This window comes from Schistocerca cancellata, chromosome 1 (assembly GCF_023864275.1).
Source record: "Schistocerca cancellata isolate TAMUIC-IGC-003103 chromosome 1, iqSchCanc2.1, whole genome shotgun sequence".
Lineage (NCBI taxonomy): Eukaryota > Metazoa > Arthropoda > Insecta > Orthoptera > Acrididae > Schistocerca > Schistocerca cancellata.
The window spans coordinates 541,318,363-541,390,451 of record NC_064626.1 but is presented as its reverse complement, the minus strand read 5'-3'; the positions used below and the strand labels follow the sequence as shown (position 1 = coordinate 541,390,451).

Genomic DNA, 72,089 nt, shown 5'->3' with positions numbered 1-72,089 from the left:
CAAACGTCGACATCCGCACCGTACTCCACGAGTCCACTATACAAGAGAAGGTCCATCACAAGACTCTACGAGTTTTTGACAAAATCGATGCGCTTGGGGACGAATTTCGACAATTAGAATCGGTAGGAACGGTAATCCCTGCAAGATGGCACAAGTATCGAGTACCGAAGTCAATAACGTTTCACCCCCCATAGGCAGTCTGTCATTACACGAGGAAGCAGTCACACATAACAGCTTCGACACATTTCACCCTCCACAGGAGATAGACATCACCAAAGACAGCAGGCTAAAGGATCCATTGCGTGCCCAAGCCTAACTGAATGTGTAATAAATAAAGTGTTTTCCTTTTATCCTTACATCCCATCCTAGAAGAATAAGACATCTAAGATGATCTCTTCAGTCCACACTACACACACACACACACAAAATCTTCTGTATTAAGCCCCCGGTATAGAAATACCAAGAAGTGCGGTTGATCTGGTTCAATTCGATCATTGATTCCTTGACGCTGTTTTTTCATTACAGAGGGCAACAGGCTCTCTGACCCAACACGTTGAGCTATCGTGCTTGGTACCACTCAGCTAAGCAGGCGGGCTCAGTTAAAATATTTCCTGAAAGAGCGTATTCTCTAAGACTGCTGATGCTGCTTCTAGCATTATGATCAAGTCGTTAAATTGCACCCTACTGTTATGTGGAATTAGGAGATTAATGTCTATTTTGTAATAATCGTGAAGAGAGTCATTTTTAGTGTGCTTTATTATAAATGTAAGGGTAGCGACTTGTATCATCTTACACTACTGGCCATTAAAATTGCTACACCAAGAAGAAATGCAGATGATAAACGTGTATTCAATGGACAAATATATTATACTAGAACTGACATGTGATTACATTTTCACGCAATTTGGGTGCATAGATCCTGAGAAATCATTACCCAGGACAACCACCTCTGGCCGTAATAACGGCCTTGATACTCCTGGGCATTGAGTCAAACAGAGCTTGGATGGCGTGTACAGGTACAGCTGCCCATGCAGCTTCAACACGATACCACAATTCTTCAAGAGTAGTGACTGGCGTATTGTGACGAGCCAGTTGCTTGGACACCATTGACTAGACGTTTTCAATTGCTGAGAGATCTGGAGAATGTGCTGGCCATGGTAGCAGTCGAACATTTTCTGTATCCAGAAAGGCCCGTACAGGACCTGCAACATGCAGTCGTGAATTATCCTGCTGAAATGTAGGGTTTCGCAGGGATCGAATCAAGGGTAGAGCCACGGGTCGTAACACATCTGAAATGTAGCGTCCACTGTTCAAAGTGCCGTCAATGTGAACAAGAGGTGACCGAGACGTGTAACCAATGGCACCCTACACCATCACCCCAGGTGATACGCCACAATGGCGATGACGAATACACGATTGCAATGTGCGTTCATCGCTATGTCGCAAAACACGGATGCGACCATCATGATGCTGTAAACAGAACCTGGATTCATCCCAAAAATTGACGTTTTGCCGCTCGTGCACCCAGGTTCGTCGTTGAATACACCATCGCAGGCGCTCTTGTCTGTGATGCAGCGTCAAGGGTATCCGTAGCTATGGTCTCCGACCTGATAGTCCATGCTGCTACAAACGTCGTCGAACTGTTCGTGCAGGTAGTTGCTGTCTTGCAAACGTCCCCATCTGTTGACTAAGGATCGAGACGTGGCTGCACTATCGGTTACAGCCCGGCAAATAAGATGCCTGTCATCTCGACTGCTAGAGATACGAGGCCGTTGGGATCCAGCACGGCGTTTCGTATTACCGTCTTGAACCCACAGATTCCACATTCTGCTAACAGTCATTGGATCTCCACCAACGCGAGCAGCAATGTCGCGATACGATATACCGCAATTGCTATAGGTTACAAGTCGGAAACGTGATGGTACGCGTTTTTCCTCCTTACACGAGGCATCACCACAACGTTTCGCCAGACAACGCCGATCAACTGCTGTTTGTGTATGAGAAATCGGTTGGAAACTTTTCTCATGTCAGCACGTTATAGCTGTCGCCACCGGCGCCAACCTTGTGTGAATGCTCTGAAAAGCTAATCATTTGCGTATCACCGCATCTTCTTCATGTCGGTTAAATTTTGCGTCTGTAGCACGTCATCTTCGTGGTGTAGCAATCTTAATGGCCAGTAGTGTATTATAATTGTGTCTGAGCTCGTCTGTAACGAACATTTACTGGAGATTTCTGTGATTCACAGTCTTGTAACAAAGAAAGTTTTTGCGCGATTTTCAATATTATATCTGAATGAAATTTTTATTGAATGTTGGAACTGTAATGAATGTAATGTGTTGGTAAAAGTATGTGTCACGCTCACTTTAACCTGGTCTTTCTACTCATTGGAACTATTCGACATTCGTAGAAGGGAGCGTGGTTTGGGTGACTTGATTGGGTGCATTTTCAATAACACTCTTCTTTTGGGGTAAATTGAAAAGCGCTCATTTGAGAAAATGTGTCCAATAGAGTTATCGGATATTAGTTATCGCGGTTCTGATCCTCTGGTGATAGACTAAATGTAATTCGATCTGACGTTTTTACAAGGTTCCAGTAAAGCTGCACCTCACGCAGGAACATTTGAGGAAGGGACTATGGGCAAGAGGCGGGGGGCGGAGGGGGTTGTGGTGGGGGATGGGGGACGTGGGGCGATAGGGCATCGTGTTCTGCACTAGAAATATATGTGTCGTCATTGACTGCCGATTATATGAGTAGCATTTTATAGTTTAGATCTTTGGTTTTATTGAAGTTAAATTTACCGATCAGAAATGATGCTAGGTTTTTTTACTGCAAAATGTACTAGTATGCCATGTCATCGACTACTGTTTTATTTCCTTACATTTCAAAGCAATAAAAGTACTAAAAATGACGTATTTTGTAGGGATCTTTAATGCAATGTAGCATTTAAATTACATGTTTTCCTAACACACAAGTATAACTACGAAAAGCCCAAATACCACATGATAGCTTCGTAACCACTTACCAGAGTAGTTCCGCAGAATCGCTAAGCCGTCTTTTCGACAAGACGACAATCGATAGTTGAGTTTCATCTTTGACAAGGATCACGTCTGCTTATGACGTGTAACTCCGGCCACGTCCCTTTTTCTACACTAGATGTGTCGCTCTCAGACGTCCGACCCGTCAGTCGCAAGGACTCAACGGAGCAGAAACTTCTCTGAAGATGTCCAGCCCGGTTCTCGATGAAACGTTATGAATAGAACAATTTCGTGGACCACGACCTTATAAACTGAAACGTTTACTAGCAGCAATTCCATCGGGTCGTGAGAGCCCCCATTCTATCTCACTGAAACTGTGTGCTTGGGATGCTATTTTGGTTTTGGAATTACACCTTTTGGGTAACTTTGAACTAGTTAAAAATAACTTTTGCACTTCGGGAAAAGATTCCATTGTGCGGAGGCTATATTGGTTCAAATGGCTCTGAGCACTATGGGACTCAACTTCTGAGGTCATCAGTTCCCTAGAACTTAGAACTACTTAAACCTAACTAACCTAAGGACATCACAAACATCCATGCCAGAGGCAGGATTCGAACCTGCGACCGCAGCAGTCGCACGGTTCCAGACTGTAGCGCCTAGAACCGCTCGGCCACTGAGGCCGGCCGAGGCTATATTGATATATTCTTACTAGTATTATTTAGCTTGGAATTGTTCTCTTGAGCAATGCTATACACGTGTGCTTTTGTAATTGCAGGTGAAAATCTGTTGCTATATGGGAAGACTTCAATAAGTCTGCTTTTGTGAATGACTTTCTTGCAATGATCAGTGAACTGAAACGTTATCTACTTCTCTTCTGCTTCACTTGATGGTCGGAATTTTCTTAGTCACAGTTTTTGGAGGAGTTAACATACGTTGCGTTTGTATGTGCATTGGTGTCTTTATAGTCATGTTATGGTTTGATATTGCTTGAAGAGTCGGGCGGTGCGGGCAGACGATATTTAAGAGTAAAACATTTGGGACCAGGGATTTGATGAGGGACATGACAGAATTAACTGTAATAGTGTGGCGCACCCAAGGGAAACTGTCGTGTTTTAGTGAGGAATTCTCTTTCTGCGTGGCACTGCAGAAATGTGAGAGATGTTTTATGACTAAATGGGATTAATAATGCCTTATTATTCAGTAAAAATGACATTATTTTCCTTTGTTTTCTTGTAGTATTACGAAAAAGTGAACTTACTTCTGAGAAATTTAATGAACTTACTTCTGAGAAATTTAATGAAACGTGTGCAGTAATATTCCATGTACAATTTTTGTCTTCTGTGTGCAGTGTTGTTGTGCATTTAGATTCATCTGATGCTATGGGATTTTGGCTGAAGGATCTGGTTACCGGTTCACAGCAGTTGTGTTTGTGTAATAGGGTACACCTTTGGATTCGCCATCTACCTTTTCCCAGTTAGTACTTGAGATATTGTAAGAGGGATTCATTACTGGAGCTTCTTTAGGTTGTTACAAGTAGTTTTATTATCGCGGGAAATGTGGAGTAATTTTGCTTAACTATTCGTTATTTCTATAATAGGGAGCTTGTGTTTGTGTAATAGGGTACACCTTTGGATTCGCCATCTACCTTTTCCCAGTTAGTACTTGAGATATTGTAAGAGGGATTCATTCCTGGAGCTTCTTTAGGTTGTTACAAGTAGTTTTATCATCGCGGGAGTAATTTTGCTTAACTATTCGTTGTTTCTATAATAGGGAGCTTGGCCCGTGCTCTCTAGAATTGTCAGATTAGCGTCGTCTGGAATATAATGGTGAGAACCTGTCAGACGCCTGAAAGCTTTAGGGAAACGTTGCTGTCAGTTTACGCAATTATTAATAATTACAGCATCGGCTTCTCCAGATCGTTGGAAGCCGGGCGAGCCAGCAGATTGCTCGCCAGTGGCATTTGCTGAAGCTGGTGCACACCTCAGTGTCGAAGCGGCAGTGTCAGGTCACGTAGCAGCTGCTACATTATGGATTATCGTCGAACCAGTAGCTCCGGGGCCACAGCCAGCGACTTTCAATTGTCTGGAGCTCTGTTCACCACGCTACTTGGGTGCTCTCGTTAACGTCGTAGACGGCGCCCTGAAAAAGCAGCCGTCAGCTCTACACGAGACGGCTGCAGTTAAGGAGATTTGTACTACGGCCTCTGAGCGAGAGGCTGTCTTCTGACGCTGGAATCTAATCTTAACTGCGAGTCGGGGGACAGCAGTTACTTCGCTCCTGTGAGACGGTTCTGGCTGACAAACTCCTCGAGGTCCATCATTGAGGCCTGCAGAGGCCTCATGTTGGAAGCGCCAGTCTCCCCAGCAGCGAATTAGAGGATGGGCACCAGCTGCTCTTGGCTGAAGAGTTCATATGATCTAGTTACCGGCGGCATCATACGAGAGCACTCTGGAATGTAAGGCCTCAGAATTTTTCTATTTGAAAAGCGTCAGCTGTTTAAATAAAACAAACGTTATTACCATTCTACATCTTTATGTCTACGTATGTGCAGCCTTCAGCCGCTAGAGGGCTCCTAACTGCAGTGAATAACATGGTGGTGTTCAACGTAGCTACGTCTGTCAGTGAGAAAGCGCGTCCTCTAATAGAATTTCGAATTCGAAGAGTTCGTCCATACATAGAGCGCACTGTCCTTCAGCATGACGGTGCCATACCACAAGAAAGCCGGCGACATCTGCAATAATCCTGTGCCTCTGGTTCCCTGTCACGATCATCTACTTCTACGTTTACATGGACACTCTGCAAATCACAATTAAGTGTCTGGCGGAGGGCTCATCGAACCACCTTTACAATTCCCTATTATTCCAATCTCGTATAGCGCGTGGAAAGAATTAACAGCCATATCTTTCCGTACGAGCTCTGACTTCCCTTATTTTACCGTGGTGATCGTTTCGCCTTATGTAGGTCGGTATCAACAAAATATTTTCGCATTCGGAGTAGAAAGCTGATGATTGGAATTTCGTGAGAAGACCCGTCGCAACGAGAAACACCTTTCTTTTAAGATTTCCAGCCCAAATCCTCTATAATTTCGGTAACACTCTCTCCATATTTCGCGATAATACAAAACGTGATGCTCTTCTTTGAACTTTTTCATGTACTCCGTCAGTCCTATCTGGAAACGGTTCCACACAGCGCAGCAGTATTCTAAAAGAGGAAGGACAAGCGTAGTGTAGGCAGTCTCCTTAGTAGGTCTGTTACATTTTCTACGTGTCCTGCCAATACAGCGCAGTCTTTGGCTGCCCTTCCCCACAACACTTTCAATGTTTTCCTTCCTATTTAGGTTGTTCGCAATTGGAATTCCTAGGTACTTACTTGAATTTACGGCCCTTAGATTTGACTGATTTACTAAGTAACCGAGGTTTAACGGATTCATTTTAGCACTCATGTGGATGGCATCACACTTTTCGTTAATTAGGGTCAACTGCCAATTTTCGAAAATTTCAGATATCTTTTCTGAATCGTTTTGCACTTTGTTTATTAGTCGGCAAACGACAGCGTCATCTGCAAACAACCTAAGATTGTCTCCAAAATCCTCCATACATTCAGCACTTAACCACAACTGAGAACTACGCTATGGAAGTCATGTAATTGTGGGGCTACACTGATGGCGTTATCCATATGTGGTGCTGACGTAATGTGCTCTAGTTTTCTGAGCCTGACAGTGGTCTTCTCGTTTGGGATATCACAACTTCGTCTTCCAGCAACTTCGTCTTCGTCTTACTGCTGTGTCGGTCAATAAATACACTTGCGTCAGATCAAAGCTTTCTTGTGCTACTCTGCGTAATCACCATTATGACGATTTCCCTATGTTGCTGAGATGTTAGCTCATTATGTTACTTGTTTTGACGCTCAGTCCGTCCAGGGTGTTACAAAAGTTACCGAGTTTACATGTAAGTCATCAATATTTCTTTTCCTCTGGCATTTTGCCTGGTCGTTGACCGTGTCTGTTCTGGCTCTGGCACTCCCAGGGAAGAATTTAAACAATTTTGAATGTCCGTCTGGAATAATATTCTTTGGGACAACAAACACCCCCTCCTTCCCCTTAGAAAATTCGTCACGAATTTTCTGCTTGGAGTTTCTCTGAAACAATTTCGTCATACGTATCTGACAGCAACAGTTATAGACTATACAGTTTAGTTACCCATCTGTTACCACGGAGCTCGGCCACACGGCTCATCTATTCAATACTAATCCTGTGAGACTACATTCTACGTTCAGTCCACAGCATTTATCTTCTTGAGCTTTACCAACGTCATCATTTACACGTTAATACAATTTTCCATATTTTTTATCTGTTTATCTGTTGTATCTGTATACAAGTTTATCTATTATTCCTAAGCTCTATAACAAACCAGTCAACAATCTGGTGTGCGAATTAAAGTGAGTCGTGTGCAGACCATTGTCGAAAGCAAAACTAGCTTGCACACATCGCAGTCAGAACCACTACAGCAACGGAAGATGTAACTCTGATGGCCGTAATGTGCTCATGTTGTTTACAACTATGTTCCTGCATACGCTGGAGCACTGGCTCCGCTGGGATCCGTCCTTTTTGTGTCGCTAGATCTTCTTCTATCGAATCTAGGATGACTGTGTTCAGGGTATTGTTGAGAAAGGTTAGGTGTTTGGTTGACAACATGTGTAATTGTTCTTGCCGTGAATATAACACGGGTTATGTCCACTTTGAGCATAGTCCTACTGGTGACTAGTCTGTAGCTGGAAGACGGAACGTCATGCCCAATATGTTACAGTTCGTGCCATTTATCATACTACGCTCTCGTCATGCGCTACGGTTTCTCAGTTTTGTAAAAATTTATGATTACCATTACGGGTGAAAATCTGAGTAGATGCGGTAGGTGCACAGCCTCTGGAAACGGGGCAAACACTTCCTTCGAAATTGAGTTGCTTCCAGTTTCGAAGACAACAGCATAACACGCTCCTGTGCACCAGCAGGTACCATTCTACTTGACCAGACTGTAATACTTTTACTCTGGCATCCGCGTAAATTTTCCAATGACATCAGAACGCATGCTTCCCTTCGCTTCGAAATTACTAACACTCCCCAGCTTCAACTATTTTGTTACGGTTTATGACTTCGCCTCCCATTTTCAAAAGGCATGGCTCCATGGAGTCAACAACACATCCTCAGCATCTCATAAAGGTAACTTTCGCTTTATCCTCTGACACAATTTATAAACAAAGAGTGAGAAATAAAACTAGCTCCCTAAGTCAAATAGTCCTACCGGAGACCAGACTGTAGCTGGAAGACGGAATGTCATGCCCAATATGTCGCAATTCGTGCCGTTTATCATACTACGCTCTGGTCATGCGCTACGGTTTCTCAGTTTTGTAAAAATTTATGATTACCTTAGCTTTTTAACTTAGCGTTCCGTAGTCATGATAACGGCACTTCTGGTAAGGCTTCGACACCTCCCTGAAATGGTTCCATGAGCCACACATGAATTATACAATTTTTGTCAGGATCTGTGTCATGACACTGACAAGCGATGTCTTTTCCGCCATTTGGTACCTTCCGTGCTATCAGGTTAGTAATTTCTTCATTCCACACTTAGATGTGTGAAAGTCTCTTAGTAAACCCAATGACCATCCTTTTATTGTGGCAATTACCCGATACATTGTCTTATCCATTCGTGTCGCTTTGAAACTTTCTGCCAAATGTCTCACAAGCTTTTTGTAAATTTTCGCATCGATTCAGTATCACATATCACCTCTTTAACACTTGCTAATTACAGAATCAAATATTTGCTGGATGTATTCCAGTCGATGTCTTCGTCTATAGGTTCTGTTCTCTATAGCTGCCTCTGCTACCACAAAAGATATATCCTACTTTCCTGAAAGATTTTCTAATGTCCTGCCCCTTCTTCACTGTACTGACTTTTTAAGTAAACGCAAAAATTTTAACTGGAAGTTAAACTTCTCACTCCTGTATCGGAAGATTGCAGGTATTCGACATTCTAGCCAGGTGTCACCAAATCTGCATATGAGGTTAAGGCTGAGAGAACGACATATCCTTATTGAAGTTGTGAAGAAATGTAGACCTTCCGCTGCTCACAGGAGTTGATAAACATCAATGGGGACAGCTGAAGAATGCGTGCCCCGTCCGGAACTCGAACCTGGGACCTCCTGCTTACATGGCAGACGCTCTATCCGACTGAGCCCCCGAGGACACAGACGATAGTGCGACTGCAGTGACTTATCTCTGACACGCTCCCAGTGAGACACACCTTTTCCAATTTTCTGTCCACACACTACATTTGTAGTGCCCCTGCCCACCACACTCATTACTCGCGGCAGTCAATCTACCGATTCCCGTAAGAGTTTTAGCAATGTGAGTGCATCCACACACATTTTCAACTGTACCCGATGGTATTTATCAATGCCTTTAAGCAGTTAAAGGTCTGGATTTCATTGTAATTTCATTCTTCGAGAGTTACAAGATTACCAATGGTATCTGTACAGATACAAGATTCATATACAGGGTGTAAATTATAAGTTGACAAACTAGAATAACTCCGAAAATGAGCTTGACACGAAAAAATGTGTAGAATCCAAAATTGATTATTTTCGAGGGGGACATCTGCTGGTGCAAAAATTAGACCGCCACCCCAGCCCCCTGTGGGTGCGGCGGGAGGCAACTTTAAAATTTCAAATGGGAAGCTCCCTTTTAATTGCAGAATCAGATTCTACATAAGAAACTATGTACATTTTCTCTTAAACATTTGTTTTGATTCTTGGTAGTTGGCGCTGTAGTTCAATAAAATCGATGTTCTCATTTTTGCGTAAAAAATGGTTACGGATAAATGGAAAATACTTACTTACTTCGTAAATTTTGATTCGCTAAAACTAAAACTCTCCGTGTCTCCCCATAGGGTGGGGTTTGAGAGAAAGGAATTGGAGGTCTACAAATGTAGACCCAAATACTGTATTAATTTTTTCATCAGTTTCGGTTAAGTATTGTTTGTTTCGTGGTCATGAGGCCACACAACTTTTAACTATCAAAAATATCACCTGACTAGCTAACTAACTAACCAAACATGGCCACGAAACAAACAAAAGTTTTAACGTGCCAATTGGACAGAATTTGGCACTGTGTTGCTCAGGAGGGCTTCCAACAACTTTTCCAGTCAATGCCAAGCCGAATAACTGCTTGCAGAACAACGCATTGCTAACTTGATGAGTTTGTGACGCACTTTCTCTTGTGTACATCACCCAATATTTTAAAAATATAATCGTTTGTTTGTCTGTACATCTACATCACAATATGATAATTTAGATAATTTCTTCACAGTGCACCGTCGTTTCTTTTACTTAGAGCATATTCAGCCTAAACCAGATGGCTAAAATATCAAACTTAATCGAGGTGTCTTCTATACTATTAGTGAATGTTATGAATGTGATGATACGTCATATCGTTAATGTTATTGGGCTTGTGTTGTAGTTAGAGCATTAATTTCATTTGAATTACAAATGATTTGTTTCAGAAATGGAGGTAGAGGGAGATTATTTTCTGCTTGTAAGACTACGTAAGCCTGGTATGGCTCTCGTTGTGGTGCTACTACCGCCTACTAGTTCCATCCTTGTCGAAGTAGACCTGAAAATATGTAAATGCCGCTGCATATGATTTTCTTTTTTTTGTTCTTAAGCTGTAGAAGATAATGTAGTACATATATATTTGTAAATGTGTGCCACAAATGAATTGATCTACTACTACAACTACTACTACTACTACAACTACTACTAACAATGTAAGGCAGAGTTGTCTTCGCCTTTTCTTTTTTGTAAATTATCCAGGGAGAATAATTGTCCCATACTTCGATTACGTAAAATAGATTAACATTTTCCTGAGATACATAGAGAAGAGAACTCTTACTTCATTTTCTTTCTTATATAAAGTGGAGACTATTTTTCAAGAATTTTGGATCATGGTTGCACCATTACCTTTGCTTATCCCCATTTAGCATTAATGGGACTACAGTAATATACATATTTTCTTATTCTCAATTTTACTATGTGTATCTCTATAAACAGTTTGTATTTTCTTATGACCATACTTGCCACCTGCTCGAAATATTTGCATATCGCTAATATGAATATATTGTTTAGTGAATTGGTGTAATAGATGTAATTACTGCAAGTAACTTTTCCGTAGTGGCTTTCCACGAAGTTGCACGCATAAACAGAAAACGAAGTGGACTAATTTGAGAGTAGGGCCCATATCTTCGTAATTACTAGTCAGACTTGTTTCCTGATTATGTGTGTCTAAAGCAGTTTCTTATTCATTGAGACAATGGATCATTTACTTTCACCATAACCATGCATTACTTTTACATGTGACAGAATAGTAAACTACTTCTTCATAATGGCCTTCTGTAGTAGACTTAGCTGGCTTCTTCATAATGGCATTGCCTACTGCAGCAAACTTAGTTGAATAACTACTCCAGGTAATATACTGGTGCATAACCTACAAGTTAGGTTATTCAGTAAGTACACATAATAAAAAACATGAATAAGCCTTTTATTGGAGTTCAATAAAATAATCTGTTTTGTGTGATGCTTCCCACATTCCTTACATTAACACAATTTTATTGCAAAAGACTGTGTACAACAGTTTATAAAACAGTATATTATGGTGTCGAAATGTAGTGTCTTGGTTAATGTACTTACAAACCTTGATGCTTTTCTTAAATACATGTAAAAACATAAGTGTGCTACAATGTTGGTGCTATTCTTATGACAATGTTCTTAATTAAAAAACCCATATTTGATTGATCAAAGACTTAAAATGCAGTATTCCTCCATAAACGATTTAGTCATCGCTGTGGACATGGAATAGCATGTTCAGTAAGACGTATGTTCCATTCAGAACCTGTTGATAAAAGAAAAATTAAAGAAAAATTAATTAGAAGTACATTGTATTGAAATTACGATATGACATATGAAATTAACGGTGAAATTTTATTCAATAAATAAATCAAGTTTAGTGACAAAGTCTTCACCTGCACAATCAACGCAACGTTCTAAATAATTTTGGTCTCCATTGGCCAGTTAAATGTATATCCCTAAGTTACATTTCTCTACTGTATACTGGATGAACATTAACAAAACTGACAAACTGCAGTGACGGACTCTTTACTGGAAATGTTGTAAGAAGATCCTATGAAAATGTGTGGGCGGAAAGGGACGGTGTGCGTGCAACGACAAGAAATCGTCACGGAACACAGTGCAGAGCTGAATTGCATCCAAGCCACAACAGATATTAAAACTGGCCTTCATGTGATGCAAGGCACGCGTTCACACGTCGTATCGTTAATTGCTGCACTCTTCCGCACGTTCCGACCTCTCTCCGGATACCGTCGCATGCGTAGAACACGGTCCTCGAAGTCTGGTACACGCACACACCGCGGCCTTCCTGCACGCTCATCTTTCTGGAAGGACCCATGATCCCGCAAACGCACGAAAGGGAATGAAATGCTGGGTGATGCGTTTGATGTCTCGGATGGTTTCTTGGTTTGGTGTAACCGTGCTGCTTCTCGACGGTTCCCATCTGCTTTGTCGTAAACAAATACAATCCCGGCTTGTTACTGACATGAATGCCGGACCATTCTGCTTACAGTACGCTGCGGCAGTTACACAGCCTGCAACACACGTGAGTACACGGCACGTCGTCAGAGGAACCTTCATTTGCTTTCGTCATCTACCACGGAAGTGATACACTTCCGGACACAAATTCATAAGAGCTTTTTTTCACCATTCCCAGGCCGGAATCCGTCCCTGCAGTTTGTCGTTTTTATTACCGTTCACCCTGTATGTTGGCCGATCACTGTTTATTCCAGACCCCACAATTTATATCTTCCCCTTCAAAAAAATATTTTTACTTAATTCCAGATAGTTAGTGATTAACTTCTGTAATACGTTGATTATCATTAATCAGGAACGGTATAGGAAATTACCAATAGTCATGATAGATTTAGAGTCTACATCTATATATACACACATCAAAGAAAGTTTTGCATCACCTCGTTCCGAGAGTTCCGGAATCTGTATAGAAAACTGGAATAGAGATCAACGTAATCATCATTTTCGCCCGTTTTATTGCTCATGAAAACCACATGTGGTGTCACCGCCAGACACCACACTTGCTAGGTGGTAGCTTTTAAATCGGCCGCGGTCCGCTAGTATACGACGGACCCGCGTGTCGCCACTCTCAGTAATTGCAGACCGAGCGCCACCGCACGGCAGGTCTAGAGACACGTACTAGCACTCGGCCCAGTTGTACAGCCGACGTTGCTAGCCATGGTTCACTGAGAATTACGCTCTCATTTGCCGATACAATAGTTAGCATAGCCTTCAGCTACAGTTGCTACGACCTAGCAAGGCGCCGTATTCAATTGCTATAATATTTATGTATCATCAAGAGCGATGTTCTACAAATGTTGATTAAAGTTAAGTATTCCAGAAGCTACGTACTTTTCTTTATAGCATTCATTACGTATCCTGTTTCAGACCTCACGCCAGCCTTCGTGAGCTTATAGCGGGCATTGCGGCCTCCTCTAACAACAGTGTTGGCAATTGTGCCGACACTTCACCACACACTGCATGTTGTACCACCATATAAAGAGACCTTCTGAGGTGGTGGTCCAGATTGCTGTACAAATCGGTACCGCTATACCCAGTAACACGTACTGTTGCTCTGATGCATGCCTGTATTCGTCGTGGCACACTATCCACAAGTTCAACAAGGCACTGTTTGACCAGATTGTCCCACTTGTCAACGGCGATTCGGTATAGATCCCTCAGAGTGGTTGCTGGGTCACTTCGGCAATAAACAACCCTTTTCAATCTTTCCCACGCACGTCGATGGGATTCATGTCTGGAGAACATGCTGGACAATCTAGTCGAGCGATGTCGTTATCCTGAATTAAGTCATTCACAAGATGTGCACGATGGGGGCACGAATCGTCATCCATGAAGACGAATGCCTCGCCAATATGCCGCCGATATGTTGCACTATCGGTTGGAGGATGGCATTCACGTATCGGCGCCTTCCATGACTACCAGTGGTGAACGTCGGACCCAAATAATGCCACCCCAACACAGCAGGAAACCTCCACCTTGCTTCACTCGCCGGACATAGTGTCTAAGGCGTTCAGCCTGATCGGGTTGGCATATGCGACACTCATCGGTGAGGAGAACGTGATGCCAATCTTGAGCGGTCCATTCGGCATGTTGTTGGGCCCATCTCTACGGCGCTGCGTGGTGTCGTGGTTGCAAAGATAGACCTCGCCATGGACGTCGGGAGTGAAGTTGCGCTAATGCAGCCTATTGCGCACAGTTTGAGTCGTAACACGACGTCCTGTGGTTGCACGAAAAGCGCTATTCAAAATAGTGGCGTTGCTGTCAGAGTTCCTCCGAGCCATAATCCGTAGGTAGCGGTCATCCAGTGCAGTAATAGCTCTTGGAGGGCCTGAGCGAGGCATGTCATCGACAATTCGTTTCACTCTGTATCTCCTCCATGTCCGAACAACATCGCTATGGTTCACTCCGAGACGTTTGGACACTTACTTTATTGAGAGCCCTTCCTGGCACAAAGTAACCAAGGAATTGACCGCCTAGGCATGGTTGGGCCGTGTATCTCGTTCTTGGTGGAATGACTGGAACTGATGGACTGTCGTACCTCCTCCGTCTACTAGGCGCTGCTCATGCATGGTTGTTTACGTCTTTGGGCGGGTTTAGTGACATCTCTGAACAGTCAAAGGGACTGTGTCTGAGGTACGATATCCACAGTCTACGTCTATCTTCAGGAGTTCCGGGAAATTTGGTGATGATAAACTTTTTTTGTGTGTTCATGACAGTTTTGCAGTGCACACTTAAATGTTGGCACAGGGGTCATTGAACCACCGTTATACTATTTCTCTCCCGTTCCATTCCCGAAGAGCAATCGGTATGATACTTAAATTTGTCCCTGCGATTTATGATTTCGATTTTACGAATATCGCTCCTTTCCACATAGATGGGCATCAAAACATTATTTTCACGTTCGGAGGAGAAACACGAAAGATCTCACCGCAATCAAACATGCCTTCGTTTTAATGCTTGCTACCCTAACCGCCTGTAACACAGGTGACACTCTCTCCCCTATTCCGCGGTAGTATAGAGAGAGCTGTCTTTCTCCGAACTTTTTCGATGACCTCTGTCAATTCTATCCGGTAAGGATCTCACACAGTCCAGCAGTACTCCAGAACGGGTCGGACAAGCGTAGTGACACTGTTACTGGCAACATTCATATATTTGTCGTGCTGATAAGTTATGGACTGCCTGTTGCTGCTGATACACTTTACACACGACCAGAGATTCTTTGAATTTTCTGGCATGTTTCGAGACACAGTTTCGTTGTGGATACTATTAAAAGTGTCTCTCAATGAAGGCGCAGCTAAGTATCGATCCTCTGTATAATGTCGCCCATCTTGGAGATTCTTCTTCTGTTCTTGTTCTTTCAATTCCAGCATACATTTTTCTTTGATTCTGCAACGGTGGTAGCACGTCTTTTGTGTACCACTTGGGATATATTTCGACTCTTATTAATATATTTGGCATTAAAATTCTCAATGGCTGTCGGTACTATATATCTGAATTTGAGCCACATCTGATCGGCACTTACGTAGTTTTGAAGGAATGGAGACATTCTCTTAGGAAGACATCAAGCGAAATTTTATCTCATTTTTTAGAGAACTGAATAAGCATGACGAATGAACATTGCAAGCGTAAGACTTGATACGCTGCTGTTGCGACAATGGCATCGGCTCCAAATGTTAGACGCGGTTGGCCCTTCCGTCATAGTAACTCGCCCTTCCGTCATAGTAACTCTCCAGTTTCGTAAAATCAGTTGTTTCTTTCGACGGAGACCAATGCTAGTGGTACATAGAAAAAAAAATGGCAGTAGAAGTCCACGACTCGAAAAGATCACTTTAATGGTCAATGAAAATAACATATAAATTTTACGGAAGTTAGATGAATAAGTTTCGTTTTCGTTTGAATGGGTGTGCCGCTGACCATGTTCCTCGGGATGTGGTGCATCAGTCAGTAAATCAGCTGTAGATATGCTGCACAACGTTACCAGCGAAATAAAATTAAGTAGAAAATATTGTTAGGTTTTGAAACTGATATCTTGACGGTGGCCTCCGTTGTCCTCAGTCCACCTGGAGAGTCGAAATCAAAGGTTTCGATACACTTCGTCCAGCATGCCTCTTTCTATGTTGGATATAGCAGCACGGACATTTTTCCGCAGCTGACCCAGGGATCGTGGACGATTGGTATAGACCAAGGATTTAAGATAAGCCCATAAAAAAGTCTAGTGTGCTGTATCTGGCGACCGTGCGGGACACTGAAGATCGCCGCTCAGTGACACGAGATGGTGGTGGAAGTACTAGCGCGAGAGTCAGTGACGTTCGTGTAGTGTTGAACCGTGGCGCCACCTTGTTGGAGCCAGACATCCACCTCATCCATGTCTTCAAGTTCGGGAGGAAAAAGTTCCTGAATCATCCTGAGCTAACGCTTAGATTTGACCGTAAATACCCTATCGTTCTCTTCGAAACCAATGCGGCAATAAGGCCAATTTTGGATAACGCACACCAAACAGTCACACGTCGTGTATGCAATGGCTGTTCATGAAGTTCTCGGGGCTTCATGCCACTTCAACACCGCATGTTTTGTTTACTCAAGCATCCAGACAAATGTCAGTATGCCTCGTTGTTAAAGAACACATAAGCTTCATTAGGTAGGTTTTCGATCAAGGTTTCACATATATTTTTTAGTGAAACAAAATCGCGTGAATTAAGTGTGTGCACTACTGCCTGTTTTCATGGCGAAATTTAAGGCTTCATGAAGGATTCATAGCGTGGTATCAGAAATTTCAGGACTAGCTGCATGTTTGAGAGCAGATCTCTTAGGGTAATTCAAAGGCACTAGCCTCACTTGCTCGACGTTTTCCGGTCTCCGTGGTTCACGAAGGGCCTGGTTTTTTTTTTATGCACAATACCAGTATTCACAAATGTGTTCATCCACATAACAATCGATTTTTAATCGGAAATAAGACGTGGAGGTGAGATATATAAATTATTTCCGGAATGTGTACTGGGTTGCTATGACCGAACAGCCTTGGAAAAGTAAGTCGCGAGGGCGAACGGGCGTTCCTATCTCGTCCACTGCATGATCGCTACTAAAGTAACCTTTTGAAAAAAAGTTAGGACCCGCCCTTCCGAAGCACTCAACTTCATGTAACAACGAGTAACGACAGTTCTGTGACGCGCGTTTCTAATAAGGAAGTCCCAGTGCCGAACTCTGTACATGATGAGAAACTCCTTTATCATATATTGCTCGCTAACCTGCAATAGCATCTCCTTAGACAGCTTGCACGACTTTCCTACTGTGATCTCCACAGGTCTCCCCACCATCAGCATGAAGATGAGTAGGTTACGTTTGAAACGAGTGTCGCACTCATCCCATCCACAACAGTAGGCCGAGTCTGACAGTTTCTCACTCTGCAAGAACAGCATTGTTGTGTCAGCGTAAATATCACTGTCTGCAACGAAACAGTTTTACTTGAATAATTAAAAGAAAACATGACGTAATGAAGTAAGGTGCTTATTTGACAAACTGAAGACGAGTCTTAAAATACGTTTTAACATGCCTACCATCCGCAATTATATACCTTAATAATGAAACATTTTCTGAATTGTGTTGTTTAGTAAGATATTATTTATTTAGTGTTTCATTTAACCAGAACAGATTACACCATTCAAATTCGCACTCACCAAATCAAGGAATCACTCATATCAAGATATTTACAAAACGTACTTTCTCAACTTTCTGATTTCGTACAAATATCTGTGAATTAGTTATATATATAATTTTAAAGCTCTAGTATCATTATAATTAGTAATACGAATTACGAGGACTATTCGGAAAGTAAGGAATGATTGGTAGCGACAATCCGATGAAGTTTTACACAGATGTCTTTCGCAGTATCTCTTGTATGCCCATAGATAGCCTCAGGTCGCTCTTCTCAGTTCTGAGTGCACGGTGAGCGCGTAACAGAATTTCTAAAAAATAGCGTCTCCCGTCAACTGTAAAGCCTGCCGAGAAATTTCGCCTCATTTCATGCATTACCACATAATGCAGTTGTCATGCAGTTCCTTCTTTTTGACAGTTCTCGGATGCTCACCGCAGGGCAATGAGGGAGCTCGCCCGGACTTGGCGCCCTGTGATTTTCATCTCTACTCAGATGAACCTCTGGCTGTGAAGACAACATTTTCGTACAGTCAATGAGCTGCAATCCAGCATAGAAAATTGTCGGAAAGCGCAAAAGACTGCCTTCTATGACGAGGGTATTGGTAAGTGATGCAGTGCTACTAAGGATGTCTAATTCGGAGCGGTGACTATGTAGAGAAGTAGATGCAATGTTTCCAATCGTGCAATGCATGTTGCCAACAAATCATTGTTTCTTTCCAACGTGGTCTCCATTTCGTGACCGACCGTTCCTTACTTTCCGAATAGCCTTCATATATTAATGATTAATGACATTAATATCAACAGAAATAACAATGTTGACACACTCAAAATGGCTAAAATATAAATAGATGTAATAATTTTCAACACGCCTTAGTACTACGCGGTGGGGGAAATGAAAGTGGACTAGACGTGTGGATACGATTTGTGGCAGCATTAACGGAGAAGGAGCAAACCTAAAGTTACTTCCAACGGGAGGGAGCAACATCCTGTGCAAATGGCCGAACCTTGGAGCACATTTACACAGTCTTCACGCCTGACAGAGTCCTCGGCAGAGGTTACTCTGGTCGTGGCCATAGCTGGCCATCAGGGTTACCTGATCCGTCAGTGTACGACTACTTTGTGTGGGGAGCCCCCAAGTCTAAGGTGTATCGCAACAACCCTCATAGTCTTCAAGAGCTGCAGCAGAATGTTTCGGATAAGGCTGCTGCAATTCCAACAGTCCAGATTCGATCCGCCTTCAGTAACGTGCTGATCGGGGCCCAAAAATGCAAAGAGATGAATGGTGGTCACTTTCAACATTCATCATAGTAAGATTTTCCCTCGGCTATGGTCCATGTTGTTGTTTGTTGTTGTGGTCTTCAGTCCTGAGACTGGTTTGATGCAGGTCTCCATGCTACTCTATCCTGTGCAAGCTTCTTCATCTCGCAGTACCTACTGCAACCTACATCCTTCTGAATCTGCTTAGTGTATTCATCTCTTGGTCTCCCTCTACGATTTTTACCCTCCACGCTGCCCTCCAATACTAAACTGGTGATCCCTTGATGACTCAGAATATGTCCTACCAACCGATCCCTTCTTCTGGTCAAGTTGTGCCACAAACTTCTCTTCTCCCGAATCCTATTCAATACTTCCTCATTAGTTACGTGATCTACCCATCGTCCTTGTTTCACTTCCATACATGGCTACACTCCATACAAATACTTTCAGAAATGACTTCCTGACACTTAAATCTATACTCGATGTTAACAAACTTCTGTCCTTCAGAAACTCTTTCCTTGCCATTGCCAGTCTACATTTTATATCCTCTCTACTTCGACCATCATCAGTTATTTTGCTCCCCAAATAGCAAAACTCCTTTACTACTATAAGTGTCTCATTTCCTAATCTAATTCCCTCAGCATCACCCGACTTAATTCGACTACATTCCATTATCCTTGTTTTGCTTTTGTTGATGTTCATCTCATATCCTCCTTTCAAGACGCTATCCATTCCATTCAACTGCTCTTCCAAGTCCTTTGCCGTCTTACAATGTCATCGGCGAACCTCAAAGTTTTTATTTCTTCTCCATGGATTTTAATACCTTCTCCGAAATTTTCTTTTGTTTCTTTTACTGCTTGCTCAATATACGGATTGAAGAACATCGGAGAGAGGCTACAACCCTGTTTTACTCCCTTCCCAACAACTGCTTCCCTTTCATGTCCCTCGACTCTTATAACTGCCATCTGGCTTTCTGTACAAATTATAAATAGCCTTTCGCTCCCTGTATTTTACCCCTGCCACCTTTAGAATTTGAAAGAGAGTATTCCAGTCAACATTGTCAAAATCTTTCTCTAAGTCTACAGATGTTAGAAACGTAGGTTTGCCTTTCCTTAATCTTTCTTCTAAGATAAGTCGTAAGGTCAGTATTGCCTCACGTGTTCCAGTATTTCTACGGAATCCAAACTGATCTTCCCCGAGGTCGTCTTCTACTAGTTTTTCCATTCGTCTGTAAGGAATTCGCTTTAGTATTTTGCAGCTGTGGCCTATTAAACTCACATCTGTTAATTTTCACATCTGTCAACACCTGCTTTCTTTCGGATTGGAATTATTATATTCTTCTTGATGTCTGAGGGTATTTCACCTGTTTCATACATCTTGCTTACCTGATGGTAGAGTTTTGTCAGGACTGGCTCTCCCAAGGCCGTCAGTAGTGCCAATGGAATGTTGTCTATTCCGGGGGCCTTGTTTCGACTCAGATCTTTCAGTGCTCTGTCAAACTCTTAAGGCAGTATCGTATCTCCCATTTCATCTTCATCTACATCCTCTTCCATTTCCATAATATTGTCCTCAAGTACATCGCCCTTGTATAGACCCTCTATACACTCCTTCCACCTTTCTGCTTTCCCTTCTTTGCTTAGAACTGAGGTTCGATCTGAGCTCTTGATGTTCGTACAAGTGGTTCTCTTATCTCCAAAGGTCTCTTTAATTTTCCTGTAGGCAGTATCTATCTTACCCCTAGTGAGATAAGCCACTACATCCTTACATTTGTCCTCTAGCCATCCTATGGTCCATTGTATCCTGGAACTCTGTTCTCTCAGCCACTTTAATTTGCCCCACCCTGTATCTAGAACAGTCGAAGATGATTTAAACAGTAGTAAAATTACTTTTAAGAAATAGAAGGCAGGCTGTTTCAGTACAAGGTTGTACGTATGAAGGAAGAAGAGTGAAGTCTTTCAGGTCTCTGGCAGCTGTACAGTCATTTTTCACTAGTCATTACGAGAAAGCCCAAAGAAAGAAGGTTTCATAGTAAGACAATACTAAACGATCTCTTCTTCGAGTTCTTTACGCGAAATTTTGGATCCATGTATTGGGTGTTTTTGCTGCTACTCTACTTCATGTCGGACAGCCTCATAGGTGACGTTTTTTGAACATGAAGCTGTCTACAGGTCTTCTTCCAATCAATGTTCTAATGCACTGATATTACGACATTCATTTGTAGCATTTATGTGAAGGATGTTAATGCTGTGAAAAGCCTTATTTTTGACTATGATAGGTGTACATGTCGCAGGACTTTGAAGACTGACAAGTGCTAAAGCAAAATCGTTTGCAGTTCTACTTGAAAATGGCCCTAAGGCCCAAATTTCAGTTGTAAAATAAATAAATTCTGCAGTCAACGGCTGATATGACATCCTTGAACTACCTTTTTGTCCTGTACTTAATCGTCAACGAAGATCAAAATTCGATTAGGGGAAAAACGTGTGACCGTTGTGGGTGTGAGCGCTGGGGTGAGGGAGCGTTTAAAGGTCACTATGTTACATTTTTCTCCAATAACTAGAAAACTGCCGCTTCTCACGGTAATGTTTAAACGAATGAAATGAAGCTACACAACATCCCGACAAGAAAGGTCTTTTTCTTTTTCTTTTTTTTTTCCTTCGGGCTAATAGTTCCCACGTTGCAGGGAATGGAAAAATAATACATTAAAGATTGTGTTTTAATGGCAAAAATCAGTGTTTATTGCCAGCTAAAGTGGTTTATGTATAAATGAAGTATGTGTACCACATCGAAGTGCAGTAGAACTGTATTAAGCTATAAATTGTGTTTTGGGGTCTACTGTGTTCTGGGAGTGTATCTGGTGGAGGATTGGATGGTGGTGGAGTGTAGACAGATGTCGCCCATTTGGTGAAGATGGGTCGCTCTGTAACAAGGTATGTACCTTCTTTGATGCACAGGGTAACCTACAGTGAACTGCCGAGTGCTGGACAAACCCAGGTCAGAGCGAGCACATGGGCCGACCGAACGCAGTGACAGAGCCGTTGGCGGCTAGGGGAAATTCCGGCAGATACAACTCCAATGGAGGCAAATCGCGGACCCAGTGCACGCCCGCCGTCATGTAGAATAGCTCTACTAAGATTAATAAATACAGAATCACTGAAGATGCAAAGGAGCCATTATGCTAATTTTAATGGGAAAATTGTGGTAATAGTGACTGTGGAGACGCGCCTACTTATCATAAATTCTTTTTATATTACAGATGTTTGAATAATTATTATATTGTACGAAGTTCGGAAAATCACATCTAAGCAACGCATTACGACGAAAAATATATCAGAAAAAAGATATCGTCGAGCCCTATCAGGTAACCGTAGCAGAATTATGATTATGGCGGCCAAATTTTAATTAGGACAAAAACGGTTTTTTGCAGCTAGAAATACTATATTTCGATTAAATAAAAATTAAAAAGTAAAAGTAGCGGCAGTACGTTAGTTTAGAGGTAAGTAAGGAACATTAGAAGATTGAAACATACTTATTTATATTCATCTAATGTGGAAAAACTTCAATGTGTGCTAACAGTACATTAAATACATATGAACAAGAGTTACTAACAATACCAGTGCCATAAACCCATATGGACTAGTTAACAAAAATAAGGTACCCCGACCAGTTTGCCGCCATCCCTGGTGGTCAGAGCTGTCGACTATTGTACAGAATCACTCTAAACGAACGAGGAGCCTCTTCATCAATTTCATGAGCTGTATTCAATTTCGCCCTGCACTAGGTCTCACAGAAGTTTATAGCCATGTTCGTTCTATTCTTTACCGTTATTGCAATATTGATCTGAACGTTGCAGGTCGGCCGCGGTGGTCTAGCGGTTCTGGCGCTGCAGTCCGGAACCGCGGGAGTGCTACGGTCGCAGGTTCGAATCCTGCCTCGGGCATGGATGTGTGTGATGTCCTTAGGTTAGTTAGGTTTAAGTAGTTCTAAGTTCTAGGGGACTTATGACCTAAGATGTTGAGTCCCATAGTGCTCAGAGCCATTTTTTTTAACGTTGCAACGTATCAGTAGGGAAGAATGGACGCTAATAAGTGGTAGCTGGTCCTCACCTGATCGGTTGTGATTTGGCCGAAAAGACAGTATATCGCAGTCTGCAGCAGCAGGCCCGGCACTGTTGAAAGCGCCGTCACCGCCTTCGTCACGTTTCTCCCGTCTTGTAACAGCTGTGTATATGAAAATATAAGATCAGCAGTGAGTCATACCATCCTTCAAAGTGCGTGAACTCAACACAACTAAGAATAATAAAGCTAACTATTGAAGTAGTCTAGGCGACAGCGATAATGCTGAACATAAAAAGAAATATACTCGTAAGAGAATGTGGGTCGTATGTTAGCTTAAGGTAAATTAAGTAGTACGTATGCTTAGGGACCGATGACCTCAGCAGTTTGGTCCCGTAAGACTTTACCACAAATTTCCAACACACACACTCACATATTGCCAAACGTAATCTAAATGTAACACACTGAAGCGACAAAGTCATACACGTACACAGATGGCGGTAGTATCGCGAACAAATGGGTCAAATGGTTCTGAGCACTATGGGGCTTAACATCTGAGGTCATCAGTCCCCTAGAACTTAGAACTACCTAAACCTAACTAACCTAAGGTATTCGGACCTTCGACCATAGCAGTCACGCGGTTCCGGACTGAAGCGCCTAGAACCGCTCAGCCACAGCGGCCGGCTATCGCGAACACACGGTATAAAAGGGCAGTGCATTGGCAGAGCTGTCTTTTGTACTCAGGTGATTCATGTGAAAAAGTTTTCGATGTGATTACGAGCACACAACAGGAATTAACAGACTGTGAACGCGGAACGGTTGTTAGAGGTAGATGCATGGGACATTCCATTTCGGACATCGTTAGGCAGTTCAGTATTCCGATACACACAGAGTCAAGAGTGTCCCGAGAATACTACATTTCAACTATTAACTCTCACCATGGTCAATGCAGTGGCCGACGACCTTCACTCAACGAGCAAGAGCAACTGCAAATTTGTCAGTGTTAACAGACAAGCAACACTGCATGAAATAGCCGCAGAGGTCAGTGTGGGACGTACGATGAACGTATACAATGGGACAATGGGACGAAATTTGGCGTTAATGGGCTATGGCAGCTAACGGCCAAACTTCTTGCTCTTTTCGTTTGTTTTATTGTTTGATATCTGGTGACAATTTTTAAGCAAGATTTCCCTTGGCAGAGAGTACCTTACCTAAAAGCACGTCACCCACATTGCCTCTACTGGGCTCCTGAACATATCGGCTGGAGCCTGGACAACAGAAAAGCCACGGCTACCTCAAATGAGTACCGACTTCAGTTGGTAAGAGCTGCTGCAAGGGTGACAGTGTGGCGCTGTCCCCGGAAGCCATGGGTCCAGGTTGTCAACAAGGCATTATTCAAGCTGGTTGTGGCTCCATAATAGTGTGGACTGAGTTCACATGAAATTGACTAGGTTCTCTGGTCCTGCTGAAGCGATCGTTGACTGGAAATGGTGATGTTCACCTACTTGGAGAATATTTGCAGCCGTTTATGGGCTACATGTTCCCAAACGACTATGTCATGTCACTGGGTCACAATTTTTCGCGATTTGTTTGAAGAACATTCTTGATAATCCGAGCGAATGATTTGGCCACAGAGAACGCCCGACGTTAATTCCACGTACGTTTTTGGCACATAATTGAGAGGCCAGCTCGTCACAACCCCTTGCACCGGCAACACTTACGAAACTATGGACGACTATAGAAACAGGTTGAGTAAATATTTCTGCAGGCAACATCCAACGGCTTGTTGACTCCATACCGCGTCGATATGCTGAACTACCCCGGGGAAACGGAGATCCAGAAGTATAATAGGAGGTTTCCCACGACTTCTGCCACCTCCATGTATGTCCACGTTTCACAACGGAAGTTAAAGAAGGGCATTTGCATGCAGTCGCTTTGATGGTTCCGTACCTTATTTGGTAAAAACGGAGTTCTTACGGGTTCACTTTGTCTATAATTTTGTTTATTCTAGCTAAGATGTGAAATCTAAATTAATCTATTGAAAGAAGAAAAGCAGTTTCGTCATGTAACTCTTCAGGCTTTCCCGGCGATCTAATGACATCTTGGGTTGTCGGGTGTTCTGCCGGATATCAGCGTCGTACTTGCACGATATTTCGGTCACGTAGCTCGTGGCCTTCATCAGGTGCGACATGAGACTGCTCCTCGAGTGGACCTGGTCCAGTATTTATGCCTATGGCCTTCCCCCTCCACCAACGGCTGCAGGCGCTTCCTCTGTGGTCCGCACCCATTCCCTGCGACCTGCTGGAGCGTTGCTACTCCGTTTTCCGTCCGCTGCGGTTCTAGGTGTTCCCTCTGCGGTCCGCGGCCACCAACCCCGCTCCTGGGGGTTTCATCTACGGTCTGGGGTACCAAGCGTTCCCCCTGAGGTCCGCGCCCGCTCACCACGACCTGTTGGAGCGTTGCCGCTCCGTGTTTCGTCCGCTGCGGCTCTGGATGTTCCCTCTGCGGTCCCCGCCCACCAGTCCCACTTCTGGTGCGCCTGGCAGTCCGTCAGGGGCTCGTTTTCCATCTCCGTGTCTCTAGTTCTTCTGTTTGTGTGGTGTTGCAGCTGGCCCCGTTGCTCCTTTAACAATTCCAGAGCCGGATCCCAGGCTCTGCTTAGCTGGTACCCTGTGTCACGGTTCATAAGATCGTCAGCCATTTTAATTTCTATCAATTCTCTTATAACACTGTCCCAAAATCTGGGTGTTTGTGCTAGAATCTTGGTGTCCTCATACTTCATGGCATGATCTAATTCTAGACAGTGTTCAGCAATGGCTGACACTCCAACCTGCCACTATACCACAGGTTCCTGAAGAGGACCAAGATGAAGCAAAGAAGGTGGCATATCAGCCCTATGCTGGCTCTATTTCTGCCATAATCAGTAGGATCCTCCGTAAACACAATATCAAGTGTATTTTCTCTCCATCCAACAAGTTCGGGGGACTGCTGGAAAGTGTCAAAGACGACCTGGGGTTACGAAAACCAGGGATTTACAATATACCTTGTCAATGTGGCATGTCCTACATTGGCCAGACGACAAGAACTGGGGAGATCAGGTGCAAAGAACATCAGAGGCACACTAGACTAAGACAGGTAACTAAGTCAGCCATTGCTGAACACTGTCTAGAACTAGATCATGCCATGAAGTATGAGGATACCAAGACTCTGGCACCAACACCCAGATTTTGGGACAGTGTTATAAGAGAATCGATAGAAATTAAAATGGCTGACGATCTTATGAACCGTGATCCAGGGTACCAGCTAAGCAGAGCCTGGGATCCGGCTCTGGAATTGTTAAAGGAGCAATGGGGCCAGCTGCAACACTACACAATCAGAAGAACCAGAGACAGGAGATGGAAAACGAGCCCCTGACGAACTGCCAGGCGCACCAGACCGAAGATGGAACACCCAGAAGTGGGACTGGTGGGTGCGGACCGCAGAGGGAACATCCAGAGCCGCAGCGGACGAAAAACGGAGCGGCAACGCTCCAACAGATCGTGGTGAGCGGGCGCGGACCTCAGGGGGATCGCTTGGTACCCCAGACTGTAGATGAAACCCCCAGGAGCGGGTTTGGTGGCCGCGGACCGCAGAGGGAACACCTAGAACCGCAGCGGACAGAAAACGGAGCAGCAACGTCAGTGGCCGCCGACTTTCCCGCGCTGCTGCGAGGAACGGCGCCCTGACCCTGGGCCCACAGGAGCCCACAATCTACCCAGCCAGGGGACAGCCGGACGTGCTCGATGTCGCAGTCATAAAAGGCATCGGGCACCACACCACCGCCTCCACACGGTGTGCACTGTCGTCAGACCACCTGCCGGTGGTCTTCGACATAGATGTCGCCGGAGCCACCCTGCCATCACGCCGACAGACGTACCGGCGCATGGACAGCGAGCGCTTCCAGGAGATGGTCCTGGAATCGATCGCGGACATACCCGATCCCGATGCAGTGGGAGCAGACGCCGCTCTGCGTGTCCTCTCCCGCCAGCTACTGCACGCCGCCGACGCAGCCACCCCTCCTCAGCCACAGGGGCCCAGGGACTTCTCCCGCAACCTACCGCCTCCGCTACGGGAAGCAATCAGGGAGAAGAACAGGCTATTCCGGGAGTGGCAGCTCACCCGCCAACCCGCGACGAAGCGACGCCTCAACCGCATGCGACGAGACATCAAAGCAGCGGCTGAGGCGCACAGGAACAGCATGTGGTCGGCCTTCGTCGCCTCCCTCCACCCAGAGGACGGCAGCATCTGGCGCACGGTGAAGTCGTTCCTGCGCCGACGACAGCGCATACCACCGATACTGGTTGGGCAAGACGTCGTCTGCAGCCCAGACGACAAAGCAGGTGTCCTGGCGGACCAATTCCAAGCGTCGTTCACCCCGCTGGACGAAAATCTGGATGACGACCACATCCAGCGGGTAGCCGAGCAACTCCCAGTGTTCCTGGAGGCAAGGGACGATGGGGACGTCATCGAAGACATCTCCGAGGCGGAGGTGGCCGCACAACTGAAGGCGCTCAATACTAGGAAGGTCGGAGGCGCTGATGGGGTCACCAACCACCTGCTGAGGAACCTTCCAGCAGGGGCCCATCCGCTGCTGGCGGGTATCTTCAACCAGGTCCTTCGCTCGGGTGTCTACCCCTCTGTGTGGAAACATGCAGAGGTGGTGGCCATCCGAAAGCGAACAAGGACCCGCGTGACGCTGCCAATTACAGACCCATCAGTCTGCTACCGGCCCTCTCCAAAGTATTCGAGCGCCTCTACGCCTGGCGCCTGCTTCGCCACGTGACCGCAGAAGGAGTGATACCGGATGAGCAGTTCGGCTTCCGGAGGGGTCACTCCACGGTCCATCAGCTGATGCGGCTGGTGGAAGAGGCCATGCGCGCCCTGGAGACACGGGAATACCTTGGGGCGGTGTTCCTCGACGTCTCCAGGGCATTCGACTCCGTGTGGCATGACGGCCTCGTGTACAAACTTTTTGTGCACGGGGTCCCGACGTCGCACGGGGTCTTACTTCAGTCGTATCTGGCCGACAGGACTTTCCACGTCCGCCTGGACGATGGGACGTCCACGCACCGACCCATCCGTGCTGGAGTGCCGCAGGGGTCCGTTCTCGGCCCCCTGCTCTACTCCTTATACACGGCCGACGCTCCGCGTGTGGCGCCGGTGAAGTTGGCACTCTACGCCGACGACACGGCGCTATTCGTGCGGAGTATGAAGGCAGACCAGATGCGCCGCCTGCTCCAGCGTGGATGTGAGGCCCTTGGTGCGTGGTCGACGAAGTGGCGCCTGAAACAGAATGCAGCGAAGAGCCAGGCGGTGGTGTTCACGCGAAGACCACTCCCACCAGATCTTCCGCCAGTCACCGTCATGGGAAGCCCCGTCCCGTGGAGCAGGACTGGCCGCTACCTGGGAGTTACTCTCGACCAGAAGCTGACGTGGAAAGACCACATCGATGACGTCAGGGGCAGAGAGATAGGGCGCCTACGCGTTCTGTACCCTCTGCTCAACCCGTCGTCTGCCTTGCCTCCCCACCACGGCATCACGCTGTACCTGGCGCTGGTCCGCCCAGTGCTGGAATACGCGGCCGTGGTGTGGGGCAACGCAGCCGACACACACATCAACAAGCTGCAGAGGGTGCAGAACAGGGCGCTCAAGCTCGCTCTGCGCCTACCGAGGCTCTATTCCACTGCTCGGCTACACCGCCAAACCGGAATCCCCTTCCTCCGCGACCGATTTAAACAATCGGCGCGCCTCTTCTATGAGCGGACTGTGCAGTCCGACACTAGGCTCATTAGGGACTTGGGCCACCCTCTTCACCACAGGCCAACCACGCGTTGGCCTGACCTGTTACGAGATTAATATCTCGTGGCAGAGAGAGGAGAACTCCACCATAGTAAACACCTCAGGCCAATCCGTAACGTGAGGCAGCCACTCCACAGATTCAGGATTATGCAGGAACAGCAGTGTATGCTTAGCCTGCTCCCAACACGGGTCAGGGAAGACCCGTATGGACAAGTGACCGAGTGACCGGAGCAGCAACGCTCCAGCAGGTCGCAGGGAATGGGCGCGGACCACAGAGGAAGCGCCTGCAGCCGTTGGTGGAGGGGGAAGGCCATAGGCATAAATACTGGACCAGGTCCACTCGAGGAGCAGTCTCATGTCGCACCTGATGAAGGCCACGAGCTACGTGACCGAAACATCGTGCAAGTACGACGCTGATACCCGGCAGAACACCCGACAACCCAAGATGTCAGTTTCGTCATGTTTTTAATACTCAAAGCGAAATCAGTAAATCCGTATACTGAAGCTCAAATACCTGTGCAACAAAATTCGGCTTGTTGTTCTGCATATCAACGTGTTCAAGCAGATATACACGACGCTTTTTACGGTTTTATTGTTAGAATAAATGTAGGAATAGGTACAGAAGAGGAGGAAGTACACTTGGAAAAGCCAGAAGACAAATTAATATACCAGCTGGATTACTTGATGATAGATAGAAATTCCGAAATCAGATACTAGATTGTAAGGTGTATCCAGGAGCAAATATTGACTCGTATTACAGTGTAGTAATGATGAAGTGTAGTTTGAAGTTTAAGAGAATTATCAGAAAGAATCAACGTTGAAAGACTTGAGATTCGAAGGAACTCACAGATGATGATGGATGTTTGAAGGCCTCCGAAGCTGTAGAAACGACGATATAGAATACTATATTAAGCACTTTATTTAAAGAGGAAGGGATATTACTAAAAAGAGCAATCACCTCAGTCTGGCAGACAAATATATGCACAAAGTAGATAACTGTGAACATACCGTGGTTAAGAGGAGAATTGTTTCAATTAAGAATGAAAACACCAAAAACACTGGTGTAATGTTCTGCAGCACTTATATTTAGTTTACAAACTGGATTTCAGCTGTTACGCCATCATCAGGTACATAGATAAATATGTGAGGCAGTGAATTTCCTTTAGGATAGAAGATTTCGAACTAGTGCTCCCACAGAATCTTTTGGTTCCAGAAGATGACAATCGTTTGTGTTTGATTTAGGATTATAATGAAAGGAATTATTTAGGAAAACATGCGACGTAAGATTGTTGAACTTAGGTAAAATGCATGACACATTATGCAATGAACTGTATAACAAATTTTAACAATTGTTCTGAGAAAAAATAAATTGAACAATAAACTTGGGTGACATGTTCGAAGGGAAGGGCACAACAAATTAATCTTGTCTTTAAAAGATCTTATATCGGTAAAAGATAAGATATACTAGTGAGATAGGTGAAGCAGCTCTCATTATAAAAAGTAAAAATTATTTTAACAAGGCAAGTGAAATTATAATAACTGAAATAAATGAAAAATTGTGGCATGTGACTAGCAGAGGTAATTTACAACATGGTCTTGATGGGATTATGGGTAGTATCGGCCATTACAGGCGGCGAATAAGGGAATAGTGTATTTATGGAGATGATGTAAGTCCTCATGCTGCACCTTGTAACTGTGACCAGTTTTAATCAGGATTTGCAGAAGCAGAGCCTCCAAGTATCCAACTTCTATGGGGGTGCCTATTGCCCTGCCATACCGACTTTTATAGAATTTGGCACAATTACAAGTGATTTCTGTATATTCCACTTTTTTCCGAATCTGAAGTGCTGTTTTCTCCATCGGGAAAAACTGTCCAAAAGTTTTTACGTGCATAAAATGATGTCTGAAAGTTACTGGATTTAAACTTTCTTGTACATTCAGAGAGATGTTTCCTGAACTTGGTATTGTGTACCATTTATTGCTGCCTAGAGGTGGCTGGTGAGGAACTGGACAAAGAAGAAGGTAAATTTGTTGTTTCTGATTTTTATGCAGTATAGTGTCCACAAAGGAAGGAGTGTATCCATTGTTTGATGGTGCTTGTTTGATTGCATTTGGTTCAGTTTAAAAGTTGCAGTCAGTCAGGGCGATGGATATTACGTGTGGTAACACTGAATGAAAGGCAGCATTTTTATGGTTCTCTGAGTGTTGAGAATTGGTACATATTACAATATCTGTGGCGGTAGGTTTCCCACAAAAGCTTCAAAGTATACATGTGGTAATTGAAATCTATGCTTAGATCTGAGGATTTATGAAGTTACCCCAAACTGTGAATTTTATACTTTTCTGTTCAGGACCTTCAGGATTGTTTGAAGTTGTCTGGTAGTATCTCTACACAAGCACAACAAATTATCAGCATACTTGAACCAGTATCTATCCTCGGAAAAGTGTAGGTTTTTTTTTCAAGAACTGTATTTCCAAGTTGTCGATGACTATTTCACCAAAGTTTGGATCATTTAATAGTTGTTCTAAAGTCACTTCATGTAACGATAGATACTAACTTTATACCATCAAAACACTCTTCTTTATAATTTGCAGTATATGCAACCACTGCAATGCGGAAAGTCCCAGAGGATAGATGAGCAAGATCTCTTGCATAAGGAAATTAAGGTAGTTAAATTTTGTACAGGAAAACTGTTTCTCTTGATTCCGCGGTTTTCATGATATTTAAGAAAAACCTAAAAAAGTTACTTCAGACGCTCTCACACTCACACTCTATAAGTCTGGTTTTTTAGTAGATTGTTAATTACCGTCACCCCTGTGCCCGTACAAAAATTCACGACTATACAAATTTTTTCCTCAGTGAACATTTTTCATCTTAGTGGACTTCGTGAAAGCGACTCAATAACATATCTATAACTGTGTGTCAGTGAGGATTTATTCCCTGTTGGGAACCCGCTCTGGCCACTACTAAGTGGTCTAGTATTGCAGTGTGAGACTTTGGAGTGTAAAAAAGAAGGTCAACGCTTCTTCAGCTGTCTTGGAGGCAGATGTTGACCAGTCATAATACAGAAGATGAATTCGTAAGACACACTCTTACTAGAAACTCTTTTCAGTCTGATGGATGCTTAACAAATCCTTGACGCATGGAGCCTTCCCCAAGTTATGACTAAGATATTTAAGTGTGCAATTATAGGTTAATTAGTCAATGTGGATTTCTATATTCTGACATGATTGTCGTAAGGAGTCCGACTAAAATATAACTTAAGCGTTTGATACAACCATAGTGAAGCCATAGTCAGAGTATATAAAATTTTTTCTTTAAAAAGAAATGGTTACATTACCGGTTTCAACGAACTACGTCGTCATTTTCAAATGTAAAACATCAGTTGGAGAAAATATAATAGTTTGGGTCGTTTGGGGAAGAGACCAAACAGGGAGGTCATCGGTCTCATTGGATTAGTGAAGGATGGGGAAGGAAGTCGGCCGTGTCCTTTCAAAGGTACCATCCCGGCATTTGCCTGAAGCGATTTAGGAAAATCACGGGAAAGTTAAATCAGGATGGCCGAAAGCGGGATTGAACCGTCGTCCTCACGAATGCAAGTCCAGTGTGCTAACCACTGCGCCACCTCGCTCGGTAATATGACGGGAATTGTGAACACACATCTGACAAAAACTACGAGAAATAATGAGAACAGGTAACTGAGTCAATGGTGGCTCAACCTAGTCACTACAAGTTATGCCTGTGCTTGTCCAAACGTTCATTCCATGTCCTAAAGTCGAATAGATAAAAACTACACCATGGTGAAATTTGCCAAGAGTTCTTGCAATGTGTCCTGTTGTGACACAAGCATCATGTGGCTAATATAAATTCACAATTTCACTCACACACACAGACACACACACACACACACACACACACACACACACACACACGCTTCATAGCGCAAATTCCTATGAAATAAATACATATAAGAACCTCACCGCAAGTGTATCAACCACAGCAAGCTTCCATACGTAATTCAGCACATAATTTTTCTGTGTTCCGAAAAAAGAATCTAAATACACACTGTAGTTTCATGTAGGACCGACGTACTACTAACTTGCTAACATAACATTTAACCATTTCTTTTTAAAGAAAAAATTTATATACTGTGATTATGGGTTGACTATTGTAGTGTCAAATGAACAATGTGGATATATTAAAAGGTTACTTACTCCTGCAGTAACAAACATATTGAAACACAAGTTCGCCATGTTGACAAAGAGGAGAATGAAGATGGACACATTCATTGCAGTCTGTAAAAGCCAGATACATCTGGAACAGAATTGATAAATATGTTAATAAATGTAGTGCAAGATATTTTTATCTAACTTTTATAACCGGCTGCTTAATATACAACTATGCCATTTTAATTACACACTCAATAATTGAACATAAATTCGAAACTCTCTACTCTCAGATTTTGCTTGTGTGTGTTACGCAGAGCAGCCTCCTAATCCCTGGCAGTGACTGCAACATTTGAAGAAACTGATATGGAAACTGAAGACACGGAAATAGCCTCAGGGCTAACGAGGATGAATGGTATTATTTTACACTTAACTCATTCTTACAGTCATTTTCAGAAAAAAATCTTTAGTTTCAACTGTTTCTTAAAAATGTGGATACATTTCTACATGTGATATAAGAATCGGAAGATTCTGGTTATATGTGATTTAAAAGGATATCAGTCAACTTCTCTCTCATATGAAACAAAAATCAGCTGCGCAACTAATTTTACCAGTTCCGCCATTGTAGTACACTGTATGTCACAACTTTCGTCTCCTGGAGACGTGTACTCTCTTGCCGACCCTATGCTAGGAGCTTTAGAAGCACAACATCATTTTTGATGACACCGTACATATCTAAGAAATATACTCGCAAGATCTGTTTCTTCTCTCTCTGCCAATATGCTCTCTGGAACTGGGATATAGGGGCATGGTAGTTGGTGGACGCTATGTAATCAGAATCGCAGTTTTAGCTATGGCTGGCAATTTAGATTCTGTCACCCTTTATTTTCTTTTACCATGCACCATCATCAGAGAGGGAAGATTTTGTGAACCAAAACTTGCTGTTTAAGTCATTAATCTTTTAGTGATGGGATGGGGCTGACTAGACGTCACATTGTCTGTCACAGTCGTCATCTTAACCAGTTCACTGAGTGATCTAGGCAACATGTGCCTGGAGGGGTGAATGAAATGTCACAGCGAATGAGGCGGTTTTTATACGACTGCTATACATCCTTTTCTTTAAGTTCTGCTTTTCAGAAATCATCCATCTCAGTACTCAGCTGTTTAGTTGCAAATACTCATATATAAATCTGCAACGAATCACTTTTTTGAATAGTTATTTATTATTCCACGAACCGATTTTAGAAACTTTTCAGGTTCACCTTTAGATGGTTTTCTGGAAGTTACATCACTATTTCTAGCATAATGCTAGGTGCTGCCTTGCGACAGTATGGGAGGTTTTTTTTCTGTTAGTGTCCATCTGTCTGCTTCCATTTTGACGGACAATTGGTACATAATTTCGAACACTGTTATATAATCTGTATACTTTTACACTGTGATAGTGTAACTTGTATACAGATTGTGTAAAAGTGCGTGAAGTGATGTACCAACTGTCCATCAAAATGAAAGCAGACAGATGGACACTAACAGAAAAAACCGCCCATACTGTCGCAAGCAAGCACCCACCATTATCCTAGAAATAGTGATGTAACTTCCTGAAAACCATCTGAAGATGAACGTGAAAAGTTTAGAAAACCGGTTAATGGAATAATAAATAACTATTCAAAACAGTGAATGGTTACAGTTTTATGTTTTTACATTTAATTAATAGACACGTGTTTTAAAATAACCTTAACGGATAAGCATAATGTGTTTAGTTAGTTTTCTGGACGATGTGGTTTCGATTAGTAAAGTGTCATTTTGAAATCTCTTAACTGATTTCAGAACATTTTCATTAGCGCCATTCCTCTTTGGATGAAGAATTAGGACGAAATTTCTAACAAATTCAAATTCACTCTCGTCTTTTTAGTATAAGTATTCTGTTTTTGTAAAAGTATACTTTCCTTTGTTGTAAACCATAAGTACTATCGTTCCATTGGTAGCTTTCAGGGTAGCAGAATTTTCCATCTCTTTCCTCTAGTAGCTAAGGAAATTCATGACGAAGACTAATGCAATGGGACGCATGTCGCAGAGACTGCCCTCCGCTTCGACAAGAGATCACACAATCATAGCACAGTACACTTCGCGATGGTGATACGGGCGACAAGTCGCCCCCCGTTTTCAGTGACGCATTGTGGGACAGTGTCTTCAACAGATGCTTCCCGGAATGAGAAGCTGAATACAATGCAATATGGTGCAACTGCTGGTGAAATCCAAACATGTGACGTCTCTTTTGCAATTATCCGAGTCTGACCGCACCTAATGAGGAAGACTTTCGTAAATACAATCTTATTCTGTTAGTAACTGTTTCCTAATTTAGTTGTAGTACATAGTCTTCGCTGGATGCACTATCAACCCATGAGAGGCTGTTGGGCCGTTGCCCTGTTGACACAAATATTACTTATAATGGCTTATTTATCACAATACTACAACAGTTTAAAACGCAAACGTTAAAGAAACTGCGACCAATCTGTTGACGAATACTTGTAAAATGGCTCACACATCATCGTAACGTAAAAATAATGTTTATGTTCTCATTGACATCTGTCAAGCATTCCTTGCGATGAATATGTTTCAAAAAGTTACGTTAGCTCCAAGAAATCTATAAGATAGACCAGTTGGATTTACGAGTTCCTCGATGAAGCCATAATGATATTCCTAACGACTATATTTTTCCCAGTTCAAGTTTTAACTTCAGTGTACCTATAGAAAAACTGAATGTATTTGCTTCTTCAACAAGGTGTATGGATATGATACATTTCAGGTCATTACTATCTTTCCCGACGAAGGAAACATTCATGACAGTAGAAAGGTCGCACACAGAATCTGTGCAGCTGATTCACAAATGAACCCTTCTGACACGAAACTCGCAAACGGTAAGGGTTTAGTATAGCAACGAGGTGGTGCATCAGTAATAATCAGTGTATCACTGGCACACAACGTCTTCGAGAAAACTGCAAATGGCGAATACTTCTCGAATGGTAGATATCTGAGATAGACCATACTGTGACGATCCCCAACAGTGCGATTCTGCGTCACGCTGCGCTGTACGAGACTGACTGACGCATCTCCGAGACTGTCGTCTGAAAAAAGAGGAGTCACCGAATGGACACGAATTTCTCCTGACATTAGTCAGAAGGACAATGGTTTCTTTTTTTGTGGGGGTGTTAAAGGTCTGAGGTACAGCGTGAAGATTTTCATTATTGTTTACCTTCTCATAGGTATAAAAGAAAAATAAGAATGAGTCTACCCAGGTTGGCTTCCCGCAATAATTTAAGATATTCGTTCCAAATGGAAGGAAGATTAGGCTTTAACATCGCATCACAAAATAGTCATTGCCGATAGAGCATAATTTGCGGATGTAGGAGAATGTGCAAGGAAATAGGTCGCATTCATGATACAGCAACCATCCTGGCTTGGGTTAAAACATTTAGAAAGCACGACAGACATTAATGTAGATGACCAGTCAGTGATTTCAGCCACCACTCACCCTAATGCGACTCCAGTGTCGTATCATTATGCCGCACTGACCTGATATTGCAATTTTGTGTTTGGCCCGAAAATTTTCATAACACTGTCTCTCTCTCAAGAAAAAATTTCTACTGTTACACCACATCCCACATAAATCATTAAATCCCATCCATCTATGAAGCTGCAGGAATGTAGACTGTGAAAAAGCGGAGACTTGTGCAAGTGCCCATTTCTGCGTTCACGAGCTTTCTCTGATTAGATACACAGCATTTCACCACCATGTGCATCTCAGTATACTGGCACAACAACATGAGCAAAGATCAGTGGCATTGCCAAAACTCTGGACGATTTGGTGGCACTGCGACAAGTGGAGTACATGACACCAAGGACATGTGCTCATCAACAAACGAGCCATGCACATACAATTAAGGGACGTCCAGCTGGCAAGTGGCCTTAAATCTCCGACCACTGTACAAGTGGTTACCACTGTGAGACCATAGTCAGTTGGCACATACTGGAGCAGCTGTCTCCGTTCGTCATCTATAACCCCATCAGCTGGAGCCACAGCACAGGAGGCGTCTCAACCTCAGATCCGTCGGGTGTCCGCCAAAGCCAGACGCCACCAACCAGATGTGTGGCCAAAAGTATATGCAGTTATCACCATACCGACTCATGCCGTGGGAGACAACCTGTATACCTTGCTAGAAGCCTAGACAGTACAGACACCTGTACAGGATCTGACTTAGCTCTGACCACCATCTAGATCTGAGGGTGGTCATTGCTGACTGATACCGGTCATCGTCAAAAGAATTGATATTGTGATCAAAGACCGGAATAAAAAACATTTGACTTATCCCAACTTTTCTCCTATGACGCTTAGGGAGTCTCTCACAGCCATCCTTGTAGGTGATATACGACGTCGAAGCTCACAATGAGGTCTGCTTGGCCCAGTCAAAATTGCTGGAGCTGCTGGATGAAAAACGCCGAAATTCGTATGGTGCTGGCAAATGCCAGCAGGGGCGAGCTTCCCTCTGAGATGTTCCCCTAACTCACATTTTGGTACCCAAATGTGGCTAACAATTGGACGAAGAGGCATTTCTTGTCCGTGAACGTTACGTAGAGCGTGCAGTCTAGGTGGTAAAGCTGCTCGTGGACAAAGTTTCTACACCTTCTTCTTGTCTGGAAAGGCATGTTAGAAAATCTCTATGATCTTCCTCGTGACTCGGTTGGTAGGAACATCTTCAGTTCCCCTATATTTGTCGTCCTTTAATAGGTCGTACCATTTTGCTTTATAGATGTCACTTTGTAGCAGGACTGTATAATTCCCTTTTTCAGCTGGGGGGAGGGGGGGGGCTACTTCTCGTAGCCACTTAAGTGCTTTCAAATGTTCGGCTTCGATGGACATGTCCTCGTAAGTGTATGGTACATTTCACATCGTATTTCCTCTGCAGCGTCCAGTGGATGTGCAAGAGCAGCCTGTTCTACTGCTGGTAAAATCGTCGGTGTCGGTAATAAATTTATCCTCTTTCCTAGCACAAACAAGTTACCATCAATTACTTTCTCTGTCCAGTTAATGACAGTTCTCTGAGGTTCTTATAGCTCTGGTTTCACCGCAAGGCGTTCGTATTTAGCAGTTTGTCTGCAGGTGGATTATTACTATGCCTTGCTGGCTGGCTTGAAACCAGATAAACTGCATCAATCGATTTTCACCACTTTGGAGAGAGCGTCGACGCCAGCTGCAGGTGGAGCGAGAAGAGTTCTCTTGATGTCTTATCAAGTCTGCATCGAGTGTACTCGATCCTCTGACTGATTAGGACCAGGCTGGCTCTCCTGGTTATTTAGTTGTCGAATGCATTTCTGATGTTCACCCAGAAACCTGTTGAGAAGGACCTGTGCCCACGGATAGTAATTCCTGAGGCACTGAAAACCGTTTGTTATTGAGAAGGCATAAGACTCGCCTGACTACCCTTCATGAGCACTATTACATAAATACGACCCGTGCAACATTCCTTGCAGACACGGTGGAGATTCCACGTTAATACCCCAACAAATCATGCAGTTTCACCCAGTGTGTGGCCCTTGGCAAGTACATACACTGGAGCTCCTTTCTGTCACGTACTCACGCCGGCCTTACTACGCTGATTCTATACTACCGATTTTCCTGTGCGACTTGCTTCAGCTGCCCTACCGCTGTTGTTTTATGCAACCCGAAATGTTGTACCTGTCCTTCAAAAACCACGAGCGATGTTTTCACATTCTCTCACTCGCTACGCGCAAACTATTTGTCCTACATACAAACTGAACGGGGCCTTTTGTGTCGGAAATAGTAAAATTTTGTACTAGGATACGTTTTCGCTGAAGGCCACGATTTTCGAGTTATTCAAGAAAAACTTCCAAGACAGAATTTCAGATGCAGCTCAGCCCACACGCTCATACCTCACTAGTCAGGATTTCTTATATGTCGTTCATGGCACTCCCTCCCACCGCTGACTACACGAACTATTCCAGGTAGCCCATGTTTTTTGGTATTTATCGACTTTGTGTACATTTTAGCTAGCAATTTCGTGAACTTGAACAGCATTAAATAAAAAATATCGTTGTATTTGTCATGTCTTCTGACTACGAAACAGAGCTTGTGAGGGTGAAGTTTACAAAAGGCGTTTTCCTTTCGTTACCGTCACGGGCACATTTAAATTGATAATGTTAATGGGACAAAAGAATATGCTGGTGGTGTAATAGCCCAATCAATAGAAACCAAAAAGTTCGAATATTGGCAGTAGTTCGTGTAGTCGGAAATTTTTGTACGGTGGTAGGAGGGAGTGTCACGAAGTACATATTAGAAATCTTGACTGGTGAGAGATGAGTTGCAGGGGGCGGGGGGGGGGGGGGGGGTAGCGTTGGGGGAGAAGGTTGAAGTTGCGTTTGAAGGTCACTTTTACACGTTTTTCTTGAATAATTCCAAAATCGTGGCCTCCATCGAAAACGTATCCCAGTAAAAAATTTAACTATATCAAGTTTCATACAAAAAGTGTCCTGCTCTATTTTTGTGTAACACTAACAGTTTGCTTGTAACGAGCGAGAAAATATGAAAATTTCGCGCGTGGGTTTTGATGGCCAGATATAGCACTGCGCGTTGCATAAGACGACAGCGTTTGAGGCAGCTGAATGAACTTGTACACCCGAATTTACTGTCATGATTTGCGTCAGTGGTGAAGGGTGACATAACCAGCTGGTACCAGCTGGTACCATCTAAAACGTTCCAAAGCCATTGGTGTGCTCTTTTCGCAGTACTTCTCCCGATCAGGTTACGACTGCCCAACGTTGTTAGGGAAATGCTTGTCTTCTTTAATAACAGTACGCAACAGTTGCAACAGGTGTAAACTGAATTAAAAACAATAATTATTAAATTCATTTACCAACCTGAGAATCGTCTGATGATGAAGAATGTTCTTCAACAGCCGTGAAAATATTTCGTCGTCTGAAAAATTCTCTCGATATTTCTCTGTAAATTGAGGGGCACGGTCACCACGGGGTATCAGTGAATCGTATTCTTGGTCCTCACGTCCATTAGCCTCATCACAGTCGATAGCTGAAATGTTCTCGTTTAAGACTTGAAGCTCAGCTGCAACCATCATCATGAGGCGAATGAAGAATACATCCAAACATATTGCCGATTCTACTGTGACAGTGAGACTGAAGGCTTGGATTACGTATAACAGTTGATACGTGGGCGACGAGTTGACGCCAGAAGGGAGCCAGAAGGGCAGCGGAAGCTGCCGTTGGTTGTCTTGCTCGTCCAGCACCGCACTCGTCACAGCGCCGAACAGCAGTGGAGAGCATATCCAGTAGAGCGTCGGGAGCAGGGCCATTACCTGCAACACAAGGGAGAATGCGTGTATCCTGTCTACCACAAGGTGTAGCAGACAAGTTGTATGTTAACTGATATAAAAGACGCTTTTGTCATTGATCCAGGGAACGGTCATTATAAGTCAAAGCTTCAGAATGGTGAGCTCCATGTGGTTCACAAGTTGTGCAGCGACCGTAAACCATAAAATTACCGCCCGCATCTCGTGGTCGTGCGGTAGCGTTCTCGCTTCCCACGCCCGGGTTCCCGGGTTCGATTCCCGGCGGGGTCAGGGATTTTCTCTGCCTCGTGATGGCTGGGTGTTGTGTGCTGTCCTTAGGTTAGTTAGGTTTAAGTAGTTCTAAGTTCTAGGGGACTTATGACCACAGCAGTTGAGTCCCATAGTGCTCAGAGCCATTTGAACCATTTTTGAACCATAAAATTACCAAATAAGCAGCAACCAGTCGCAATATCATGTTTTCTTTATTTACTTTCGCAAATCGATTTCAACTGATTAACAGCCATCATCGGTGCTACAAATACAAGAATACGAATAAAAAGAATTAATAACAGAGACCAAAAGAATAAAGGTACATAAAGCAACGTAAAACCAATTAAAGGTATACAGACGCATTAAGCCATTTAAAATGCACATACAAATTTACCTTTCAACGAATATGTGCCCTGAGTAGTAACACTGTCTTAAGCAGAGGTCAAACATAAAATGATACATCGAGGATTGACTATGACAACGAGAAACCATAAGGGGGTGCTGCAAAGCAAACCCGCACTCTATGCGAAAAGACACAGCTAAAATAAAAATGAGAAGAAGAAATTACATATAAAGTGACGTAAAATATAATGATAAAATACTGAAATATTTACAAAAAATTGATATATTGACAAAGATTTAGTCAACCACATAGTACAGTTATATACGCCAAAAAGCGATTATACAAATTAGTAAAAAAGGAACAAACATAGGTGAGAAGCACACCATATAAAATGTTTCAAAAAACTTTTTAAAAAATTTTAAAATTATTTATCATGTTATCGAAGAGCAAAATTTAATCATAATGCCAAAACGTAAAACGGTGTTGGCATCCATCTAGCGTCCAGTTAATGATATTAAGGAAGTACGGATATTTTCCGGCAGATGGCGCCACATTGCTGAATGCACATGTAAAGTAAACTAAGTTGAGATAAGAAAATTACGGACACGAACAAAACAAACGTATTAAAGAAACAAGACCAAATGCAGAAATAAAGCGCTAGCACACTTCATATATGGGATAATTAACACAGGCTCGATAGGATGAATTGAGAACTTGTAGAATTTTGTGACTGGTTGCTGATTATTTGGTAATTTTAAGTCATAGTTGTAAGATGGTCATGAACCTTACGTCCATTTATTGTAATCCAACAGAAGTTACCATGACCATTCACCCTTCAATGCAGAATGAAAGGGTCGCTATTGATGTTCTGCATCTGATTATCTAGTAGCATTAGACTGCCCCGATAGCTGAGTGGTCGGCGTGACGCATTGCTAGCCAACGGGCACGGGTTCGATTCCCGGCTGCATCGGGGATTTTCTCCGCTCAGCGACTGGATGTTGCGTTGTCTTCGTCACCATTTCATTCAAATCCGGCGCGCAGGTCGCCCAATGTGGCGTCGAATTTTTAAGATCTGCGCCAAGTTGACCGGACCTGCCCCGCAAGGGCCTCTCGGCCGATGACGCCAAACGCTCATTTCCATTTTCCATCTAGTAGCTTTTACCATTATGAGTTCTCCGTTGCTTTCATGACGGTTCAGTGCTGATTAGCTTTCACATTACATTCCTTCCTCCCACACTACATGTCTCCTTCAGAGAATGGGCAGCGTGATCAATTTCTGGCAACCAATCTTGTTTCAAAACCAACTTTTTCCCTCCACAAATGACTACAAAAATTAATACCCAGGTGGGATTTGTATGTGCCCATTCACTTTGTCATTACAATTACGTATGCCTCCCCCCCATGAACCATGGATCTTGCCGTTGGTACGGGAGGCTTGCGTGCCTCAACTATACAGATAGCCGTGCCGTAGGTGCAACCACAGCGGAGGGGTATCTGTTGAGAGGCCAGACAAACGTGTGGTTCCTGAAGAGGGGCAGCAGCCTGTCTGGATGGACTGATCTTGCCTTGTAACACTAACCAAAATGCCTTGCTGTTCTGGTACTGCGAACGGCTGAGAACAAGGGGAAACTACAGCCGTAATTTTTCCCGAGGACATGCAGCTTTACTGTATGATTAAATGATGATGGCGTCCTCTTGGGTAAAATATTCCGGAGGTAAAATAGTCCCCCATTCGGATCTCCGGGCGGGGACTACTCAAGAGGACGTCGTTATCAGGAGAAAGAAAACTGGCGTTCTACGGTTCGGAGCGTGGAATGTCAGATCCCTTAATCGGGCAGGTAGTTTAGAAACTTTAAAAATGGAAATTGATAGGTTAAAGTTAGAGATAGTGGGAATTAGTGAAGTTCGGTGGCAGGAGGAACAAGACTTTTGCTCAGGTGAATACAGGGTTATAAATACAAAAGTAAATAGGGGTGATGCAGGAGTAGGTTTAATAATGAATAAAAAAATAGGAGTGTGGGTAAGCTACTACAAACAGCATTGTAAACGCATTATTGTGGCCAAGATAGACACAAAGCCCACGCCTACTACAGTAGTACAAGTTTATATGCAACTAGCTCTGCGGTTGACGAAGAAATTGATGAAATGTATGATGAGATAAAAGAAATTATTCAGGTAGCGAAGGGAGGCGAAAATTTAATAGTCATGGGTGATTGGAATTCGCCAGTAGGAAAAGGGAGAGAAGGAAACATAGTAGGTGAATATGGATTGGGGCTAAGAAATGAAAGAGGAGGCCGTCTGGTAGAATTTTGCGCAGAGCATAACTTAATCATAGCTAACACTTGGTTCAAGAATCATGAAAGAAGGTTGTATATATGGAAGAACCCCGGAGATACTAAAAGGTATCAGACAGATTATATAATGGTAAGACAGAGATTTAGGAACCAGGTTTTAAATTGTAAGACATTTCCAGGGGCAGATGTGGACTCTGATCATAATCTATTGGTTATGAACTGTAGATTAAAACTGAAGAAACTGCAAAAAGGTGGGAATTTAAGGAGATGGGACCTGGATAAACTGAAAGAACCAGAGGTTGTACAGAGTTTCAGGGAGAGCATAAGGGGACAATTGACAGGAATGGTGGAAAGAAATACAGTAGAAGAAGAATGGGTAGCTTTGAGGGATGAAATAGTGAAGGCAGCAGAGGATAAAGTAGGTAAAAAGGCGAGGGCTAGTAGAAACCCTTGGGAAACAGAAGAAATATTGAATTTAATTGTTGAAAGGAGAAAATATAAAAATGCAGTTAATGAAGCAGGCAAAAAGGAATACAAACGTCTCAAAAATGACATCGAAAGGAAGTACAAACTGGCTAAGCAGGGATGGCTAGAGGACAAATGTAAGGATGTAGAGGCTTATCTCACTAGGGGTAGAATAGATACTGCTTACAGGAAAATTAAAGAGACCTTTGGAGAAAGGAGAACCACTTGTACTAAAATCAAGAGCTTTGATGGAAACCCAGTTCTAAGCAAAGAAGGGAAAGTAGAAAGGTGGAAGGAGTATATAGAGGGTCTACACAAGGGCGACGTACTTGAGGACAATATTATGGAAATGGAAGACGATGTAGATAAAGATGAAATGGGAGATATGATACTGCGTGAAGAGTTTGACAGAGCACTGAAAGACCTGAGTCGAAACAAAGCCCCTGGAGTAGACACTCCACTATTACTACTGACAGCCTTGGGAGAGCCAGTCCTGACAAAACTGTACCATCTGGTGAGCAAGATGTATGAGACAGGCGAAATACCCTCAGACCTCAAGAAGAATATAATAATTCCAATCCCAAAGAAAGCAGGTGTTGACACATGTGAAAATTACCGAACTATCAGTTTAATAAATCACAGCTGCCAAATACTAAAGCGAATTATTGACAGACGAATGGAAAATCTGATAGAAGCCGACCTCGGGGAAGATCAGTTTGGATTCCGTAGAAATGTTGGAACACGTGAGGCAATACTGACTCTGCGACTTATCTTAAAAGAAAGATTAAGGAAAGGCAAACCTACGTTTCTAGCATTTGTAGACTTAGAGAAATTTTTTGACAATGTTGATTGGCATACTCTCTTTCAAATTCTGAAGGTGGCAGGGGTAAAATACAGGGAGCAAAAGGCTATTTACAATTTGTACAGAAAGCAGATGGCAGTTATAAGAGTCGAGGGGCGTAAAAGGGAAGCAGTGATTGGGAAGGGCGTGAAACAGGGTTTTAGCCTATCCCCGATGTTATTCAATCTGTATATTCAGCAAGCAATAAAGGAAACAAAAGAAAAATTCGGAGTAGGTATTAAAATCCATGGAAAAGAAATAAAAACTTCGAGGTTCGCCGATGGCAATGTAATTCTGTCGGAGACAGCAAAGGACTTGGAAGAGCAGCTGAACGGAATGGACAGTGTCTTGAAAGGAGGGTATAAGATGAACATCAACCAAAGCAAAACGGGGATAATGGAATGTCATCGAATTAAGTCGGGTGATGCTGAGGAAATTAGATTAGGAAGTGAGACACTTAAAGTAGTAAAGGAGTTTTGCTATTTGGGGAGCAAAATAACTGACGATGGTCGAAGTAGACAGGATATAAAACGTAGACTGGCAATGGCAAGGAAAGCGTTTCTGACGAAGAAAAATTTGTTAACATCGAGTATAGACGTAAATGTCAGGAAGTCGTTTCTGAAAGTATTTGTATGGAGTGTAGCCATGTATGGAAGTGAAACGTGGACAATAAATAGTTTAGACAAGAAGAGAATGAAAGCTTTCGGAATGTGGTGCTACAGAAGAATGCTGAAGATTAGATGGGTAGATCACGTAATTATTGATTGGGTATTGAATAGAATTGGGGAGAAGATGAGCTTGTGGCACAACTTGACTAGAAGAAGGGATCGGTTGGTGGTACATGTTCTGAGACATCGAGGGATCACCAATTTAGTATTGGAGGGCAGCGTGGAAGGTAAAAATCGTAGAGGGAGACCAATAGATGAATACACTAAGCAGATTCAGAAGGATGTAGGCTGCAGTAGGTACTGGGAGATGAAGAAGCTTGCACAGGATAGAGTAGCATGGAGAGCTGCATCAAACCAGTCTCAGGACTGAAGACCGCAACAACAACAACATAAATTGAGACATAGAAGAATCGTGGTTAACATTGCTTTGAAAGACATGTCGAAAAGAATGTTTTGAATCATTTAGATAGTTTAATAATAAATAAGAAAATACAATTTATCAGCTAATGCTCTACTAATGGCATTTAGAACTCAAGTTGTGTTTTGCGCAGAGGACATTGTAATGTCGACTGAAGCTCAATTGGTTCCCTTGCTACTTCTGTGCATCGTAGAGAAACTATCCATATACCTTGGAAATAAATGGCAAATTGTTTTGCTTACCGAAGGTTATTGTTGCTGCTTCTGTGAAACAGAGTGTGCCTAGTAACATAGATGTAATTTTGAACTATATGTTTGCCTGAGGACAGAATTGTTTTCCGAAGCAATATATAATCATTCAAGCAAGATTGTGTAATTCACGCATGATAAAGAACTTCATTTGACATAATTATTACAAATAATTTAGCTTAGTCATTTGCTCTGAGCGAGTGTATGGACCTGCTTTCCAGTGTCACATCAAAAGTTTCTGATCTTGTCTGCTGTTATCGCTCTGATCACAATCGACGGTGGCCACCGCGCATAGTCTATGACTGCTGCAGCCTGGTTGTCATTTCCGGACCCTTCTTATCACGGCATCCTAGGTCGTCAGCCTAGACATAGCATGATTCGATTGTTGTAGGGATCGACTTCTGCGGTGACAGTTTTTAGATGCCCTCTGTTGGTCGTTCTTCAGATTGCTTCCCTTGTACGTTCATAAAAGATCCAGATCGTTTCTTTACATACATTTTCCTACACTTAGCTGTTTTCTTATAACATTGTTCTGATACGAATTTTCTGTCTCAGCATTGTCTTCCTTGATGACTGCCTGTCTTTGATCATTATCGTCAATCTTTTATGCATCAACTGAAACCTCTCCAAATGTTTTGCACTCCATTGTTGCTTCTGCCTCTCACTGACTACGTTACTTCTCTGTTGATAGAAGCATCATCCACTTGTCTCGAAATGGGACCTGTCCGTTGGCACATAGGTCACATTTCTTTTCACAATTCCTTAATCGTATAACTGTTCCCAGCTTCGGTATGCTTGTGCCCGGCTTAGTATCGACTGTTTCTGAGGTATAACTATGAGTGATCCTTTCGTTTTTCCGACATCTAGTCGTTCGTCACCTCCAAGTCTCCTATACTCAATAGGAGTGCTCATACACTAATAAAGATACGTTTTTTCTCTTATTTGTATCTCCCAGGTTTACTACGAAAATTTCATGCAGAAAATTAAAGTAGTAAGCAAAATGTGTCGAATGGCTTTTAATAAATTCAAAAAAATAAATTATTTTCAAGATCCGTTTAGCGATTACTATTCAGGATGAGAGAAATAATAATTTAAGGAACATACACTTATGCATCAAAATTCAAGAATCTTTAACGGATGGCAATCAGAACCAAAACAACATTATAAAGTTATGACCGTGTGATAGCCTTAGTAGAGCAGTTTTCCGGCAGGTTGGTCATAGTTTTTGTAATGTGTGCAGCACAAACTGTTGCAGTGTAGTAGGTACGTACTTTAGAGGGAATATTTCTTTAGAAACTGTATACAGAGAAACATTATGTCTAACCTTAGCGTAACGACTTTTGCTAACAAAGCTAATCTAACAAAACTAAGAAAACTGTATGGTGAATTTTTATTAAATGTCAGGGCGAGTTGGATCTGTTTTTTCTAATATCGTTTCTTCAACAAGAGTACAGCTGTAATACTTAACAGTTTGGTCATAAGCGTAAGTGTTGATTGTCAATTAGATTCACTGATAGTGAGAGCAGTCATATGCTGCATCGTAACAGTGACCGTTAGAAATTAAAATTGTAGAGCCGCCATAAGTCACAAGTGACTTTTTCTTTATTTTACATGTTTCACTCGACCAACGTGAACATCTCCGGAAATTACTTGGCCAAGGGCCGCTCTTTACAAATAAGTCCATTTTATGAATGACGGCGGCACTATGCACAGCCCGATATTTGTAACGAGTGGCACTCTGCAACGTAATGTCTGAAAATGCTCGCGTTGGTCGAAACATGTAAAATAAAGAAAAAGTTACATGCAACTTGTAACGCTCTGTAACATTAATTTACAATCGTTGTTGACAGAAACTGGTCCCAGTCTTACTTGGCTGTAGTCATCAAATACGCAACAGCTACCACCTGCAGGCGCTGTCCTTACTTGCAATGGGTGTGAAAGCCACACGCAGGTAAAGACCTTAACTAAGAGGAACTTACAACCTGATATTGTGAATTACTTGTCTACGTGAATAAAAATCCGCTTTTAAGTCTTACTTATGATTTTAGTAAAGGGTTACTTCCGCGAAAGTGACCCTAATATTGTTAGGAAGACTTTTTTTGTAAATTTTGATTTTAAAAGGTGAAATCAGTTCAGAGTAATGTATTAACAAATTTTGTTTATAATAGCTATTGGTTGTTTGCCATGTTGAAAAATTATTGTGCAAATAAAGCGAATTATTGTGATTCTTGAAGTTTTCCCGATGTTTCAGGGTCTGACGCACATGCGCAAAGGAAACCACTACATGACCGACCTGTGTTGTGTTTCGCGACCTCTCCGAATATAGCTCGCTCCATCTATGGCACGACATGTGTCATGTGTCTGATGGAAACAGCCTTGTAAAGGAGCTGGAACGCTGCAATCAGTGTTCCAATACTAAGACATTCTCCCCATTAGATTAGCACAGCCTTCAGCAAGAAGAAACGCTAACACCCAATATTTCGTCAAAATTGGGCAGAATCTTAAGGAAACATCATTTTAAAGTAATCATCCGCCCATCCACAAGATCTGTGCTCTTCTCGGTGTGACAAAGGACGTTCTGCGATTGTGGAGGGCTGGAATCTACAGAATACCTTTCCAGAGTGGGAGAGCCTACATTGGTCCTACAACGCGCACACAGCATGAAAGATGCGTTACACTTGATCACCACACTCGACTTTCGCAGCCCATTAAGTCAGTTATAGCCGAGCATTATACCTCCACAGTACCTTCTGTGGAATTTTCTATCACGGAAATCTTAGCATCTACGAGATCAAATGTTCAAATGTGTGTTAGATCATCAGTCACTAAGCTTACACACTACTAAACCTAAATAATCCTAAGGACCAACACACACACGCATGCCCGAGAGAGAACTCGAACCTCCGCCGGGACCAGCCGCACAGTCCATGACTGCAGCGCCTAAGACCGCTCGGCTAATCCCGCGCGGCCTCGACGAGATCCTTCTGGGGTTCAGTTATTAAGGAGTAGTCGGAAATCTGCCGTGGACCAGGTGATATCTTTAATTTCTTCATAAACGAAAGGTGTTATGGCAAATGACACGTCTGGTGACAATTTGATTAATTTTGACATCTGAATTTCAACTCCGCGAGTTCACATTCCCGACAGAGAGCATGCATGTAGCATCACCATTGCGATTTCGCCTGCCCACCATAAATGGACAGGGGCGCGAAAATCGACAGAGGTCACCCGTTAAGCGGCTGATTTTGCTCAAGCGCCTCCTCGACCATTTATTATGGAAAGTTAGAGAAAGTTAGTGAGGTGAGTTACCCATCTCCAGTGCAAAACAATCACCTGAAGACGGCTGAATGGTTCTCCGCCGTGTATGGCTGCAATCCCGAAACTTCTTGGACCGCGAATTATAATGAACCTGTGCACTGCTACTGATGGTTCATTTTATCCTCTTTTCTTCTCCGTCTTCCTATTCCTCAATGTTCACCCTTTTAGCTATCCGTCAGCACCGGGCGCAATCATGCGCATGGTCCACGAGGACCATGTGGCTTCGGTTTCACAACTGGTCGTTTACCATCGACATCCTACGAAAACCTGCGTCATGCCTTTGTTTCTTGATCTGCTGAAAGTACGTATTAATAACACCGTAGACGACTTTCCCTCTGCTTCTCAACGACAGGTGCCAGTCCATAATGCTTCAAAATTTAATTTTTGCTCACATGATCGTGAAATGTAAACGCACATGTCCACTGAGGTATTTTGGTTTCACTACAGTAAATAGTTACTTTGATCCTTTTCTTGCGGCCCAGCATTCTGCACCGTACATGGTAAGTGGAAGATTTGTAGAGCGTTGTATTTTAGACTTGGGTCGTTCCGGTATTACAAGGCACTCCAGTCATTGTCCACAATTTAAGCCATGCATTACTGCTGCGGTTTGTGATTTCAGAAACAAGTGAGCTGTCGGGAGCAATTTTGGACCCAATTTACTTGAAGATATTTCTCCTTAAACATCCATACCATCGGTCTTCATAGTGTCCGTATTAATTCTATCTGTTGACAGGTACTTCTTTACACTGAGGAGTAGTCGGTACTGTTTAGGACGGTTGTTTCATGCTTGGACTTGTTAGAAATCCTTATTGTCCGCAGAAGAATGTCATGAGCATACAGCAGTGATACAACTGCTAATTTCTGAAGATCTCCCATGACTGTGCTCATTATTCTCATGAACAAAGCAAAAATGGCAAATCCTTAATGTGCACCAACAGAAACGCGAAAGTCGCTGATAACACAGAAGCAGACAATGATCGTATTTTAGGACTGTGTTACAGCAGTTGGACTCATTCAGCTGGTTCTTCAGGTACTTCATACTCTCGACGGGCAAACCATATGACAGTCAAAGGCCATGTCCAGGAAAGCGAAGTATACTTCAACCATCACTTTACTGTCATACTAATTTTTAGAAAATTCCACGTTGAAGTCTGTTATCTTGAGAAGTCTACTTCTCTTTTAATTTTTTACTTTTAAGTACCACAGTTGTATTAAAAAACTTTCTATTGACCTATTTTGGTGAGTCTGTTCGCTAATGAAAAACCTTAGTCTATAAATTTCTATATAATTAAAAATCGCTTGCATTTCTGTCGGGTTCCACGCTGGATTGCAACACTAACCTGGAAGTAACGATACATGCGGTCTACGTTGTCCTGGTAGCAGCTGCGGATGTTTTCACTGCCCTCGTCGGCGCCGTACTGGGTCCGCATGCTGTACATTAGCTGCACCATTTCACGTAAAGTGCCTCCCTCCACAATGAAGAGGACAGCCTGTAGACAAGATAAAGCGCTTATAGAAAACTGATACCTCCAGATTTTGTATACATATTCCATCTACGTCTCTAAACAGCACGACTGAGGCAGAGAAAGACATAGAGGAGTATGTATATCGAATGTACAAGGAAATAAGGAAGCAATTTGCTCTCTGTTTGCTTTCAAAACCTCTGCTCACCTAATCAGTATGTGTTGTGGATACCTATACTGTGATTGCTTGCCTGTAAAAGGACTTCTTGTTGAAATATGAAACAATGGACACTATGCGCTTGAAAGTGGCTACATACAAAATAAAGCTTACTCTAAATTGGCCATTTAATACTGAATATCGTTGTACGTATTGAACCGATGATTTAGAAGCCAGCTGGACACTTGTGTAGCGCACTCTGTGGACAGCTGAGACAGTAATTGTTTCTTGAGTGTACGTCTATGTTTTAATGCGTTTCGGTATCAACAGAAATGTTCAGAACGTATGTTAAATCATGCCAAATCGATACAGGACAGCATGGTGCTAATGCTGAGATCCTTAGTGCCTGATAAACAGAAACGTAATACTTGCAAACAACGTTCTGATAGTAAGGTAGTGTTACAGAGACAGCGGACTTCTCTCTGAGACAGCTGCTGCATTTGCACGAATATTTTTTGCCTCAATTCCTGCCAATGGTGGATGGTGGTACAGACTGGGTTTTAACAGCAATCAGCCTTTAGTGTGTTCTGAGACATTTGTCAGACTATTCTTGTTTCATGCTAAATTTTTCTGCCTCATAAGCAGCTTACGCAAGCACTTCTCGACAATATATGATATAAACTATAATCTCTGTGCATCGATCTCAATTAACATTATCTTTCTATGGCAAGTTAATAGTTTCAGCTTGCATTTGCACATGCACTGGTGTGCTAAACTAACTTCCACATGGTACTTCTCTGCCAACAAATACAGCTCCCTGAGACTGGGACCATATGCTGAAAGCACTGCTACAATATAGTGCAGAAGGCAATTAAAGAAATAAGCAATGAGACGAAGAAAAACAGCACTCTGACAGCAACTACACTGAAGCCAACTGAAATTATAATTGCCTATGGGCATTACAAAAGGCGGTACATGGTTCATAATAAGGTGAGTGGTCATCACAGACGACACTGTATGCTGTGCAACGTACTCCCATGCTAGCAAAGTTGGTAATGAGTTTTTATGGTAGGGCGTTCTATTCCAACATCAACGCGTTAGACAGCTGTTGGACTGTGGTTGGCGCACGTACATGTGCTGCTGCACGTCTCCCCTGTATATCGCACATGCGCTGTATGGGACGTAAGACGGGGGAAAGGGCTGGTCTCTCGTTCAGAAAGCTACTCCAACTGTCCATTTCGATGCCGTCGTCAAATGGTTCAAATTGCTCTGAGCACTATGGGACTTAACATCTATGGTCATCAGTCCCCTAGAACTTAGAACTACTTAAACCTAACTAACCTAAGGACAGCACACAACACCCAGTCATCACGAAGCAGAGAAAAGATGCCGTCGTCAATTTCATCCATAACAAAGAAGGCACCAGCGAATGCACCTCTGAAAATAAGCATATGGGGAAGGAGTATAGTATAGCTAACGTTGATCGGTGAGTATACTGGATTCAAATATTTTGAGGTCAGTACACCCGTGCAACACTATGCCTACCCCCATCTGGACTTTCACAACGCTCATTTTCGACTATATACAGGCTGCACTGGCGGGTATAAACAAAAATTGATAGGCATGTTCCCACATATGGAAGATAACGTCTATTAATATTACATGTCAGTCGCTTAAGAGTAGCGCTAATAGCGCCACTATGAAAATGCAGTCAGGATTGCTTTAAATACACGCTATGAATGTCGTCAGCTTTGGTGACTTCTGAGATAGAACATGTAGCTTAAGAAGGTCTTTATGAAGACAAAGACGGCGTTACCAAAGACGGCATTACCAATTCCTCAAAGACGGCATTACCAATACTTCACTGAGTTTCTACGAGGTCTTGTAATAGGGCTAGGAGAAGCTGTATGTTGTTTCTGCAATATTGCAGAAGGACTTTGGCAGGAATGTAGCCATTGTACATGACTGATCGCATCTGTGGTCACGGAAGCGAATGGTTGCCAGAAGACCGGGTCCCCGATGGCCACATACCACTACCGAGAGGGACGACCATCGTCTTCGACATACGGCTCTGGCGTCTTGTGCTACATCTGCAGTAGCAATTTGAGCAGCAGTTAGCACGGCACTGACACAACGACCTGTTACAAATTGGTTACATCAAGGACAGCTCCGGCCTCCACTCAACCCAAACCACCGCCCTTTGCCACTTCATTGGTGTCAAGTGAGAGCTCATTGTTGGGCCAGGTGAAGGACTGTTATGTTTTGTGATGTAAGCTGCTTTTGCCTCGGTGATAGCCCTGTGTTATTTAAAAGGGGGCCCGTGGCGGACCTGCAACCAACCTGTCTGTATGGTAGACATACTGGTCTTACACCTGGAGTATGATTTCATACACCACCAGAAGTACTCTCGTGGTTATCTCATTAAACTTAACTGAAATTTTGTGGGTCAGTCTGGTGATTCGATCTGATTTGCTGTCATTCGTAAACAGCATAACAAGAGTGTTTTCCTTCAAGATAATGCTCTCCCACATACCGCTGTTGTAACCCAACGTGCTCTACAGATTGTGGACGCGTGGCACATCGTCAGACAACTCCAGCGTCATCCACAACCAGCATTAAGCGGACCTGCATCGACCGACCAAGTGCGACAGGCATGGAACTCCATCCCACAAACTGACATCCGGCACCAACACAACGCACGTACGTTTGCATCCCTGCATTTAACGTCTGCCGGTTCACCTGCTATTAATGTGCAGCATTTCTCATATTTTTCCAATAATCTAGCAATGCTAATCCCTTAAATACACTTCTGGAAATTGAAATAAGAACACCGTGAATTCATTGTCCCAGGAAGGGGAAACTTTATTGACACATTCCTGGGGTCAGATACATCACATGATCACACTGACAGAACCACAGGCACATAGACACAGGCAACAGAGCATGCACAATGTCGGCACTAGTACAGTGTATATCCACCTTTCGCAGCAATGCAGGCTGCTATTCTCCCATGGAGACGATCGTAGAGATGCTGGATGTAGTCCTGTGGAACGGCTTGCCCGCGTGAGACGACGCTTCATCCAGTCCCAAACATGCTCAATGGGGGACAGATCCGGAGATCTTGCTGGCCAGGGTAGCTGACTTACACCTTCTAGAGCACGTTGGGTGGCACGGGATACATGCGGACGTGCTTTGTCCTGTTGGAACAGCAAGTTCCCTTGCCGCTCTAGGAATGGTAGAACGATGGGTTCGATGACGGTTTGGATGTACCGTGCACTATTCAGTGTCCCCTCGACGATCACCAGTGGTGTACGGCCAGTGTAGGAGATCGCTCCCCACACCATGATGCCGGGTGTTGGCCCTGTGTGCCTCGGTCGTATGCAGTCCTGATTGTGGCGCTCACCTGCACGCCGCCAAACACGCATACGACCATCTTTGGCACCAAGGCAGAAGCGACTCTCATCGCTGAAGACGACACGTCGCCATTCGTCCCTCCATTCACGCCTGTCGCGACACCACTGGAGGCGGGCTGCACGATGTTGGGGCGTGAGCGGAAGACGGCCTAACGGTGTGCCGGACCGTAGCCCAGCTTCATGGAGACGGTTGCGAATGGTCCTCGCCGATACCCCAGGAGCAACGGTGTCCCTCATTTGCTGGGAAGTGGCGGTGCGGTCCCCTACGGCACTGCGTAGGATCCTACGGTCTTGGCGTGCATCCGTGCGTCGCTGCGGTCCGGTCCCAGGTCGACGGGCACGTGCACCTTCCGCCGACCACTGGCGACAACATCGATGTACTGTGGAGACCTCACGCCCCACGTGTTGAGCAATTCGGCGGTACGTCCACCCGGCCTCCCGCATGCCCACTATACGCCCTCGCTCAAAGCCCGTCAACTGCACATACGGTTCACGTCCACGCTGTCGCGGCATGCTACCAGTGTTAAAGACTGCGATGGAGCTCCGTATGCCACGGCAAACTGGCTGACACTGACGGCGGCGGTGCACAAATGCTGCGCAGCTAGCGCCATTCGACGGCCAACACCGCGGTTCCTGGTGTGTCCGCTGTGCCGTGCGTGTGATCATTGCTTGTACAGCCCTCTCGCAGTGTCCGGAGCAAGTATGGTGGGTCTGACACACCGGTGTCAGTGTGTTCTTTTTTCCATTTCCAGGAGTGTATGTTACCTAGACAAATGTAATCCCGAAATCTTATGATTCTACATTAATTACATTTTTTTGTGTTGCGATTGTTTCCATCTGTGTGTGTTTTAGCCACCAGTCTTCTGAATGGTTTGATGCGGCCTGCGATGAATTTTTCTGTTATGCCAAACTTCCTCTTAGACATCTCAGAGTAGCAATGGCAACCTGCGGCGTCAATTATTTTCTAGACGTATTCCAATCTCTGATTTCTCCCACAGTTTTCACCGTCTGCAGCTCCCCGTAGGACCAAGGAAATCTCAACAGATGACGTATCATCCTGTTCCGTATTGTTGTCTGTTTTATCCCTAAACTCATTTCCTTGACGATTCTGCACAGAATCTCGTCATTCCCTACTTCATCAGTTCACCTAATTTTCAAACATTCTTCTGTAGCACCACATCTCAAGTACTTGAATTCTCTTCTGTCCTGATTCACTCACAGTCCACGTTCCACTGTCAAATAGTGCAGTGCTCCAAAAACACATTTTCAGAAATATCTTTCTCAAATATAGGCCTATTTTTGATACTAGTACACTTATCTAGGACTCGTATGCTCTTTTTGCCACTGCTAGTCTGATTTTTATGTCCTCCTTGCTTCGTCCATCACGGTTATTTTGCTGCCAAGGCAGCAGAATTCCTTAACTTCTCCTGTTTCGTGTTCATCAATTCTGATAGTAAATTTCTCTCTGTTCTCATTTCTTTTACTTCTCATTACGTTCGTTTTTCCTCTAGTAACTCTAAATCCGTATTCGGTCCTCATCGGACTGTTCATTCCATTCATCACGTCCTGTTATCTTTCTTTCACGGAGGATAGCAATGTCATCAGAAAATCTTGTCAGTGATATCAATACCCCTTGCATTTTAACCCGCTGATGAAGTTTTTATTTATTTTCGTCACTGCTTCTTCGATTTATAGACTGAACAGCAGGGGCGAGAGGCTACATCCCAGTCTTACAGCCTCGCTCACTGTGGTCGAATGATCACAATCAAGTATATCACTGCTCAACTGGATGTCTCTGTTGGTAGTGCTGACGCAATAACCACCAGTTGGTCTATTCCAAGCTGTGTGTGCCCTGTGTTCCATGACCCCTAACAGAAGACGATAAAGAGCAACGAAGAATCATCTGTGCGGATTCCCTTGCGTATTAGATTTCTAATTGTGACAATTTTCTATCGAACATCGTCACAGGTAATGAAACATGAGTTCATCATTTCGAACTGGAAACGAAGAGGCAATCCATGGAGTCGCGCCATACCACCTCTCCGCCCAAGAAAATGTTCAAAGCCGCACCTTCAGCCATTAGTCATGGTGAAGTTCTTGTAAAACTCTGAAGGTGTTATCCAGTTTGATTTCCTATCAGATACTGCAACGATCAACTCGGAAGTGTATTTTGTTACTGTTAGGAAACTGAAGCGTGGTTTCGTCACTACAAAAATGCAAACGATTCTCTCTTTCTCCAAGGCAACGCAAGGCCCCACACAAGTCTGCACATCCGAAAGGAGCTCACAAAGCCCTCATCGGACATCTTCTTCATCAACTCTACAGCCCGGATCTCGCACCTTCCGGCTCTCGTCTGTTTGGCCCAATGAAGGATGCAGTCCGTGGGAAGCAATACGTAGATGATAAGGAGTTTACTGATGCAGCAAAACGTTGGCGCCTATGTCGACCAGTAGAGTGGTACCATGCGGGCGTACAGGCCTGATACGAGAGCGTTACTTAAAACATACACTCTAAGAAGCACCATGAACGAATTATCCCAATGGGACAGAAAACGGTATATATGATGCACAAACAAACGGTTACAATTTAAAAAAAATTGCTGATCTATTCAATAGAAATCAATTCTCTAACTGATCAAGCGATGTAGTACCATATTCTGTCCAATTGGCGCATTAGATCGTCAAAATCCCTGGCTGGTTGGTGCGCACTGTCCATCACGCTAAAATGTGCTCAGTTAGCGAGAGATTCGGTGACGTGGCTGCTCAAGGGAGACTTTGGCAACTACGCAGACAAGCTGTAAAAACTCTCGCCGTGTGCGGCTGGGCATTGTCTACCTGAAATGTAAGCCTATGATGGCTTGCTAAGAAGGGCAATAAAACTAGGCGTAAGATATCGTCTACGTAGTACCGTGGATCACAACCAAAGTCGTCTTGCTGTGAAAAGCAATTGCAGTCCAAACCGTCACTCCAAGTTGTCCGGTCGTCTGGAAGGCAAGATGAGGTTGGTGTCCCACTGCTGTACGGGGCGTCTCCAGGAACGTCTTCTCTAGTAAACGAGGCTTAGTTCAAAGCGGGACCCACCACTGAGGACAAATTTCCTCCAATGAGATTCCAGGCCGAAGATGTGTCTAGAGACGCCCCAGACAGCGGTAGGATACCAATGTGAACGTCGCCCTCCATACGGCCCGACAACGTGGACGGACGATCTGGGGTCCCTTTCCACTTCATAGCAGGAAGCCTTGGCTTTTCATCAGCAGCACCCTTTCAACACAGAGGCAAATCGACGATATTCTATGGCCCATTTTGTTGCTCTTCGTGACAACACATTCTGGGATTACAATAGAGCATGAGAACGCCCGTCCACACAGGTCTAGAGTTTCCACTGCTTGTCTTAGTACCTGCCAAAAACTACTTTGGCCAAGAACGTGGCAGGATCGCAGCCCTCCAACCAGCACGGGATATTCACGATCTAATGCCAATTGGACATAATTTAGTTTGATATCCCTCAGGAGGACATCCAAAAACTCCATCAAGCAATGGGAAAGGAAAAAATTGCTGGCATTAAGACCAGAGATGTATCAACGCGTTTCTGTCTTAACCTGTTTGTGAATCTCTTTCCCTTGAAGTAAATCTTCCAATCTAAAGTTGTGATCATTTGTTTGTCTGTACGTGTACATCATATCTACCGATTTCGGTCCCACTTCTCCCCATTGAGATAATTATTTCATGGTGTGTCTTTCTTGTCTTTATGTTCTTAGAGTGTATCTTGACCCTTACTACAAAAAGAACAAATGAAGTATCTCAGTTGGATACCGAGTCAAAGTATGTTGATTCAGATAATTAGGATCATCTGAAATACTATGTTTTAATTATGATAATGACTGAAGCAGAAGAACTGAATTAAAATTTGTGCTGCTGCCGGGACTCGAACCCGGGTCTTCTTGCTTGCTAGGTGGAAATGCTAACCATGTAAGGGAAAATAAGCAGAAGATATGAAGTTTGTGTTCAGGAGCGCTATCAACTTACGTAGTTAGTGCAGCACCATTAAGCATATTTCTGTGTTGGTGTAATGGTTAGCATTTCTACTTAAGAAGCAAAAAGACCCAGCCTCGAGTCCCGGCTGCAGTATGAATTTTAATTCATTTCTTCTGCTTGAATCGTCATCGTACATAAAGAAGAGACTTAAATATCTCATGGAAGAATTTAATTATAAGATCTATATCTTTTAATGGATCAAAACATCGATAAATTTGGAACGCCAACTTCAGAAATGCCGTCGACAAAATACTGTTTCGGATACACACGCCGGCCGTTGTGGCCGAGCGGTTTTAGGCGCTTCAGTCTGGAACCGCGCGACCGCTACGGTCGCAGGTTCTAATCCTGCCTCGAGCATGGATGTGTGTGATTTCTTTAGGTTAGTTAGGTTTAAGTAGTTCTAAGTTCTAGCGGACTGATGACCTCAGATATTAAGTCCCGTAGTGCTCAGAACCATGTGTGTGTTTGATACACATACTAACAACAAGGAAACTGCCAAAACACGCGTGGGTGATTATGCCAGAGTGACAGCTAAAGCTGTGTATCGCTTCAGATATCACACTGTTTTTCTATCTGGTTAATGATAGCCTGGCAACACTAGAGTTTATACAATATACAGTGATGAAACATCAAAACAACTACGACCCGCCGTGAGACTGAATGCCCCTAGGTGGTCATGCGGGCAGGCGATGTGGTAAGGGATATAAATAAACGGGGCACAGGCGAATGGCCCCGCCGAGTGGCCGCGTTGTTTGAGGCGCCACGTTACGGACTGAGAGGCCCCTCCCTCCGGAGGTTCCAGTCCCTCGGCCATGGTTGTGTGTGTGTCTTGTTCTTAGCATAAGTTAGTTTAAGTAGTGTGTAAGTCTAGGGACCGATGACCTCAGCAGTTTGATTCCATAGGAATTCACACACATTTGAACACAGGCGAATGCGTAAACGTTTTACTGGTGACTACGGACGCAAATGATGAAATCCACTGACATAAGCGACTTAGACAATGAGCAGATTCCTGTGGCCTGGCACCTGGGAGCGGACATCTCGGGAAACGCGAAGCTGATTTGCTGTTCGCGTGCTACTGTCGTCGGCATTCATGGAAAATGATTAAATGGCATCTCTGCGGGATCTAGTCCTCAATGAGTAGTTTCAGGTGTATCAGCGCACCGTAATACACTGGCTGACTCTCTTCTTCACAGAAGAGGTCAAGGTGGCAGCCGATGTTTGAGAGCATTAGCGTGATATCTATAGAGTATGGTCAATTTTGTATGTGATGTGCTTAATTATACATCACAGTGTCAGATGAAAGAGTAAATCTAATAATTTTAGGGAGAATATCTGCGAGACTGTAGAGGTTGCCGTACACTGATGTGACAGAAGTCCTCCTAATATCGCGTCGGACCTCCTTTTGCCTGGCATAGTGCAGCGGCTCGACGTGGCATGGTCTCGACAAGTCGCTGAAAGCTCCCTGCAGACATATTGACCTATGTTACTGGTAACACTAACACTACCGGAAAAACAAATACAGGACAGAACCGAGTAGTAGTGGATGGAAGCTTGAGGGTGAAGATAAAAGTGAGCATTTCCGATCGCAGTAGCAAGTGTCGTGACTCATACTGTTCATGTCTGTTTACAAACAAGACAAACAGCACATACCATTGGCCTTTAGACTGTTCTGCAGATATTTTCGTTGCAATACAGAAATACATGTAAGAAATCAAAAGAAATGCAATTACCCAGAAACCATGGTCGTTTGAATCGAAGTAGTTAGAAAATTATCCCTGAACAACCTCAGTAACTACACTGACGGAGTAAAATTGGCAACACCAAGATGATGTTATAAGATGTAAACGAAAGTTGGTAAGCATCTTTCTGCATCTTAAAGATGATGTCTACACATATTTCCCACCGGTCGCGTAAGAGTGGCGTTAGTACCGCTGTAATGAGGATGTAAATCAACATTGCTTTAAAAACACGCTGTAACGGTTATCAACGTTAGTTATATTTGACATTGGGCGTAATGAGCTGAGATCAGTGAAGGGTACCTTTAAGGACATTATCAGCACCTCACTGAGTTTGAACAACGTCACCTAATAGGGCTACGAGAAACTGAATTTTCCTTCTGCCATATTACAGAAAGACTTGGCAGGAATGTAGCCACTGTGCATGACGTCCGGCTGCGGTGGTCAGGTGGTCACTAGAATGTACGGTCCAAACATGACCAGACAGCCGGCGGCCACGTATCACCACCGTGTTCAGCGTCTCGCTCTGGCGTACCCTACTACATGTGCAGCACCAACTTGAGCAACAGTTGGCACCAAGTGACACAAAGAAATGTTAGAAATCGGTTACTTCAAGGGCAGCTCCGAGCCAGACCCGCTGTGGTGGCAATTTCACTGACCCCAAACCACCGCCATTTTCGACTTCAGTGGTCTCAAGCGAGAAGTCGATGGAGGGCAGATCTGTTTTGTTTTCTGAGGACAGCTGGTTCTACCCAGTGACGCACTGTGCTGGGTACAAGGAGGCCAGTTGAAGGCCTGTAATCAAGTTGACTGCGTGCTAGGCACAGTGGATCTGCACCTGGAGCTATTGTCTGGAGTGTGATACCGTATAACTGTTATCCCAAGCAAATTCGTGCGCCAATCTGATGATTCGATCTCTAGTCCCGCCACTCATGAATAGCATTCAAGGGGGTGGTTTCCAACACGATATTGCTCGCCTACATACCACAGCTGTGACCCAACATGTTCTACAGAATGTCTACATGTTTCCTTAGGCTTCTTGATCAACAGATATGTCTCCCATCGGGCACAGACGGGACATCATCTTACGTCAACTCCAGACTGCATTAACCGCAGCGATCGACCAAGTGCAACAGGCATGGAACTCCATCCAAGAAAGTGACATCCGGCGCCTGCACTACACAATTCATGCACGTTTGCATGCTTGCATTCCCCATTGTAGCGGTTACACCAGTTATTAATGTACCAGCATTTCCAATGGCTTGTGTCACGCTTTTTATCAACCTGTGGTATTGCAATGGTAATCATTTACATATGTTACCTAAATAAATGTGTCTTGAAACTTAATTACTATAAAATAATTAATTTTTAGTGTTGCGACATTTTTTTCCGTCAGTGTATAGAGATCGGTTTTGGGTTCAGGCCCTCAATGGGAAGTCTGAGACGTTACAAAAAATGTAGGACACTTGACTGTATTAGGCAGACATTTTATACATTGCTGTTACGGTCAATGGAGAAAATTTAGTCACTTGATATTCATAAACTGATATTTGTAGAAAAGTCATCTTCAGAATATCAAAAGACGTAGAGAGTTTGATTCACACGGTCTGGCGTAACATACACTTATATATATCCTTTCATAATCTGAAGATGAGTTTACTCGAAACCCATCAATAAAGTTAAGTTGCCGAATATTAAGTGACTAAATTTTTCTACAGCGACCATAACAGCAGTGTATAAAAGATGTCTCCATATCTGTATAATGGTCGCATTCCCTTACGTGACTATACGTCACACGTCAAATACACTATGCGTTCAAAAGTGTCCTCAGACACCCAAAAACACACGTTTTTGATATTACGTGCATTGTGCTGCCACCTACTGCCAGGTACTCCATATCGACGACCTCAGTAGCCATTACACATCGTGAGAGAGCAGAATGGGGCGCTCCGCGGAACTCAGACATCTCATGTGGTGAGGTCATCGTGTGTCACTTGTGTCACACGTCTGTACGTGAGATTTCCACACTCCTAAACATCCATAGGTTCACTGTTTCCGATGTGATAGTGAAGTAGAAACGTGAAGGGACACGTATAACACAAAAGATTACAGGCAGACCTCGTCTGTTCACTGACAGAGACCGCCGACAGTTAAAGAGGTTTTGTAATGTGTAATAGGCATACATCTATCCAGACCATAACACAAACTGCATCAGGATCCACTGCAAGTACTATGACAGGTGGGAGGGGAGAAAACTTGGATATCATGGTCGATCGGCTGCTCACAAGCCTCACATCATTCCGGTAAATGCCAAACGATGCCTCGCTTGGTGTATGCAGCGTAAAAATTGGACGATCGAACAGTGGAAAAACGTTGTGTGGAGTGACGAATCACTGTACACAATATGGCGATCCGATGGCAGGGTGTGGGTACAGCGAATGCCAGGCGAACGTCATCTGCCAGCGTGAGTAGTGCCAACAGTAAAATTTGGAGGCGGTGGTGTTTTACATGGAGGGGGCTTGCACCCCTTGTCGTTTTGCGTGGCACTATCACAGCACAGGCCTGTATTGATGTTTTAAGCACATTCTGGATCCCTAGTGTTGAAGAGCAATTCGGGAATGGCGATTGCATCTTTCAACACGATCGAGCACCTGTGGCGGAGTGGTTACTCGACAATATCATCTCTGTAATGGACTGACCTGCACAGTCCTGACCTGAATCCTATATAACACCTTTGGGATGTCTTAGAACGCCGACTTCGAGGAGGCCTCATCGATCGACATTGACACTTCTCCTCAGTGTAGGACCACGTGAAGAATGGGCTGCCATTCCCCAAGAAACCTTCCAGCACCTGATTGGAGGTATGCGTGCGAGAGTGGAAACTGTCATCGAGGCAGAGGGTGGGCCAACACCATATTGAAATCCCGCATTACAGTTGTATGGCGTCACGAACTTGTAAGTCGTTCTCAGCCATGTGTCCGGATACTTTTTATCACACAGTGTATGTTAAGCAGGTTTAAGTGAACTTAAATTGCAACAGTTACGCAGAGATGAAAAGACCTACACAGAATAGATATTCGAGGAGAGTTGCGTCAGATCTGTTTCTGTTAACAGAACACAACAAAAATAATAATAACTAGTCCAATAGAGACCAGTGACTAGAATCACGGAAAAGGAACTATCAACCGTTGTTCAAGGCACATACTTAGATCCACTCACTCACACCTTGTCATGTTCCTGCAAGTATTAAAAACCGTTAGAGTTCAGGACTCACCTTAACGATGGACCCAAAGCAGACAATGAAGATATAGCAGTAGTGTGCCATCTCCTCTATTTCTTCTGGAAAATCACCGCACAACTTCAGCACGACCCCGGCAGGTAGGAAACAGACAGAGGTCAGGGTGACGGCAGCGAGCATTGTGGGCACTATGTGGCCTCCACGCTCCTGTGGACACCAGAGGCCCAGCAGTCGCAGAACTGTAGCCTCGGAACCCAGCAGTCTGGCAGGCTCGTTTGAAGGCTTTTCCATTTCCTATCCTTAAATGACGGGCACGGTTTTCAGTCAGTTCTAGACTGGATCACTGCCTGGAACACAAAAGACCCTAAAACCTTTTACGGGAGCATCTAATAAACAGTTCATAATTATTTATCTTGTATTTTTACTAATTGTATAAGACACTGAGGTTGTTCAAGGTAGTGAAAAGACTAATCGAACATTATTAAAGGTCTATGATTACTTCTAGATTTAGTGCACGTAAATACTGAACGGTAGTCAAGAAAGTGTCTCGTTCCTTGTTGGAGGAGAGGAACATACTTTTAATTATTTCTCAAGTACAGGCCAGAATGTCCATGAAAATACTCTGATGTGGTAACTGTGGAGACCACAAAAGATGTGTTATTTCAACTTGATTTGCATCAAAGTGACAGTCGACGTTTACAGCACTGTGTGTGGAGGCATTTTCATCTCTGAAAGTGCCATCTGGTCAAAGAAATGATGCATGTTCCATTGACAGAACATGCCCACTAGTTCAATAGACCTCAACCCACTTAATGTTACTACTAAGTGTTTTGTAGAATCCACTAGACAGCACAATGCCTCCAACCAATGCATTGTAGAATTAGCATCGTATCTCAGTGTTGGAAAATGGCAATCTGGTTTGAATAGTACCCTGGAGTGTGCGCTAGACCTACATCTACATCTATATCATACTCTGCAAGCCGCCTAAATGTGTGTGTGTGTGACGGAGGGGACTTTCGGTACCACTATCTGATCTCTCCTACCTTGTTCCACTCGCAAATAGTGCGTGAGAACAATGATTGTCGGTAAGTCTCTGTATTGGCTCTAATTTCTCGAATTTTCTCCTATTGGTCAATACCAGAGATGTATAAGGGGGGCGGTAATATGTTGTCTGACTCCTCCTGAAAAATTCGGATTTTCAGTTGTAAATCTCTTTTTGATGCACAACGTCTCTCTTGTAACGTCCAACAATGGAGCTTGTTTAGCATCTCCGTAACGCTCTCACGCCAGCTAAACGATCCCGTGATGAAACGCGCCGCTCTTCGTTGGATCTTATCTGTCTCCTCTATCAGTCCTACCTGATAGGGATCCCAGATAGATGAACAATACTCAAGAATCGGGCGAACAAGCGCCTTAAAGGCCAGTTCTCCCGTGGATGAGTTACATTTCCTTAAGATTCTTCCGATGACTCTAAGTCTTGTGTCTGCTATTCCTACCGTCTGTTTTATATGGTCATTCCACTTAAGGTCGCTCTGGATAATTACGCCTAGATAGTTTGCGGCAGACGCTGTCTCCAGCTGTTTGTCTGCATTAGTGTAGATGTACAGTAGTGGATTTCTTTTCCTATGTACGCGCAGTATGTTAGATTTATTTACGTTCATGGTCAACTGCCAGAGTCTGCACCATTCATCAACTCTCTGCAGGTCGCTCTGCTCATTATTACTATCTTCTGGCGTTGCTACTTCAGTATAAACAACTGCATCATCTGCGAACAGTCTTAAAGATCATCCGACGCTTTCTACAAGATCATTTATATACATTGTGAACAGTAACGGTCCTATCACAATTCCCTGTGGTACTCCGGATATTACCTTTACATCTGTGGATTTCGTTCCTTTAAGAGCGACGTGTTGAGTTCTGTCTGCAAGAAAGTATTTGATCGATTCGCAAGTCTGCTCCAATACTCTGTAAGATTGTATTTTTTTCATTAAACGACAATGCGGGACGATGTCAAATGCCTTAATGAAATCAAGGGAAACGGCGTTAGCCTGAGTGCCGTTGTCCACTGCACTGTGAATCTCATGGGGGAACAGAGCAAGCTGAGTTTCACAGTATGTTTGCGGAATCCATGTTGATTTTTATAGTGGAGCTGTTTATTTTCCAAGAACATCATAATTCTTGAGCGTAAAACATGTTTAATAATTCTAAAACAGATTGACGACAACGGTATAGGTCTATAATTGTGTGGATCTGCCTTACGGCTTTTCTTAAAAACTGGAATGACCTGCGCCTTTTTCCAGTCGTTAGGTACCTTTCTTTGCTCAAGCGATCTACGATAATTTGCTGCTATGAGGGGAGCAAGTTCTTTCCCATAATCTTTTAGAATATTATCGGTATTTCATCTGGTCCTGAAGCCTTTCCACTACTAAGCGATTGTAGCTGCTTTTAATTCCGCAATCGGTTATCTCAATATCTGCCATTTCGACGTTCGCACGATGATTGAAAGGAGGGACAGTGTTACGATCATACGCGCTGAAATAAATTCCGAAGTCCGAATTCAGTATTTCTGCCTTCTCTCTGTTATCTTCCGTTTCGGCGCCGGTGTGGTTGCTGAGAAAATGAATAGTAGATTTTGACCCACTTTCTGATTTTACATACGACCAAAATCTCTTAGGGTTTTTACTCAGGTCGGTTGACAGCGTCTTGCTTTCAGAATCATTGGAAGCTTCTCTCGTTGCTCACGCTCATTTTGGCTTCGTTCAGCTTTTGTTTGTCAGCTAGGTTTTTACTTCTCTTGAATCGGAGATGATGTGCTCTTTGTTTGCGTAGCGCTTTTCTAACACGACTAAAAACCATTATGGATCTTTCACATGCCTTAAAACTTTACTCGGAACATACTTGTCTAAAGCATATTGAACGATGCATCTGAATTTTTTCCATTTGTTCTCCACATTTTCGTCCTCATCACCGAATATTTGTGGCTGACACGTCGTATATCTTCCAACCTTTCTTAACATTTCTTGTAGGACACGTCGTCATAGATGCTGACACAGCATTATGATCAGTGAAACCTTCCTCTACGTTAACTGATGCGATAAGTTCAGATCTGTTTGTGCCAGGAGTTCTAAGACGTTACCCTCACTAGTTGGTTCTCTATCTGCTCAAGGTAATTTTCGGACCAGACATCCAGAACAACGCCACACGATTCCCTGTCTCTGGCACCAGTTTTGATGGCATAACGCTTCGAATCTATACCTGGAAAGTTGAAGTCACCCCTTATTACAACGGCATGATCAGGAAAATTACTAATGATATTCTGCAAGCTCTGTCTGAAGCGTTATACAACTACAGATCCTAACTCAGGTTGTCTATAAAAGCATCTGATCACCATTTTTGACCGTTCTGCAATACTCAATTTCACCGAAATAAATTCACAGTCGGAATCCGTGATAACCTCGCTAGATTTTACCGAATTTCTTACTGCAACAAACACGCCGCCACCATCGGGAAGCTGCGAGGGCTAGGCGCGCGGTCTGAGGCGCCTTCTCAGGGTCGGCGTGACTCCTCCTTCGGAGGTTCAGCTCCTCCCTAAGGCATGGGTGTGTGTTTTGTCCATAGCGTAAATTAGTTTGTCAGATTAAGTAGTTTGTAAGCTTAGGGACCGATGACCTAAGCAGTTTGGTCCCCAAAGATCTAACCAGAAATGTATTTACCACCATTGACGACTAACCTGTCCTTATGACAAACATTCCAGTCTGAACTTAGGATTTCGTTGTTATTGACATCCGGCTTCAAGCAACTTTATGTTCCCAATGCTATCTGTGCTGCATTGTAACCTTCAATAAGCGAGCCGTCTGAGCCCCTGTGTAGACCTTCCACTCTGCTCCAAACCAGAGGACGCTACCAACCCTAGGTACGATGCAACAGAGAGCTTAGCTTGAATCCCGTGTGCGCTGCTAGTGGCCTTCTCCAGACCAGCCAACTGCCGAAAGGAGCTGAGAATGGCCTCAGATCGTAAGCGGCAGGCGTCATTCGTGCTGACATGTGCTACTACATGCAGTCGGTGGCACCCAGCGCGCTCGATAGCCACCGGCAGGGATTCCTCCACATCACGGATGACACCTCCCGACAAACATACCGAATGCACACCGGAATTCTTTCTCGCCTTGCCTCATATCTCCAGCACCCGCCTAACATTGGAGCTTCCAATGACAAGCATACCCACCCTCTGTACTTGTCCGGACTGGGCGAAAAAGTCGACCGCTGGCCCAACAGGAGAGGCATCCTCTGCTGGCTTAGAGCTATCATCAGCACTGGGAAGCTTTACACTGCATACAAAAAAAAAAAAAAAATGGCTCAAATGGCTCTGAGCACTATGGGACTTAACTTCTAAGGTCATCAGTCCCCTAGAACTTAGAACTACTTAAACCTAACTACCCTAAGGACATCACACACATCCATGCCCGAGGCAGGATTCGAACCTGCGACCGTAGCAGTCACGCGGTTCCAGACTGTAGCGCCTTTCACCGCTTGGCCATTCCGGCCGGCACACTGCATACACCATCGTTTGGCATTTACCGGCATGATGTGTGGCTTATGAGCAGCCGATCGACCATGGAATCCAAGTTTTCTCCCCTCCCGCCTGTCATAGTACTTGCAGTGGATTCTGATGCAGTTTGTGTGATGGTCTGGATAGATGTCTGCCTATTACACATTACAACCCTCTTCAACTGTCGGGGGTCTCTGTCAGTGAACAGACGAGGTCGGCCTGTACTCTTTTGTGTTATACGTGTCCCTTCACGTGTCTAAGACGTAGGGAGCCAGCCGCACGGCCTGCTCCCTCTTTCGCCTTCCGCCCACTGACACGCGAACCCACTACTGTCCGCCACCCACTCTGGAGTGAGGACGAACCGGTTAGATGTTGCGCATCGGAAGCCACAGTGACGTCCGGACCACCAGGGGATTCCAGTGACACCAAAGGCGTCGCACGTCCCGTCACTGGCGCCCCGACGTCACCGCAACTTCGAGCGTTAGGTAGAAGCTTGTCGACGGTAGCCAGCACAGCTTGCAGCTGGTTAAGGACAGCAGCCAACTCTCCTTGTGTCCGCTCATAACAAGCACAGTTCCTAGTCATATCGTAATGTGTATAAAATAGATATGAGGTCTCAAATGGCGCTATGAAACATAAATAAATCCCTCTACACGGAAAATTTACACTAGGAAGCCGCCCTACAAAACGATATTCACAAGACTTACGCAAAAACAAAAAACCACCATTAATTTTCTAACTACTGGTCTACACAAAAAAAATACACACGTACGGTTCACTTCTTTGCAGAAGCACGTGAACAAAAAACAAAGACTACATTAATTCACAGTTTATCACACAAGTGCTGCTGCTGCTCTGCTGCCCGTCCTCTCGGCTGTGGTAGACATCAGTGCTAAGGTGCGAGTGCCTTTCGATTATAGAATGCAGTTTTGGTCGTACCATTTTCATTGATATTGTATTGTCCATAAAATTATTCAACTCAACAGTCATTTCGTTGCCTTAATATTATTATTCCGAGTCAGAAGCCATTTTTTATAGTCTATGTCCTCTAAAAGCTATTTTCAACTTGTGGTCTCCGCCTAAATAGTTCGAATTTTTCCGTGAATTATGTGTAGTTTAATGAGTTTAGATGCAGTAGCTCTAGACACCTATAACAGATATAGAATATTGCCATGAATACATGTAGTAAGAGTGATGCCAATCTGCTGCGCTTGGAACACTGTGAGATCGGATGTGATTGTAAATCTTCTCATACCATTATGAATGTGTCAGAGTCTCAGAATACTACCAGATGTGTTATATGAAAGGCAAAACAATTAACATCACTGTGTCCTGCAGAAAAGCAGACAAGAAGTTCCCAAAGTGAAGTGTATGAGGCATTGTGTTTATACTGTCCAACATCTGTATCTTCGTGAGAACGTTGCTTCGTATGTTAATTTTTATATCTTTTTTCGTTATGTGGAGACAAGGACAGCACGTAATAAAGTCGCCTCCCAGGGTACAATGAAACAAACACATTTATTGGTAACCACATAAATGGACAGTATGCAGTTCTCACATGGAATAGAAAATAATAGCCACTTTTGGGTAGAACGATAAAGTCTCTCGAGTACAGCTCACTGTCCTTAGACGGTATCTTTCGACGTCCTAGACTACCGCATCATTGTTCAGTCTGGTGTCCTGCGTGAACGGACGCAGGATTACCTGTGAGATATCGGCAGGGTGCTAGCAGCCAATTTGTCGACCAATGCTCGAAACGATTTTGGCCGCTGTAATGTGAAGGTGCTAACGGCCTGTCCAGGCAGTCAAACATAAGCGTTGTCTGGTTCGTGTCTAGGTTACAGTTGAGTTTGAGTCGTAGGCTGCACTGGATTGACTTCCTGTTGAAGTCCTGGGCCGTGCTGGAACTGATGCTGGCGAACGCTACCAACAGATGGGCTGTTGGGTGGAGCAGGCGTGAGTGAAAGCTGTCAGGTAGTGGTCATGCAGCATCTTAAATAATCTGGTGGGAGCATTTTCATGAAGTGGTACGTGACGTCAAGACACAATGTCGTTCCGTGATCACAATGCTGCAGTTGCAGAGGCGTTTACTATTGGTACGCGATGCTGATTAATTTTGTGGAGAACACTGCAGTCTGGTGTGTACACAAAGCGATGTGTTGGTGTTCTCTTCAGAGTATTGTTTTTGTGATCCACTAATGTTAGTAACCATGTGGTGAGTTTGGCAAGGATTGCTCCGGCTCCCCCCGTCGGAGGTTCGAGTCCTCCTTCGGGCATACGTGTGTGTGTTGTCCATAGCGTAGGTTAGCTTAAGTTATATTAAGTAGTGTGTAAGCTTAAGGACCTAGGACCTAAGCTGCCAGCCATTACAACACGTATTTATTTTCTGCAAGTCCTCATCGATTTCTTCACAACTTTCGTGTGATACTACTTTCCTGTAGACTACAGCATCATCGGCAGACAGTCTAAGGCCGCTGTCAATACCTTCAACCAGATCGTTTATGTAAATCGTAAAAAGCAGAGGACCTATTACGCTGCCCTGGGGCACACCTGAAGTTACACTTGTGTCTGTTGAAGTCACCCCGTTCAGGACGACATACTGCTCCCTGTCAGTTTGAAAACTTTCTATCCAACCGCATATGTCACCAGATAGACCGTAAGAGCGCACTTTTTGTAGAAAGCGACAGTGCGGAACTGAGTCGAAGTGTGGTAAGCACACTGTAGGCGCCGAAAAAAGTAAATAGGCAGGACAGTGGGATCCACATTGCACAATTGCAGGAGACCAACCATTCGTTGGAGGCAATTTTACCAGCGGCGCACAAGGGAGAATTCGAGTCGTTGGCACCAAAATGGAAGAGGAAAATCTCTGCACAGGCGAGGCACAGAAGACATATGACTCGAATGAGCACGAAAAATCAAAAACTAAAGTCTTAGTGTCACAGTGATTAAGGTGCTGTACTGGCGAACCATGCCAGAAGCAGATGAGGCCACCCCTGCAGCAGAAGTGATTATGATTGCAGCAGAAGATGGCGGTGCCGGTGGCAGAGGACGCTGGGCCAGCTACATTCAAGGGTGGGTTGACAGCTGAGACGAGCGGTTCCTAATGGAGAAAAATTTAAGCCCGATGTCCTGTTGCAGAGACAGCAGCAGAATCGTATACAAAGACGCTGGAAATGCTGGTGTGTAAGAGTGAAGAGCAGTGTGGCGCTGTCAGTGGAGCCAGTTGCAAGTTGGCTGATGGACATCAGCCTGGGACGACACATGCAGATGGCCAGGCAGTAATGTTCAGAGAATACATGGTGACACCTTCGTCAGGAAGGGTCAGCATCAGATGAGAGTCTTGTGATGGAAGTCTCCCCTCCAGCATTTGGCAGAGTCCAGTGTGTTGATCCAACATTGGGAGCAACGGCAGCCGACGATGCATGGATCGAGCAGAAAGTGTGAGCAGCATCTGTTGTGGCCAGTGGAGAGCAGCCACCAGGCAGAGCAGCGGTGCCAGATGTAGTGAGCTGCATGGAACTGAAGACGACACTGTGGGGCTGGGCCATCTCTTCCCCAACTTTCACGCCATTTGTCCTTACATGGTGGCAAGAACAACACCTAATAAAGTCAGCTCCAACGATACAATCAACAGACGGCGGCCACAGGAATGCAAGGGTGCCGACGCTGTTGGCCAGGAGCTGGAGTCTCAGTCGGTATCTGCCAGTGACCTGACTTAAGTCCACTTGGAGGCGAGGGCCGCACTAACACATCTGCTGGAGAACCCTCTTTACAATGTGACTGCCAGTGCAGTTGGCATTGTTCCAGGAGAGTGAGCGATTGCTGTCCGATAGTGGTCATGTGGTCATGCAGCACCTTAAGTAATCCGGGAGTAGGATTTCCGTCAGGTAGTACACGGTAAGCAGGCACAAGGTATTACCGTGCTCGCAGGGCAGAGCTTGCGGAAGCGTGGCGCTGTTGGCGGGCAACGCCTCTTGATGCCTCTCTTAGAACCTATCGGAGTCTGTCGTGTACGCAGAGCGACGTGTGTGTGATGACGTCTGGTGTGAGCACTGATCAGCGTGTTGCTGTTGTTATTCTCAGGTGCTATTAAGCAAGCGGTGTGTTCGGTCAGAATGTGGATTG

The 72,089-nt window shown here is 44.0% G+C and overlaps 1 protein-coding gene across 1 annotated transcript; it reads right to left on the bottom strand.

The window, feature by feature from the left end:
• Nucleotides 1-11,689: 11,689 nt before the first annotated feature.
• On the bottom strand, nt 11,690-63,706 carry LOC126189433 (odorant receptor 43a-like). The gene is made up of 7 exons (XM_049930946.1): nt 63,452-63,706; nt 50,712-50,861; nt 40,082-40,533; nt 33,200-33,299; nt 23,198-23,311; nt 17,432-17,587; nt 11,690-11,916 (listed from the first exon to the last, which is right to left on the bottom strand). The coding sequence occupies exons 1-7, from the start codon at nt 63,704-63,706 to the stop codon at nt 11,857-11,859; spliced, it is 1,287 nt and encodes a 428-aa protein (XP_049786903.1). The 3' UTR covers nt 11,690-11,856.
• Between the last annotated feature and the right edge of the window lie 8,383 nt (nt 63,707-72,089).

Coding starts and splice junctions, on each gene's coding strand:
- LOC126189433 (XM_049930946.1), bottom strand. CDS start 63,706: ATGGAAAAGCCTTCAAACGAGCCTGCCAGACTGCTGGGTTCCGAGGCT. Junction 17,588..23,197: donor GCCAAATCACAACCGATCAG/GTGAGGACCAGC, acceptor CTGTTCTTGCAG/AGTGAGAAACTGTCAGACTC. Junction 11,917..17,431: donor CTAAGGAGATGCTATTGCAG/GTTAGCGAGCAA, acceptor TTTTATCAACAG/GTTCTGAATGGAACATACGT.